Source organism: Xyrauchen texanus, chromosome 12 (assembly GCF_025860055.1).
Source record: "Xyrauchen texanus isolate HMW12.3.18 chromosome 12, RBS_HiC_50CHRs, whole genome shotgun sequence".
Taxonomy (NCBI): Eukaryota; Metazoa; Chordata; class Actinopteri; order Cypriniformes; family Catostomidae; genus Xyrauchen; species Xyrauchen texanus.
The window spans coordinates 18863043-18935131 of NC_068287.1; the positions used below are offsets into that span (position 1 = coordinate 18863043).

Below are 72089 nucleotides of genomic sequence, written 5' to 3' on the forward strand. Positions count from 1 at the left end.
TGTTGAAAAATAAAATCATGTACATGTAGTCAGCTACCTATAACCCATTTGTTTCATGTCTGAATGCCAAGCAGTGTACTAGATCTTCATCTACAAAAAGGGTACATCGATAAGAACATTGTCATGTACCAGAACTAGCTCTCACACATAAAGACCATTTGTACGATAGCATCTAGACAAAATGAGTTCCCACTTTAGGGCAGAACATACCAAGGACGTCTGGTGGTAGTTTTTAGAACAATCAATGACAACTTAAACATAAATAACCAAAGTACTAAAAGATAATTCCGACATACCTGTAAAAAAAACAGTTCCACAAGATGCTAATTACAGTCATGAGCTCAAAATGTAAAAACAAACATAGTTAATGTCTTTGTACTAGAGTAAGCTATGTTCAAAACCTTGTCACATACAAAGGTAATAGCTGAAACAGGCAAAGAGATATGCCACACTTGTGTTATCCATATTAAAGCTAACCATAGCATTTGAGAAAACACATTTTAACTGACATACGGTGGGCTTGTATAAAAATAAATATGCAAGTAACAAATATAATGTAATATAATCTACGTAACCTGCCTTCAAAATCTAAAAATGCATGGCTACTGCAATAATAAAGGCATCAGATTTAATCTACAGCTATACACATACATTTTGTTTGTGGTCACAACTGAAGCACAATTCATTGGGCAGTTCTCTATTGAGTTTGGAGAGTGGGCAGGATAATGTTTTATTGACAACGGCTTCGCTTCAGGAGAATAATAGATAAGAAGCTCTGGGGTGAGAACATTTCCACTGCTTAGTATGAATACCTCAGGGTTGTCAGAGGATTCCTTGTCCACGTTTTTTTCTTTTTACTGCGAGAGAAACACACACCAACACGCTGCGGCCTCTGACAGAGTCACTTCCTGTACACGAGCCTGTGCTGCATACATTCCACCCCCGAACTGGAAACAGACAAATTTTAGGTGTGCAGAGATGCCATAAGCCGCATGAGAGCCGTATCCTTATCTGCTCTCCTGATTAGGTTACAATAGATCACCTAGAGTAGATCCTGCTCCACCCAAACTGTCTTCTTTTGCTCCTCAAAAATCTTGTCCTTGATGATTTTAAGGAGGTCCTCCACCCCACCCCAAGAGTCCGGCTCCACGCTGGCATACAAGCATGGCAGAGTCTCGAGCTCCTTCTCTTTGGAGCGGCACATCTTTAAAAATTCCTCCTCAGAGTCCACCTTCAGAGGCAGCCTTCTGCTCACCACAAACACCATAAACAATTACAAAAAATTTTTAGGAACTTTTGACCTTGATCAACGATAAAAATCTAATTTGAATTAATCAAAATTTTATTTCGTATGACAACAAAAAATTAGAGAAACAAGCAATTTGAGGTTAAATTCAATCTTCACAAGCTAGAAGGAGACAGATCTAAGAATGCTTGCCTTAATTTTTTTATGTTCCTTTCACAGATTTTGATGAAAATCACGATGGGGTAGATCTCTCTTCTCAGCAGGTCTTTCACACAATTCAGATCAGCTTCCAGTAAACAGTGCTTTTTCTAAGAAATTCATGAATACTAAATTAATATATAAACAAGATTTGCATTTTCCGAAGGAAAACCAGTGCTTTCAAATCAGCAAAAGATTAGTGTTAAAGTTTTAGATAAAATGGTAATTAGAAAAGTTAAAACCCCAAATACAGACAAAGAGAGAGGCATTGTTAGTAAAATGCCATTTCAATGGATCAAAGTTAAGCATGCATATATACTTAAGAATAACCTACTGCAATTCGTTACGCAAATATTATGATGATATTATCGATGTTGGTTACATTTCGAAAGCTGAACATGCTAACAGTGTCAATCATTGGGAGATTTTAAAACATTAATCTTACATTTCCTCAAAAAAACAATAACGTATAAACTAAACTTCATAATCTAAGGCTGACAATATTTACATAAAGTTTGAATGGAGTATGTACGAGTTGACTTATTTGCAACCAAAAAAATAATTCAAAAACAGAATAAAAAGGAGGTATTTTAATCCAGTTCTGTAATAAACAAAGACTAGCATTACGGTTTATTTTCCTAATTACACAATAGCTCTTTTATTTATAAAGTCATGCATTTAAAGATCAATATGAACAATGATGAGTGCACATTTTGGTCAGACAATTCAAACTGGCTTCTGTTCTCATTTTGGTCCTGTTTTTGGCACAACCCTCAAATGAGTGAGATTTGCAATGGAAAGTTTGACTCATCTCCTGACACACTCGCAAGAGAAAAAAAATATGCTGCCTCTCATCTAACCACCTGATAATATAGCAGACATAATCTACAGCCGACATCAAACGGACTCCTACATGCTGCTGTATAGTTCCCTTCTCTATGAAAAAAAAAAGATGCAGAGTTTTATAGAGCTCTCCTTTTCACTGCCAATTCTTAAAGGAGTATTCCAGGTTCAATACAAGTTAAGCTCAATCGACAGCATTTGTGCAATAATATTGATTGCCACAAAAAATATATTTGGACTTTTCCCTCCTTTTCTTTAAATAAAGCTAAAATCTGGGTTCCAGTGGGGCGCTTATAATGAAAGTGAATGGGGCCAATATGCATCAAAAGTCCCAAGACAAACAATATGGTTACATTTAACTATATTTTCAAACATTTATTTTTTTATATGCTATTATTCATCAATTTGAAAAGTGGTTTGTTTATTTACATTTCCAAAAAATAAATTGATAATTTATTCAATTTTTAAGTAGCACTCCTAGTCTTCCATAGTCACCAGTCTATCTTGGATCCCTGTGACCTATTCTACTTTAATGTTGTTCAGTGAATCCCCCTCATATTACTGGCACCTGTTTCCACTGATTTGAGAGCCAAACAGTAATGCAACTGAATACATTACTACATAACCCAACCACCCACAACAAAAAAAAAATATATATATAAAAGTAAAGAAAAGAAAAGAAAATAGGCTGCATTATGATCTTACACTTAGATTTGAGAACATATTTAACATCAAAAGTAATTTAATTCCACATTTTTATTCCATTATAAATTGGAATACTTGCTTAATGGTTTAAATATAAAAAATACAATTCATAGCTATCAATTCACATGATATTTGTGAGCAAAAACATATTTATTAGACAGATGGGGAAAATAAAATCGATGCAAAGTACCTTTGCAGTGTGACAAAATTTGAGTGTCTGCCAACTGAATGCATGTTGCTTAGCTACATTTGAGCGCTTCCAATGTAGATAGCTTCATTGATTTTAATGGGAGCATTCTTGTTTTGTTATGTGTGGAGTGGTGCCAGATTGTGGGAAAAGGGGTACGAGTCCTCTAGGAAAGGGTTAAGCTCTCACCAAGAGGAAACCATTTTCAATGAGTCATAGTAATTGCTTGGCAAAACAGCAAGTAAATAAATACTGTATCTGACAAACTTCTTAAATAGGTAGAAGAAATGACATATGCGCATAAAAGCAAAAACATAATTTAGCTATTATTAAATTGTCCTGAAAAGAACATTTATTACTGTACCTTGACGGCAACTGCTTCGATATTTTCTGGAGTGATGCATTCATATGTGCCTCCCTGCTTTTCTTTGGAATAAATGATGGGCTCTATCTTCTGTTTCATGAGGAATTCATCTTTTGTTACAATGTCTGGAAGGAAGATTAATTTATAGTGCATTAGAACAGGATTTTGTTTCTAAGAAAACAATGCTGACATTCCCCTCTAAATAATAATCAATTAAAACAATGTTTTGCTTTTAACAGCTGGATTCATCAGATTAAGTTTGAGGTTTTTTTTTATTTTTTTTTACATATATTTCATAGTTTTGTACTAAACATAGATGAGTGGGATGTTGCCTGTGACATGATGGCTGAACTGAAGGAACAGAGACAAAAATAACATATAAGATCATGTTACCAAGATAAATATATTGTCCATGTTACCCATAGTTAACTGTGGTTTCTGTTTTGGCTTTGTTCAAAAACCTAGTGAGCTGCCTACCTAGACAGCATTATAAAGCACGAAACCAAATGCAAAGGTTGTTCCAAAATGAAGACAGTAACACAAGGGTGCTTTCACACTAGCACTTTTGGTGCGTACCCGGGTTAATTTGACAGTTCGGTTTGTTTTGATGATGTGAACACCGTTTTACAAACACCTGTGAACCGCACCCGCTTGTAAAGGTGGTCTGGGGTACGGTTCATGAAAACTTTGGGACTCTGGTTCGGGCCAAATGTGAAAGCATCCTGAGATCCCTCGGTTTAGCCAGATTTTAAGGCAGTATTGCATTTATCCTTTGCAGAGGAAGCAATTCCAGAATGCATTGTGACAAGCTCTGAAAAATCCATTCAAGATGGTGGACGAGTCAAGAAAAATGCTGACAACAAACACAATTCAACAATAGTTCAGTCTAATTGATTTAAATTGAACCCAATTTAGACTGCTGTCATGTTTCTTTCTTCGTTAGGTTAGCAACATGCTAATGTCATACTCTATTGAAATCAATTGAGTCACATCTATTTTACCAGGTGCATTTTTGCCATGCATATTTGCGATCTATATAAAAAAAAATCAAATTACTCACTTAAGTAGATCGATTTCAGTTAGGATGTTGCATATTAAGGCAATAGACTGCAAGGCAGCTCACTGCGTTTTTGGAACATCATCACCACAGTGCGTTATATATGTTTAAACCCTCACGATTAAAGGATTAGTTCACCAAAACTGAAAATTCAGTTTTGGAGCTCTTTGCACAAGAGCAACAGTAGTTACACAGCATGCGCAAGATGCTTGTTTTGTTTCACTTCAACAGGACCACTAGAAATATTAACAACAGAAAAAAGAACATAGCTGCACACTAACCAGAGAGTAGAACTTATAAACATGTTTGAAAAGTTTGTAGTGGAAGAATAGATGCATTTCAATGTGCAGCCTTATTTGTTTGAACCAGAGTCCTAAATCTAAACGTGTGATGGAGGCTGAAGGTAGTCACCAGTACCGCTGCTCCCAATATGCATATTATGCAGTCTGCGTAATGTAGCAACCTTCAGCCCCATCTCTATGTTTGATGGAGGACTCCGGTTCAAACAAATAAGGCTGAACATTGAAATGCATCTATTCTTCTAATACAAACTCTTCAGACGTGTTTGTAAGTTCTGTTTTCTGGTTTGTGTTTTCTGTTGTTAATATCGCTGGTGGTCCTGTTGAAGCGAAACAAAACAAGTATTCGCTTGAACGCCCCATCTCACGTGTGCTGCATAACTACTGTTGCTCTCATTCAAAGAGCTATGAAGCTCACGTGCAGACTCATGAACAGGAGATAAATGGTCAGTGAACATTTTTACTAAATTATACATTCGATTTTGGTTTGTTTCTCACCAAACCTTGTTGTATGCTTTCATAACAATCATTAGTCTCATGGAATAATTCATTATTTGTCTGAATTATACTCATGTCTCCTTTTGAATGTCATTGTATGACATCACTGAGATCTACATTTTTCACAAATATCTCACTTTGTGTTAAGAAAAAGAAAAAGTAATATGGTCATTTTTGGGTGAACTACCCCTGTAAATTTTACCCGGTTTGCAGATATTGAATTCCATAGCCCCTCCAAGATTAAGGAACTTCTGTATGATGGTCTTGGCCAGGATGCTGGGGGTGAAGAGGACAGGCCTTTTGTTTTGGCATTGATGAGGTGTCACCAGACTATATGGAATCAGATTCAAGCTTTTATTTAAGTCACTCTCTGGGTCAGACGAATCTGGAAGAATTTAGACAATTCATTGTTCAGCTTTAAATGTTTCGTTCACCCAAAATTTTAAATGTCATCATTTAAACGCTCATGTCATTCCAAACCCAATTTTTTTCCTTCTGTTGAAAACAAAAGGTGTATTTATAAAGAATATCCTAGCCACAGTTTAGTAAAGTCCATTTATAAAAGTGAATAGTACTAGGCCTGTTAAGCTTCAAAATGAAAAAAGGACCATAAAAGTGTTCCATATGACCAGTGCACTATTTCAAGTCTACAAAAGTCATACGATAGCTTTGCGTGAGAAACAGACTGAAAAACCTTATACATACAGATGAAATGGTCATATGGGTTTGGTAGGACATGAGAGCAAGTACTGTAAGTCATTTTTTTAGTGAACTATTCTTTATAGGAAGTTAAATGTTAAAAGTCAAATGTAATTCAACTCTAAATCCTAGAGAGAGCCATGAGAGGCACTGTTATTAATAAAGTATGACACCCACCACAAAGATTACCCAGAAACAGACGAGTTAGGAAGATAGTGGTCATTCTTACCCTCAGGCCTCAATGTTTCAAAGCCTGGTCTAGAGACTGATGATGGATTCCCTCCATTGACAATGCGGACACGCTCATTGCTGTTCATCCTCTTGTACTTGTTATCCACCCTGCTGACAAACTGACACCAGGGATCTCTTTTAATCTCAGCAAGACACTTCTCTTCTCCTATCTGCAGCTAGACATCAGTACTGTGCCAGTGTAAGCAAACTAAGGGAGGACCTGTTACCTGTAATATCTGACAGATGAAAATACTGGCTCTGGACAGGCGTGGGCTGGACTTGGGGTCTGGGGATGGTGTAGGTTCCTCAGGTTGAAGAGTGTTCTGTGTGGATAGATGGAGGTAAGAATTCATTGAAGGGAACATGAAAAGGTTTTAATGCACTATGAAGACTCTCAAATGTTCAAAATGTAAAGCTTTATCCGGTCCATTTTTGAAGTAGCAAAAATTGGTCATTTAGAAATTGTCATGGTTAGACTAACAGGTCTTTGAGGGTCAGAATTCTAGCTGATAGACAGGTGTTCAAATACTTATTTGCAGCTGTATCATACAAATAAATAGTTAAAAAATCATACATTGTGATTTCTGGATTTTTTTTTAGATTATGTCTCTCACAGTGGACATGAACCTACGATGACAATTTCAGACCCCTCCATGATTTCCAAGTGGGAGAACTTGCAAAATAGCAGGGTGTTCAAATACTTATTTTCCTCACTGTATATACCTAATATATATATATAAAAAACCTATATTAATCTAATTGAAATCGGAAACTAATCAAAAGCTTGTGAATTGAAATCTAATCAAATCTGAAATTCTCTATCAATACCTAGCCCTCAAATTCACAAAGTGTCAGTCATCTGACTAATCGACACATGCATAAGTCCAAAGTGGGTATGTTTCTCAAACAATCAAGGAGGAACTGACCCGGAGCCCTCGCAGAGTGTCGGCTTCCTCTCGACTTCCTCTGCAAATCAGCTTCTGAATCTTCACCAAGAGGAGCTGCTGGGCTCTGGAGACAAGGTGACAGCCAAGATCACTTATCAGCTTCTTATCACAGTCAACAGACAGAAAAATGCACTCACACATATTCACCTACAAACTGACAGACAGATTATTAGCAACAGGTGACAGACTAATTTAGATGAATTTCTAGACGTTTTCCGTTATGATCGATGCAAAGAGTGGTGCTCATTTGCACTCAATTTGATTTCAAACCAAGACACGATACTGCCTTACAAAGACAAACTGCAGTGACAATGCCAACATTGAAACTGAGAAAAATGTCTTCAAAGATTTGATTGTCCAGTCAAATGTGGATTTTAAAATAGTGTTATAATATTTAAGAAGCCTCACTCCGTTTTCTCTGAATCGGAGTACAGTTGAGCCAAAAACTTCTATCACGGGACAGATCATAGTAAAAGACAGGAGTTTTCAAACTGGGGTCTGGGAATGGCAAGGGTTTGCTAAGGGGCCGCAGAACATTTCAGAGAGAGAAAAAGTGTACAACGTATAAAATAAACTATTTTTTATTTAATTAAATTTGACACTATTACAATTTCATTCTACCTAAAGGTCAGAAATAATGAGACTAATCATTATTATATTATTTTTATTATTTTAGATTATTTGTAGGTTATTTGTATTCTTTTGACAGCCATAGTTTCTCCTCATCACTGTCCCCACTGCTTGCTCACTGGAAGTTGTAAGGCAATGTTTTCTTTAAAGCTTTTTTGCAACAATATATATTGTGAAAAGAGATTTTTCTTTTGTAATATAATGACAATTTAACACCAGTAATTCATTATATTTAGAGATCCTTGGCATCAAAAGGTTTGAGAACCCCTTGTCTAAGAGACTACATTTCACTCACAACTCAATTTGAACAAACCGGTAGTAACTGCGTTTTTCCTTTGAAGTGGAGTTTACATTTATATTTAGTAATTTAGCAGACACATTTATCCAAAGCAACTTACAAATTAGTTGTTAAATGGTTTTTCATTAAGCTTTTAAGTGTTCTCACCTGGAGTAGCTTGGTATAGTGCCTCTCTCCAGGTCCTTGTCGGTAAAAGCATCCACACGAGAGCACAGCCACTCGCACTTGCCCTGGTGCATGGTGTCGAGCACGTGGAGAACCTCATCACATCTCACATTCAATGAGCAGTTGTCTGACTGGCTGGAGACATTTAGATTGAGACGTATGTAGAAGGTGTCTCCTGACACCACTGTACCATCTTCAATGTCCTTCAGCAGCTGTCTGTAGACTGAAATCCAGAGAGTAGGATCAAAACAGGGACCTTTTGTGGCACAATAAATAGCACATGAACACAGGAGACAAAGAGTTGCTGCTCTTTTCACAAAGACTTCACTGGCATGTCTGAAGAGCAAGTGCAAGAGGCCCGGAGCATAATGCGATGCAATCCAACTGAGTGAAATTTTGATAGAAAGACTGATGCTTTAAGGTCTGTGTAATGGACTCCCAATAGACATTCACACCAAACGGAGGCCCAGCACATTGATACAAACAGCACCACAGACTAAAAGACCAAAGCCCAATCTTTTCTTAAGAGTCTGCATACGTAATTAGGGTTCCTCTTGGGGTGGCACAATTCTTTTTGCTGTACCCTCTAACCTCCACCATCCACCTTGAATTCTTAAAAGCATGTTCCTTTCAGAGAAGTTGGGACTCACTGTCATAGTTTGACTTGTAGTGGAGATGCACCTGTCCAGAACATCTCTGCAGGGTCCAGTGAGCTTCCTCCTTGGTGCATGTGTCTAAAGCCACGCTCTGGGCTTCTCCACGGACACTGCCCTCCAGCTAGGGAAAAATGAAACAAAAAAGTGTAAAGATTACACTAACTTGGGTATTTTGATTGTGGAACACATAAAGCATCCAACCTCACCATCAAGAGATGGTGTCCAACTTTAACTCCTGCTCGCTCTGCATTAGAACCGGACTGGACAGAGGACACAAATATGCCACTATCATTTCCACCAATCAGAGTGATTTCAGACAAAAGGTTTTCTCCTGACAGAGTAAGGCTCTGCACTGTCCGCAACGAGCTGCTAGGAGGGACTGAGGTCAGTGAAGGACGGAACGGTCTGGAGAAAAACAAGACACATTCGCAGTGATAATGTAGATGTACAATACAGTACAAGGGGTTTTGAAATGACAAGACTGAGGTAGATAAAGAAATGTTTCTATGTCATCAAATAGGAGAATCAATTAAGAGTGAATATTATAATAATGAATAATACTTAAACATTGTACTGTAAAACTATTAAAAAAATTTAAAAAAACCTCTCCAAAGAGAATTTCCTGAAGATGTTATTGACTTGCTCCAGATCATATGTGTCCATTGTCTCAGACTGGTGAGAAGATGAAGACGAGTGAATGGATGAAGGCCCGTAAGAGGAAATATCTACGTCATGGTCATCTACAGCAAAGAATGAGACATTTTTCAGTAAGTGTATGATTCAGATGGTGAGAGGAAGAAATTAATGATTGATGTGTGTTCATACCCATATCTGCAATGTCTTCACTGTCAGTATCTGCAGTATCTGACAAGGGAACACTGAAAGGAGGATACAAAACATTACAATGTACTCAACAATAGTAGCATGGCTACAGCAATTATGCAAATGTATCTTGTTTTTACTATACTAACACTAACTTTAGCTGCTATGGTGCTTGGTGAAAATGTTTGATGCTTTCTAAATGATCTAATTTAGTTGTAACCTCCAATCCATTTTTGTTAGAACCATCCCAGTTTTGAGTATACAGCTTTTAAATGTTGTTAGGCTACTATTTTTCAAAATAAATACCAGTTACAGAAATTAGTTACATTGATCTAAACATATTAACTGGCTAACCATATCTTATCTAAAAGTACATGCTTAAAGCTGAAGTGTGTATTTCAAAATTGTGTAATGGTAGAATAATTTCTTGTAGTCCAACTTAATATGAAGTAAAGCTAGTGCCACATAAATTACACACTTCACATTTTAAAACGGTTTAAATTGACCTGAAAAGCAAAACTGCATAAGATACAGTATAAAGACTTAAATATATCTTGAATATACGAATGTAAGTGTATTTTGTTTCATTCTTAACAATGTCAACACTTTCCCTTTGATCTGTGTGTCTGTTCTTGAGAGTAGTGTTTTTTTTATTACCACTTGTATTGAGAGTTCGGGTTCTCCTTTATCCTCCTGACAATGGAGTGCTGGTCTGGAGGTTCGGGCACGGTGGACAAGATGCTGTCATTACGGTTACGCAGCTAAAGTGTCACAAACATACAAACAAAATGCTTGTCTTCAAATTAAAGCTACTAGAGGTGCCAGAGGTAAACAAATTAGCAGAAAATGAACTGAAGCATACATTTTTTATGTACATCTCTCCAAGAGTAGGAGTGGGTGTGATAGGAGTATTATTTAAGCTGGCATTGGTAGGACTTGTGCTGTCAGCGGCTGCCAGTTCAGACAGATCTCCATTGGTGAATGGCAAGGCTAAATAATGAGAGATGAAATAAAAGAAAACCAAGGTTAGATACCCTTAATTGACTCTAACCAGTGGTGTCTGGTGCTTATCAAAAGTGGGGAAGCACAGATAATCTTTTCAACACTTCACAAGTAATCCTTGAAGAGTTAAATCTAAACAGATTTGGCCCACTGTCTATAGGAGGAACAACTGCATACATCACCGTTTTTATAATTGGCTGTTTGTTGCAAAGCCCCACCCATTTTAGGGATTAACCAATCATCATATTGAGAAGCCGGGTTTCCAAGGGGACAAAAATACATTAATTAAATGCCCAATGTGGCTGTGCGTCAACAGATTCTATGGACACATTCATTAGGGGCATAACGGTTCTCGGTAAAAATGCAGGTATTAAGTGAATATGTTGAGTTAGTAATTAAAGAAAGTTTTTTTATTTTTATTTAATGAAACTTAACCATGGTTTTTCTATAGTAATATTGTAATAACCATGACTGTAATAACAAGGATGATGTAACCATGGTTTTCTTAGCAGGAATCATGGTTTTGATAGAAATAACCATGGTTTTATGTAGTTATACTGTAGTAGCCATATAGTAACCATGACAATAATCATGTAAATTTTGTGGTTACTATGATTTTACTACAAATACAATGATTAAAATATGGTTACTGTAGGAAAACCATGAGATCTGTAGTGAGGGCAAATCTTTGATGTCTGATACCAAATAGAATATTTTTAATTTGAATTTATTCAGAAATATTGTTTTTCCCCTGAACATAAATATGAAACCGTGACCCTAAAACCATGATACAAACCGAACAGTGAGAAATTTTAATCGTTCCACCCCTAATATTCATGTAGAAAAAAGAGGATTGTGTTACTTACGAACAGCCAAATAGTGATGTGTGATATTTTACACTTTTAATCAATAAAATATTGAAATTGACAAAGAGTGATATGTAATTTATAGAGATTATTTGTCCATTTCTTGCCGCATATTTAAAAATTATAGGGGGAGCTGTGCTTCTTAAAGCAATCACCACTGGTCCTAACCATGTAGGATGCAATAATGCAACATGTGATAAAAGCAATTAAGTGTAATTGTAAGTGTAATCTTGATCCTTGTTGCAAACAATTTACCTTGGAACTAATTTACCTTGGAACTGCAGACTTTTGGGTCCAATAGCTGGAGATTTTGTTCTGCCAACCTAATAAATGTAAAAGGCACAAAAATTGAGATGCACAACTTATAGTATGAAAAAGGTATAAAATAAGTATTGCTGTTGTTTAAAATTCTACTTACCCTGACCTTGAAGTTATGTTTGCGTTTCAACCTCTGCTCTTGGTCATCAACAGTTTCTTCTCCAGAGTCTTCAGAAGGTCCTTCTATATTTGGGTCAGGCGGGCCAAATTGTTGAACTATAGTTCGTGGAGTAATGTCTCGTGGCAAACTCTGAGAAAGAAAGGGAAAACTAATTTAGAAAAACACACTTTTCTCATTAACACAACAAATAACACTAAAAGAAAAATTCACTAAATACACTAGTTATGCCACACTAGCCAAAACTTGCATCTTATCCTTTGCACTGTGCAAATTGTGTTCAGCAGATATTTTGGTCATGCAGATGTTTGTGTCCTTACCTTATTTGTATAATTCCTTTAGTGAACAAGGCACTAATATAACGCAGACAGCGTGTACATAAATTATGCTATCAGCGAATGCAATTAAAACGCAAATTCCCCCCTGAATTTTTTAACCTGACAAATAATATTCTCACCTGATCCAGACCATTTTCCTTTGACATCCGTCTCAGTTTGCACTCCAAGTTGACAACCTTGCCTTCTTTACGTACAATCTCAATTTGAAGTTCATCACTCTTTTCTTCCAACTCCCTTATTTGTTTGCGGTACTTGTCTTTATCAATTAGACACTGAGACGCAAGATGCTGGGCATCATCTCTTGACTTGAAAGCCTGTTGGATACAGAAAAGAGCATTAAATCAGTAGCCCTTTTGACTAACAGGAAGTAAACTGGTCTAAAAAACAGAAACAAAAAGGAAATTTTGCACTCAACCTGGTCTCGCTCACGTTCCACCTCTTCAAGCTGAACCATGACAGTATTCGTGCGGTTCTTGTACATGTCACAGTCCTTCACCAAAGTGGAGCACTTTAATTCAAGGTCTTCCTTCTCTTCCAGGTACTATGCATGAGATTAAACACTTCTCAATTTAACAGATCGAATGAGTTTGGTATAATAAAGAGTAAAGTGGCATCATTCAATACTGTATCACTCGACCTCGAGTGGCAAACCTCTGAACTATTGAGATGTTTTAGAGGCAACATTTTGTAAGTTTCCCTTCAGCACATTAGTAAAACATACCCATCAGACCATAATTTCACACTAAGCAGTTTTATGTGGCTCAAACCCTGCTGATGTCACAAAGGCAAAGCTACAATCTCCATCATTACTGAGAAAATACTCTGCTGTGGCATAAATCTCCATTTACTTTTGCATAAATTTCCATATAGCACATCAAGAATGTTGCAAAGATTAATTTCCATGTCAATAAACAAAAAAGAAGAAAAAGATATCAAACTGCTTTTTGGGAATGTGGAAAGGGTCCACATTCCAAAAGGATACAAGTCTGATTTGCTTTGGCAAGCATTCTGCAAGGATAGTATTTCTGTAGTACTTCATTGTTTTTATTTAGATTTTATTGGTCATCATTTTAGTTGTTGTTAGTTTTTCCTCTGTTTTAGTTTAGTTGTATTTTATCAGTATATTTTGTTTGTAATTTTTGAATTTTAGTTCTGCCAAAGTTTATGTGTTAACTGACATCATTTAAAGGAGCACGGAGTAATTTTATAAATGTCATTTTGGACTTACACTTGACACCTAGTGGCGTGGATGCAGCATCATTCAAACACAATCATTTTCAGTTACAGATGCCATAGTATACATTTACAATTCACAGTCAGCTATGATTAATTTAATTCATAAGTGTCCAATAACAGGACTGATACTAAGATTAAGCAAGTAGTATTTGGCTGGTCATGTGATTCTAACATTGCAGCCGCCATGAGGGGACCCTCTCCATGTAGAATATAACAGCTTTTATAAGGTCACTGTCAAGGTCAGGGTCAATTTATTTATAGAGCACAATTAAAAACAAGTGTATACCAAAGTGCTGTACATGGGCAAATAAAACAATTAAATAAGGAGAAATAAAAAAGATTAACATGAAATACAATAAACATTAATACAAAAGCCAAAGAATATCGATATGTCTTCAGACGTGATTTAAAAATGTGAAGTGTAGGAGCGGATCTAATTTCAAGAGGTACAGTGCATCCGGCAAGTTTTCACAGTGCTTCACTTTTTCAAAATTTTGTTATGTTACAGCCTTATTCCAAAATGGATTAAATTAATTATTTTCCTCAATTCTACAAACAATACCCCATAATGACAACGTGAAAGAAGTTTGTTTAAAATCTTAGCAAATTTATAAAAAAATAAAAAAATAAAATAAAAAAAATAAAAAATAAATAAATAAAAAAATCACATGTACATAAGTATTCACAGCCTTTGCTCAATACTATGTTGAAGCACCTTTGGCACAAATTATAGCCTCAAGTCTTTTTGAGTATGATGCTACAAGCTTGGCACACCTATTTTTGGGTAGTGTCTCCCTTGCAGGACCTCTCGAGCTCCATCAGGTTGGATGGGGAGCATCGGTGCACAGCCATTTTCAGATCTCTCCAGAGATGTTCAATCGGGTTCAAGTCTGGGCTCTGGCTGGGCCACTCAAGGACATTCACAGAGTTGTCCCGTAGCCACTCCTTTGTTATCTTGGCTGTGTGCTTAGGGTCGTTGTCCTGTTGGAAGATGAACCTTCGCCCCAGTCTGAGGTCCAGAGAGCTCTGGAGCAGGTTTTCATCAAGGATGTCTCTGTACATTGCTGCATTCATCTTGCCCTCCATCCTGACTAGTCTCCCAGTTCCTGCCGCTGAAAAACATCCCCACAGCATGATGCTTCCTCCACCATGCTTCACTGTAGGGATGGTATTGGCCAGGTGATGAGTGGTGCCTGGTTTCCTCCAGACATTACGCTTGCCATTCAGGCCAAAGAGTTCAATCTTTGTTTCAACAGACCAGAGAATTTTGTTTTTCATGGTCAGAGTCCTTCAGGTGACTTTTGGCAAACTCCAGGAGGGCTGTCATGTGCCTTTTACTGAGGAGTGGCTTCTGTCTGGCCACTCTACCATACAGGCCTGATTGGTGGAGTGCTGCAGAGATGGTTGTTCTTCTGGAAAGTTCTTCTCTCCACAGAGAAACGCCGGACCTCTTTCAGAGTGACTATCAGGGTCTTGGTCACCTCCCTGACTAAGGTCCTTCTCCTCCGCTCGGTCATTTCGGCCGGGCGGCCAGCTCTAGTAAGAGTTCTGGTGGTTCCAAAAGTCTTCCATTTATGGATGGAGGCCACTCTGCTCATTGGGAACTTCAATGCTGCAGAAATGTTTCTGTACCCTTCCCCAGATCTGTGCCTTGATACAATCCTGTCTCGGAGGTCTACAGACAATTCCTTGGACTTCATGGCTTGGTTTGTGATCTGACATGCACATATATAGACAGGTGTGTGCTTTCCAAATCATGTCCAATCAACTGAATTTATCACAGGTGGACTCCAATCAAGTTGTAGAAACATCTCAAGGATGATCAGTGGAAACAGGATGCACCTGAGCTCAATTTTGAGTGTCATGGCAAAGGCTGTGAATACTTATGTACATGTGATTTTTTTCATTTTTTATTTTTAATACATTTGCAAAGATTTCAAACAAACTTCTTTCATGTTATCATTATGGGGTATTGTTTGTAGAATTTTGAGGAAAATAATGAATTTAATAAATTTTGGTATAAGGCTGTAAAATAACAAAATGTGGAAAAAGTGAAGTGGAATGAATACTGTTATTCCATAGTCTAGGGCTGACTATGGAGAAGGCATGATCCCCTTTAAACTTCAAGCATGAGCATGGTGTATGCAGGATTTGTCTATCAGAGGATCCTGAAGGATTGTTGATGACTAAGGAGTTCTGAGAGATAAGATGGGGCTAAACCATTAATAGCTTCAAAAACAAAAAGCAAAATCTTAAAATGAATCCTGTATTGGACTGGTAACCAGTGAAGAGATGTAAGAACAGGTGAAATACTTTTCCTCTGAACAAGGTCCAGTCAGCAACCTAGCAGCTGCATTTTGGACTAACCGCAAGCAATACAAAGATGATTGACCAAGGCCCATGTACCGTGCATTACAATAGTCAAGTCTGGATAAGATGAAGGCATGAATAACTAACTCCAAATCCTTAAATGGTTTTAATTTAGCAATCAACATGAGTTGGAAAAAGCTGCCCTTCACCACAGCACTTATTTGTTTTTCAGAATTTAGGGCCGTGTCAAAGATCTCTCCCAAGTTTTTGTCAAAGGGGTGAACATAAAATGGCAGCGTCGCTAGATTGCTAGTGATATCAGAGACAGCGCTAGGGAGCCAAACACAACAATTTCAGTCTTGCTCTCATTTAGCTTAATTCAAGAAACGGTACATTAGAGAAGCCCCAAAAGAGAAGCCCCAAAAGAGGTCTGGCTCTAATAATAAGTCTTTGCTCCCCCCCTCCCTCTTCCCGTCTTACCCTGAATTCTGACAATTTTCACACGTCACTTCAGATGCACTGCTAATTAGAGATGCAGCACATTGCAGAAGGGGCCACTTAGAGCAGCCAGTCCTCATCAGCATCTGTCACTTCTTGTTCTTGTGTGACATGTGGAAAACCCTTTGCCTACACTTCATTATTTCTAGGCGTCAACTAAAAACTCTCATGCAGAGACCATATTAAATACACTTAATGCCCCAATGAGACCAATGTAATATCACATTTAGCATGTTTATTATGAGGTCATTTGAAAATTAAAGACGTGACCTACAGACAGCCAATCTGACCTTAGATGCTCTGTTCTTCTCACACTGAAGTTAGCTGCCAACCTAGACATCATTTGAAGGTGTGCTATTGAAACAAACGCTGTTCCAAAATGTAGGCAGTAAAATTATTCTGCCTTCTAAGTTACCTAATCTTGGCCATATAGTATTAATGTAGAATTGTGTCCTTGACAGATAAGGCATCCAAGAATGCAATTGTGAAAAGCTCAGTGAAGAAATTTAAGTTCAAAGAAATGTCAAACGTAAATATAGCAACTTATATTTCATTCATTATAGAAAAATATCAATAAAACAGTTAAATCTTATTATAAATTGACTATTTTACCCAATATGTGTGTGTTATGTATTGTTATAGTTCCTACAGCAGTGGTTCTCAACTGATCAAATGGTTTTGGTTCAGTATACAGATTTTGCATTGGATGTCATCACAATATCAAACATTATTATATACACAGTGTAGGAAACACAGTATCCTTTGTAAAAAAATGTTTACCTTGTATTGCTATGTTAATGGTTTTTAAGGATGAGGGCATATCATGCAACCTGCCCAATGCTGGCATCTGCCTTATTTGGCTAGCGAACATGGGCTACCAAGCAGAGCATGTGAGCGACGATCATGAGCGCTAATGAGCGAGAGCGATGTTGGAGCGGAGCGGCTGCCTGCCTCAATAAAAAGTGAATGCACTCTGCCTTCCATCATCCTAATGAAATCCTACGGTAACAAAAACTGTCACTCCTAATTCGCCAAGACTTCCAACTTAGATTTTCTCAGATTTAATTGCCTGTTAAATATCTTACATTTATAATTTGAATCACTCAGTGAATCACTTGTCAATTTATTTGTTTGAATGAGGTACAAACAACAAAACAAAAACTTCCATCATATAGGCATCCAACCTCGCTACGCTCCGATGCTCTGGTGATGATTGCTTTAAGACTACATGGGAAGCATGGAATCCCCTAAAATTTAATTAGATTTACAGATATGACATGTTTGACATATGTACAAATTATCTAAGTGTAAAGAATAACCCATCACTTTCACACCGTTCTTAAGTTCACAATCCACTTTTTCGTACATGAATATGTCCATAAAAGTTTTCGACACATGGCTCATCTAGATCCATTGAAGCATGGCTATGGAAGATACATGCAAATCAAAGTGCAAAAGAGCAATTTTCATTGGATGAGTGGCTTTAAACGCATTATTTTGGGTGCCGTCCTGAGGCTGTGCTTCTTTGGCTGTCTATGGGAGCCTCACAAGCACCATTTACTTTGACTCTGCATCTGATTGTCTATTGAACTTTGGGCGGTCAATGTATTTCAATGTATTTTTGTCCTGCATAGAAGCCCAGCTTTTCTATATCATGATTGGTCGAGCTCCCAAATGGACAGGACCTCACAACATACCAGCCAGGCCAGTCATGGGCAAGCACTGTTGTGCTTTATTGGGATCAGTTGAGAGTTAAGAATCCCATTTGCTTCACATGAGGAGCACTATTTGTGTTTCAAGAATTTCAAATCAGTCATTTATGGGCAGCTCAATAGGTTTTGGAACAGAGTTTGAGTGTTCAGCTGAAATGCACCGAAATGGTTATTAAAGGATTAAGGCTGGTCCTGACCTTGTCCCTGAGCTCCTCAGCCTGTCGGACCTCCTCATGCAGGTTATAGAGTCTGTTGACAAGCTCCTGACGATCCTCCAGAGCCTCCTGTCGATCGTGCTCCAGGATATCCAGAATGGCCTTGTCTGAATCAGGTAGAGGTCCCGGCTATGCATGAAAGAAGCAAAACAAGCATGCAAAAAATATCTGATAACTCTAACTTTGGAAGACCTTTTCCAACTGTTTGCTTTTCACTGTTTTCCATTTACTGTGATGTAGAAAGGATCATCACCTGTATGATGGACTGCAACTCCTGGAGTTTGATCTTCAAGACCTCATTCTCACGCTCCAGCTCAAATATCTGCTCCTTCCGAGGTCGGTTCTCAATGTCATTCTTCAATTTCAGAGACTGTCTCCTCTCCATTTTACACTCCTCCTCCAATTTGTTGAGTTTGTGTTTTAGCTGGTCAATCTGAAGAAAATGGTAAGATAACAAGCAACATTTATGTCCCATGTAGTCAAATCATTGATATTAAAAATAAATGATCTAAAGAGACTGGAGACCTACAACCTCCTCATGTAACAGTTCCAGCTTATATAATGTGAAGGATAAAGAGATGTATTCATATAGAGCTGTTCAGTTTGTAGTGCTTAAACCTATGAGTGAATTAGCATTTTCAAGCCATGGGTTCCCTCACGGTTTATGTGTAAAATAGTGTCTGTGGATAACATTCTTTCTCATGTTTTGATCTACAAGATAAATTACACACTTATACCTCATATGATAATTTTGAAAATGCTGTGCACTTAAAAAAAGTTACGTTTCAACTTAACGACAACAACGCTTGTCCGATTTCTCAAGCCATCCTTGTTAACAAATTATCTTTTTAAAGTTTTAGATACCATATGTAATTTATGTAGAAGAACAAATTTGAAAGCCACCTATAAAAAAAAAAAAACTATTATTGAGAACCCACACTATAAAAAACTTTGAGGTAACCTTAAAAAATGTGCTTCATGTTGTAAAATTTAATTAGCTGATTTTAAAATGTAAATTAGCTGCCATACCAGATATGTGACTTTCTACTGCAGAACACAAACAAAGAATATCTCAGCTCTGTAAGTCCATACAATGCAAGTGAATGGTGGCCAGGTCCAAAAAGCAAATCAAGGCAGCATAGTAATCCAAATGACTCAAGTGGTTAAATCTATATCTTCTGATGTGATATGATAAGTGTGGGTGTGAAACAGTTCAATATTTAAGTCCTTTTTTAATATAAATTCTCCTCCCTGCACAGTAGGCAGTGATATGCACAAAGAATGTGAATAGGCAAAAACAAAAGAAGAAAAATGTGAAAGCAAAAGTTGAGATTTATAGTAAAAAAGTATTTAAATATTGATCTGTTTCTCACCCACGCCTATCATATAGTTCTGAAATTATAGATTTAACCACTGGAGTCTTATGGATTACTTTATGCCTCTTTTAAGTGCTTTTTGGACCTTTAAAGTTCTGACCACCATTCACTTGCATTGTATGGACCAACAGAGCTGAGATATTCTTCTACAAATCTTAATTTGTGTTCAGCAGAAAAAAGAAAGTCATTCACATCTGGGATGGCAAGAGGGTGAGTAAATGATCACTGCATTTTCATTTTTGGGTGAACTATCCCTTTAAATTAAAACATTTTATTTAATCTGACTAAATTTAGGTTACACCAGCAAATGTAACTTTTATGGGTTAGATAAAGTAGAAATAAATCTTTGAGGTAACAATGCCAGGTTACCACTTAACAAATTAGCCTGCAACTCATGACTGAACAGCACTATTAAATGACAAAAAAACAGCTAAAATCTGCCTGCTACTCTTGCACGGTCTCTGACCTCTAGCTGCAGGTCTCGGCTCCTCATAACTGCCATGTTCTTCTCCTCGCTGAGCTGGGCGTACCGCATAGCCAGCTGATAGTTCTCATCCTTCACCTTCATGAGTTCATCGTTATAGTTATTGCGCTCTTCTTTCATCTTATTGTAGCGCTCCTGAAAAGTAAGCAGCTCCTGGTTGGCCAGCCGAAGCGTCTTATGCTCGTCTTCTAGCGTGCGACATTTGGTCATGAAGTCAACCCGCTGCACATCTTTAGCCTTGGACTGCTGCTGCAGCTTTATGACTTCATTCATTAAAAACTGAATGAGCCCTTCCTGCCCCTCTTCCACTGCAGGTAAAGGAAGAAATACAGTCAATGCAACACTACTGCACAAAAAAGTATCATTATAATACAAATAAACATGAATCTAGTTTAGTTTGTGCAAAATTTTGACTGGTAGTGTAATACTACAATATATTTCAAAGTGCCATGGCATAACCATCTGATACCATCACATTTGTTGTAAGTGTACTACATAAATCTGAAAGGGAATTCATAGCAAATGCCCATCGCATGAGGGAAGCAGCTGGAAGATAGTAAAAGTTTTTAAAGGGATGATTGCAGGTCATTTAGATGTGTGCCATTTAAATTTTAAGTAGCTCACCAACTATAGTGGAGCATCTGCGAGTAGGATCCTTCCCTGTGACGAGTTTGTAAAGGTCAGGGTAGTACAACTCCAGACTTTCTAAAAACACCACATAGCCCCGCTCTCCCTTTGTGTGCAGGATATCAAGCAGCCGCCCTGAAACAAAAAACATTAAACATGTATTTTTTGGCACTTTAAAAAGTGCAGTTGATACCTTAAAGGAATACTTCACCCAAAAATGAAAATGCTGTCATTATTTACTCCTCCTCCTGTTGTTCCAAACCTGTGTTACTGTCTCTCTTCCATGGACTGCAAAAGGAGATTTTTAAAGAATGTACTGGTCCCTCTTTTCCACTAAGTTACAATTAATGAGCTTTCAAGCTTCAAAAAGAATGTAAAAGACCATGTCATAAAATTAGTCCATATGACTCTTGTGCCACATTCCAAGTCTTTTGAAACCATTCTATAGCTTTAAAGTCATTATTCATTGAAATATCTTGACATCCCCTCAGGATATGGCTATGGCTTGATTTGTAAACAAATTGTTCTGTTGGGCTGAATCTTTCCAATGAACCATTGGTTCGATTCACAAAACTGGTCTGAATGAATTACTCAAATCAGACTGATTCGGTTCTCGAGTTCAACTCACTCACTCACTGATCTGGTTAACAGCTCAATGGAGGGGAATGTTATTAGTGAATAATGACTTAAATTTCTGTCTGTTTCTTGCTCAAAGTTATCACATGACGACTGAATATAATGCACAAGTCGTTTGGACTACTTTCATTATATTTTTAATGTTGCTATTGCTTTCCCGTTTATTGTAACTGTATGGAAAAAAGCAATCAGTACATTCTTCAGAATGTTTCCATTTGTGTTCAATGGAAGAGAGGAAGTGCTAAGAATTTTAATGACATTGATGACATTTATGGCCATTTTTAAGCTTTGAAATGAGTTACTATCAAATCCTATTATATATAAATAAGTGATTACGAATTTTTTATTTTTTTAAATATCTCCTTTTGTGTTTTGCAGACGATATGATAGAATGACATGTGGGTAAGACAATGATAACAATTTTAACTTACTGGTGTAATTCAAAGTACCGGTAGTCAGGTCGATTCAGTCATATTAAGTCATTTATTTAATAAACCAGTTAATTCTAGTCACATTGAGGAAGCACATTTTCCAAGTTATCTGACAAAATGTGTGTGAGTGTTGTTGCTCTACTATAATCGGAATTTCCTGATCTGTCTTTGAAAAAGCAGTGCATTGTATTTTAAATCATTAGACAAACTCATAGCAGAAAAACACTTCAAAGATCTTCTGTATTATGTACCAGACTGCCAGTCTCAGATGGAAAAGAGAATCATTAGGGAGCTGTAAAAATCCCAGCTGTGGTAAACAAGCTCTCTGATGTGCTGCATTGTGACAAACAAACAGTGCAGACTTTAGCAAGCTGCTTGGGCGAAAACCTTGTCATCCATTTTGCCTGTGGCTATTGAGAAGTTGAAAAATGATACAGGGGTTCGGGAAGGAGTTGTTGGGAAAAGAAAAACTACAGTGGCAGCTCACAGGATTAAAAGCATCCATTCATCATCACATTACAGCACTGGGAAAACAATGAAAGATGGCCGACGAGTAACTGATTGATGGTGAGATTTGCATGTAAATGTTTTTGGCATGGAATTTGCATTTGCATATTCCCATGATTCATATTATTGTCACCATCATGTATAATAATTGACGTCTTGGTAGTCTGACTGATAAATACAAAACCAACCTTGGACAGATCAGTATAACAACTTCAGCTATACAATATCAGGGTTCCCACTAGAGGTGTAACGGTTCTCGGTAAAAAAATGGATAGCCCTTTTTCATTCAAGTCTCCTGTCTGGGAACATTTTTATTTGCAGTCAATTACAACAGCAATGGTCAAAATCTTTTACAAAACAGTCACTGTTTACAGAAATTGCTCAACGCGAGTGCTGTAAACTCAACGCAATATATTGAATCTATTGCCGACATCACCCTGGTATTAATAGTGCACATAAAGTCACTTTATGTTGATGCATGTAGCAGAATAATGCAGGTATTAAGTCAAAATGTGGATTTAGTAAGAAAATGTTTTTTTTTTTTAAGTTCATATTGGTATATTTCAGTTATAATGTCCCTTTTGCTCACATATGAAAGAAATTATCTCCCAGCTCATGCTGTTGATTATACAGGGACCTTCTAAATAGGTATAATATGAAAATATTAATTTTATTAATTATATTTTATTAGTTTTTCAACATTTGTCACATTTTAGCTTTTTAAAAATGTGCAAATAAATGTATTTAATCAATAAATATGCTATTATATTGCATGCGTTATATTTTACATTATATATATATATATATACATTTTTATTGTTTAATTGCATAATTTGTACAATTTACAGGTATTTACATTGATTTGTTGAACACGAACCGGTATTGTCTCTTTAAGGGAATTCTGCATTTCTGTAAACAGTGTCTGTAAATAAGCGCATGATAATGAGAGAGACTGGAATGTGTATTCCCTAGAACTTCACATTTTACTAATTTCTGAAAATCACATTTTAAAAATCCAAGTTTTGCATGACAGTGGGAACCCTGCAATATGCTTAACAGCTCAACTAATACACATTTTTTTTAACAGAATAATTAATGTATGTCTTTTTATAAAATTATAAGCTTCACATTTTCTACCTTTAAACCCTGCCAAAATTGGCCCCATTCACTTCATTGTAAGTGTCTCACTGTAACTTCCATTTTTGCTTGTTTAAAGAAAAGGAGGGATGGATCAAAATACAGTTTTGTGGCAATCAATATTATGACAAATTCTGTTGATTGAGCTTAAGTTGTATTGTACCCAAAATAACATTGACAAAATTTCATTCTGTATTAAATATTTCGTTATAAACAAAAGTTGATAACACATTTTAACCATCCTCCATGAAACATTTTATATTACTTATGTTTGTAGTCTCTGAGATCTCAGGTACATGTATAAAACTGTAACCTCACTGTAACCTCCATTTTCGCTTTTTTTAAAGAAAAGAAGGGGCAAGTCAAAATGTATTTTTGTGGTAAACAATTTTATGCTACAAATGCTGTCGAGTATTCCTTTTAGCCAATAAACACAAACTGTATGGTACCTGCTCGGTTGGGTTTTGACTCCAGCAGACGAGAGTTCAGCACTTCATCTTCGTCCTGCTCGTCGATGACTTTGCATTGCCGCAGGTATGAAGTCAGTTTGTTGGGGTTGATGAAACGGCACAGGATGCACCTGTTCTTCTCTGCGTTCTCCCACAATGCCTCTCCATGGTCTAGCATGTCCATCAATGAGCCTCTGTTCTCCATACCTACAGAGGCCTATGTGAGATGAGAATGATGTTTGAGACACTATTTCAAGACTCCTCTCACACTCACAGCATCAACAGCACATCAAGATAAAAAAGAACTGAACTTATAAATGCATGCACAAAGACTAGATGTGTCCATTCAGAGGTAAAAACATGCTTTAATTTGTAAGTTAGTGCTTCACCACTATAGGCAGCGGTTTATATAAACAATCATCTGTAAATACATTCAGCAGAACATCAACATTAAAATACATTATCATGCAGGTATGACCTGCAGCTGCGGTGAGTCTGTGCTTCATCATGACACATTTGTGCTTTACATTGGGCATTCTTCTCTGTAGTATCACATGCTGCCCCATTTTAGACAAAGTGTAACAAACCATATCTTTTTTAAAACCTTGTGGACATGGGGCGGTCATCGACATGGGAGTTAATACCAGTGTTATGATCGGTAGGCAGATTGTTTTAAGGGGATGGAAGTCGGCTGGAGTGCCCTCAATTCGGGAGTGGTGCGAGGAGATGGGGAGGGTGACAGCTTTCGAGGAGGTGTCGTGTAGAAGGAGGAGGAGGAGTTGATTGAGGGGTAGAAGTGGGAGTAAAATGTTGATTCATTGTATATATATATATATATATATATATATATATATATATATATATATATATATATATATATATATATTGTTTTGTTTTTCTTTGTATTCTTTGTTTCAACAAAAATGTTAATCTTAAAAAGTTACAAAATTCAATTTGATGGAATTTTGTTATGAAATGTAAATGCATAAATATGAAAAAGCTAAAATAAATAAATACATAAAATTAATAAAAAAAATTAAAAACTAGTGGACAGTGGCTTTGAAGCTGTCATAGCATATCACTGAAGCAAAAACCAACAGAACACAGAAGGAAAAATAGTTCTGATAGACTTCTGAAGAAGTTCTCGTGTGAACATGCAAGTGCACAAGCATTTTTTACAGTGTGTGAACCTGTACGAATGTGAATGAGCCATGTGGGAACTCCGCAATAGTGATTGCTAAATTTTCCATGTCCATATCTTCAAAGCTTCCAAACTGCAATTATGAATGTCCATGAGTTTGTTTCATATATTAAGTTTTATTATTGATATAGCCTAAACAACTTCAAGAACATTGCTCTGTGCATTGCTCTGATTTATATGATTTTCTTTTTTTTTTTAACTAGAATAAAAGTTCCTGTCCACTACATACTGAATTCCAAGAGTCCTGATGTTACTTAAAAGGAATATTCCGGGTTCAATACTAGTTAAGCTCAATTGAAAGCATTTCAGAGCTCCAGACTAAAAAAAATTACTTAGCTATTGGCTCCTAAACTGAAACATTAAAGAGTCAAATCGCCGAATTGCTCAATTTATATTGCTGCTTAGAAACAAGATAGAAAGCCGAAGAAAAGACAGCTGTTTTTTTTTAATTGACCTGGACCAAATTATAAAGAAAAGCAACCAATAAGATAGCCCAACATGGATGGGAACTCCTTCAATACTGTTTAAAAAGCATCCCAGGGTGATACCTCAAAAATTTGGTTCTAAGCAAAGGGTGACTACTTTGAAGATGATAAAATATGACACGTATTAATTTACTTTGGATTTTATTTTAGTCACAACATAATTCCCATAGTTCCATTTATTTCCATTCCATAGTTTTGATGACTTTACTATTATTCTAAAATGGGAAAAATAAATAATAAAGAATGAGTAAGTGACCCCAGACTTTTGAACGGCAGTGTGTGATATATATATATATATACACACACATATACATATACACTCACCTAAAGGATTATTAGGAACACCATACTAACACTGTGTTTGTCCCCCTTTCACCTTCAGAACTGCCTTAATTCTACGTGGCATTGATTCAACAAGGTGCTGAAAATATTCTTTAGAAATGTTAACCCATATTCATAGGATAGCATCATGCAGTTGATGGAGATTTGTGGGATGCACATCCAGGGCATGAAGCTCCCGTTCCACCACATCCCAAAGATGCTCTATTGGGTTGAGATCTGGTGACTGTGGGGGCCATTTTAGTACAGTGAACTCATTGTCATGTTCAAGAAACCAATTTGAAATGATTTGAGCTTTGTGACATGGTGCATTATCCTGCTGGAAGTAGCCATCAGAGGATGGGTACATGGTGGCCATAAAGGGATGGACATGGTCAGAAACAATGCTCAGGTAGGCCGCGGCATTTAAACGATGCCCAATTGGCACTAAGGGGCCTAAAGTGTGCCAAGAAAACATCCCCCACACCATTACACCACCACCACCAGCCTGCACAGTGGTAACAAGGCATGATGGATCCATGTTCTCATTCTGTTTACGCCAAATTCTGACTCTACCATCTGAATGTCTCAACAGAAATCGAGACTCATCAGACCAGGCAACATTTTTCCAGTCTTCAACTGTCTTGTTGAATTTTGGTGAGCTCTTGCAAATTGTAGCCTCATTCTCCTATTTGTAGTGGAGATGAGTGGTACCCGGTGGGGTCTTCTGCTGTTGTAGCCCATCCGCCTCAAGGTTGTGCGTGTTGTGGCTTCACAAATGCTTTGCTGCATACCTCGGTTGTAACGAGTGGTTATTTCAGGCAAAGTTGCTCTTCTATCATCTTGAATCAGTCGGCCCATTCTCCTCTGACCTCTAGCATCAACAAGGCATTTTCGCCCACAGGACTGCCGCATACTGGATGTTTTTCCCTTTTCACACCATTCTTTGTAAACCCTAGAAATGGTTGTGTGTGAAAATCCCAGTAACTGAGCAGATTGTGAAATACTCAGACCGGCCCGTCTGGCACCAACAACCATGCCACGCTCAAAATTGCTTAAATCACCTTTCTTTCCCATTCTGACATTCAGTTTGGAGTTCAGGAGATTGTCTTGACCAGGACCACACCCCTAAATGCATTAAAGCAACTGCCATGTGATTGGTTGATTAGATAATTGCATTAATGAGAAATTGAACAGGTGTTCCTAATAATCCTTTAGGTGAGTGTGTGTGTATATATATATATATATATATATATATATAAATACTTTTGTAATGAAACAAATTCATATGTTGGCACAATTATATTTTTGTCTACAAAATTAATTTCAAACATTTAAGCTTACACCTTCAGATTAAAAAGGTTTTTAAGATCATGAGAAAAATTTCAGTCAAGTGTTTCAAAACTTTTGAACATCAGTGTACATATATGTGTACAGTTTGGACTCTTATTTTGAAATGTCTGCAGTACCAGATGTGAATCTGATTCAAACCGCTAACCTGAGCTCCTGAGTTCAAACCCTCAGTTCTTTATTGGTGATTCATGAAAAAAACCGGTTCAAAAGAGTAATTTGTTCCCGAATCTCTCGCACTGGGTTTGTTGTTGTGTGCAGTGTAGCGGCTAGCAAGCTCCTCACAACAGAATAGGTGAAAAGCGGCGTGAGACACACTAGTGGTGCGCACTCTAAAGATGTATTCTCACAACTCACAAGATGATATCTGACAAAACCGCACATGAACGCACACAACCCGACCGTCGCCAATGGTTACTAGACGTTAAATTATTGTTGCAATCAATTATTTTTGGTCGCATTTGCATCACAGCAAAGTCACATTCTGGAGCCCTGCATTAGTGGCATAATGTTGATTACCACAAAAATGTATTTCAACTCATTCCTTTTTTCTTTTAAAAAAGCAAGGTTACAGTGAGGCACTTACAATGGAAGTGAATGTATCTTCTTTAAAAAAAAAAAAAGTTAAGTAGTGGTAATCAACATTATGCCACAAATGCTGTTGATTGAGCTTAATTTGTATTGAACCTGAAATATTCCTTTAAAACAGCACTGGAACATTTTACTGTTTGTATTCAAAAACTTTATAGCCAGAGACAGAGCACTTGTATTAAAATGAATGGGAGAAACGGGAACACCCAATATGGAGGATGTAGAACAGGAAGTTGCACCCATACAAGTAAAACAGCCAATCAACTTGTAGATAGAGACATTGCCTTAACATGTTCTTTATCAGGACTAGCCCGAAAAGTAGTGTTATTAGCATGATCCGAGTTAAAGAAGCACAATTTATGATGACATTGTTGTCAGATTTGACTGCTGATTTGAAATATGTTCTTTGATTGTAATCTTGACCAACCATATTGGAGATTTCGGTCTTTCCACATCCAAGTAGATAGGAGTGCTTAATTGTGGAACTTGGGCAACAACCACAGTAATCAGTTTTCGTTTGAAAATGCATTGATTTAGGCTACATATCCATATTGGAACAGTGTTTTCCCTCCATAGAAAACAAAGACTTCCGAAACCCTCTCTTACACAAAATACTTTGAAACTGAAAACAGAGGTTTCAAATGTGGATATGGCCTTAGAAAGATTTTTCTATGGCAAATAGTGTTGCTGCTTTAGAAGTTGTAAAATAAGGGACACTTAAATGTGTATTAATAAAATATTTATATAATTTCTTGTACACTTAGTGAGAACGTTCCTGACCCATGACTTATTAAAAAAATAGATCTTTTATATGTAAAAAATAATATATTTTTTTTTTTATGTATTCTTATTTATGTATACATTTTGGTGGGTTTATACAGATTAAAATATTTAATATATATTTTCTATTTATTTAATTTAATTTTTTAATTTCATCTGTACTTGTCTTTATGACTCAGTGATTGTATTCATATATTGTATGATTTTTTTGAACATTTATATAGAAAAACATTCACTGTTTTAGCACCATTTGTGGACTTTTCTGAAGGTCCCTTAACACATTCACCACAGTACGATCACGTTTTAGCATAATGTGTAGACTTTTCAGATGGTCCCTTACCCACCAACTTTCCAACTTATATCAATGTTAATATAAGTAATGGGACGCATCATTTTATCTTTAAATACGGCTGACAACCCTATCTGGAAAGATCATGGTAATCACAAGCAGAGCCGTAACCACCACATACATGTGTCCACCATATCAGTTAAAGGAGTAGTTCACCTAAAGATTTAAAATTCTGTCATTTACTCACCCATACGTTATTCCAAACCATATGCAGTTAATTTTTCTTGGAATATAAAAATATATATTTTAAGCAGCTCCATTTCATAGAATAGATTTGAGTGATCAGGAGCTGTGAAGATTCAAAAAGGACAAATACAATAGAACACTATTAAATGTGCAGTATAAAGGCATCATAAAACTAGTCAATATGACTTATGCACTATAACCTATTCCAGGTATTCTACATTTTGGTATGTTACTGATTTGTTATTTTATTTATTTTTTGTTCTCTTTGGATCTTGACAGCAGTGGTCAATATAAACTGTTTTTTGTATGGAAAAGAGCAGCATAAAGATTCTAGAAGAAAAGATTGTTAAGATTACACTGCAAAACAAACAATGAGGGTGAAAAACTTGAGGATGAGTAAATTATTTTGTTTATTTTTTTGCTAGCAAGAAAGTCATTTTACAGATACATCAATGATGAAAATAAATTCTAATTATATTAATCTTTTCTTTGAGACAGCACAAAAAAGAAAGGCAAGCTGACTGAAACAGGCAAATTGCTAGCAGACACAGTGGTAGTCTGGTATTGTGTGAATAAAAAACTATCACATTTAAAGCCTTTATCCAGAAAATTATTGCATACAGTGCCTTCAGTATTTTAAAGGACCATAAAGAACCATTATATTTGTGACCTCAAAACCCCCACCCCCAAAATGGTTTGGTTGCTCCCAGTGTTCAAGACATGGTTATGTCCTTGATCATAAGTAATGAAATTTTCTTGAGGGAGAATCAGTTTCACGGCAGTCTCGTGTCCAAAACATCACTGTACCGATTCATGCCATTCTCACCTCAGTTCAGACAATTTCGTCACAGGTTCTGGAATTTTCATATTTATCGTGCGTATTCAATATAAGTTAAGTTACATTATATAATCATATTAATATTTTAGATCCCCTAACCCAACCCCATCCTTAAACACAATTTTCCCGTGATGCTTGAGTAAATAACAAACATGGTGATTGTTGCTCTGAAACAGGAGTTGTTGCTCTGTTTGTTTTCTTAACTTTCCTTAACTTATTCGTGAGCTGCAGCAATAGTGGGGTTTCCCTTTACATTAAACTCAGGGATTCCATCAATGTAGGAGCGCATATACGCGAACAGGAGGGACCGTCGATCTTTTACATTAGTGTGTGTAAATGGGTATAGTTTAAAAAGTGTATGTGCTTTTCCCGCTTCATGATCCACAGTCAAACATAACCAGCTAACATTTATGAGTGATTCTATGTTTATGTTTAAGAACCAGAAGAGATCTCGAGTGCACATCTGATCATATCTGTACCACACTATAGAAAGCAGCATTCTATATCATTTTATGTCAGGAGGATCTTTTGTTTATTTTGTTATAAATAAAATAAAATTATCCTGCTAGTAACCCAAATTTTTACCACATGTAACTGTAATCTGAATATGTTGGGTTTTTATGTAATTGTAACAAATTACAGTGTGTAGATCAGTTTAGGTTTCACCTACTTTGAATAGACTATTCGAGGTGTTTGTGTGATGCTTGTCTCGTCTGTGAGCCATTTTAATAAATATCCTGCCAAAACAAAAATAATTTTACTATATACTCGTGATGCCTCATATTTTCCCTGATTTTCCTTGGGACGGTAATGAAAAGGTTAATGTGCAGTAATGTTTTAATGCACAGCTCTGCACATCGGGGTTTCTTTGCATATATTTTGTGATGAGATGTGTTGAAGGTGCAGTTGATCCCTTTGGCTGTATAATACCAGCATTGTTTTCCAGCGCTCCATGTGTCTTTACAAATTAAATCAAACCATTCTACTGATATGCCCACACACGCTTTTGCATATTCCTGTGTATCTATCATCTCTCACTCTGCACTGCTGCAAATGCAATAATTCGCGTTTGCCCCCCAGGCTTAGGAAGAGCTGCATATGTTAGCGCAACTGGCCGCAATAGCATCACTTCCTCCTCCCAACAAGAGAGGACTCATCTGATCTGAGATCAGTGGGTGGGTGACATGGGAGGACAGTTTCTGGTAAGGACTAAGTTTAGTCTCAGCATAAGACAGCAGCACACCCACAGACCCCCCAGAGCCGGTTCACTGTCCGTCTTATGCATATTGCAAACAAAACTAGAAAGCATTTTCTCCAGCTGGCAAGCTTCAATCTGATTGGCTGGCTATACGCAACTTCTGTGAGGAATAATTTTTTCCGGAGCAAAATGTTTTGGCAGTCAACCTGAAAACTAAGTTGTTGTTAAAATGTACCGGTTAGGTACAAAAAGTGCTTTTAAGGGCTAATCACTGGATTTTCCAAAGTTTGCTTGATAGCTGTAAAAAATCTATGAAACTGAATAACAGGGAAAATTTAAATGTTCCAAGGAACAAAAAGGAAACCGAAAATGGGAACAAAGCCCCATAAAAACGTTATTTTTAAATGATGGTAACTAGTTCATTTATTTCCTTCTGATGCTTTTTCATGAAACCACATTGAAATATTTTTATAACAGTCATTTTTGGAATTGCATCTTCTCTCTTTTTAGTTGAACATGATAAGCATGTGTTTTGATTCTTAATGCCAGATGCCATTTCTTTGCCATAATGCACATGTTGCATTACTAAAAAAACCGAAAATTACGATATCATCTTGTACCATATTACAGTATGTAAAATGAAATAAGATGTGACAGTTTTGAGATGAAATTAATGACAATTTGAAAATAAAATGAAAACCTCTGGATATGGCCAAGTGTGATCATTAAACAGCAGAAGGATTTAATTTAATTAAATATTATACAGTCACATGCACTGCATGCTATAGAATGAACAATATTCTCATACGATTCCCCCACACACACACATATACGGGCGCACACATGCGCACATTAACACAAATGCAGCACACACTACTGGTGCTTATTTTTCATGCAGTATGTTTAGAGTAGAAATGGCTGTTAACACTTAAATTAACTCCTCTGGTGCAGCTCGGAGATTTCAGCTGGAGAGTATTAATGCTGGCATACTCCCATCATGAATGGGAAACTTGATATAACTAACCCGTCAAAAACAGGAAGAACTCAAAGGTCTGTCTAAATTAAGGTCCTGCTTAAATGAAAGCTCTATTCAACTGGATGCATGAAATTGAAGTCAGAAAAATTTTATATTCAAAAAGTTAATAATACTCATAATAACCATTCTATAATATTAAATGGTTGTTTTATTATTATTATTATTATTATTATTATTATTATTATTATAAGCAATATCACAAATGCAAGTGCTACATCAGCATTTTGTGATTCAGCCATAGCAGCCTTGTGCCACAGGTAATAATAATTTTTTTTTCATTAATGTTTAGTTAATATGGTGAAGCTCTTTTGTGCAGCATTTCATTTACCAAAATAAAAACCAAATGTTAAAAAAAAAAAATTATATTTTTATTTGATTAAAGCTTTATCTATGCTTAAACACTATTTGTTCATAACACTTAATTACAACATTTAACATGGAATCCAGAAAAATTCAAAAGGAATACATATAATTTGTTTTGGTGATACTTTTTGGTGAGGCTTTTTATTTACTAATTTTAGTATCGATACCGAGGTACCAGAGCTAGTATCGTTATGAAGCCAAAATGTTGGTATCGGAGCAACTCTAATGCACATTAAGTCTGTAGCCTTCTGTGTCATGCTGAAGATCTTTTAGACATAAATACTACATACATATACATGCACGATTAATCCAGAGACTAGAAAAATATTGAAGTAAAATTACATTAAAAGTACATAAAAATCTTCACTGACTTATTGTAAGGTATAACACATTTATACAGATCTATAATTAAAACAATTAAATCAAATATTTTGATAATTATTACATGTTTAAGGGGGCCTGGATAGCTCAGCAAGTAAAGACGCTGACTACCACTCCTGGAGTTGCAAGTTTGAATCCAGGGCGTGCTGAGTGACTCCAGTCAGGCTTTCTGAGCAACCAACTGGCCCAGTTGCTAGGGTGGGTAGACTCACGTTAGGTTAACCTCATTGTGGTCTCTATAATGTGGTTCTCTAGGTGGGGCACGTGGCGAGTTATGCGTGGATGCCATGGAGAATAGTGTGAAGCCTCCACACGCACTAGGTCTCCGCGGTAACGCGCTCAACAAGCCACATGATAAGACGCGCGAATTGACAGTCTCAGACACAGAAGCAACTGAGATTTGTCTTCCGCAACCCAGATTGAGGCAATTCACTACACCACCACGAGGACTTAGTGCATTGGGAATCAGGCATTCCAAATTGGGGAGAAAAAATAATAATTTCATCATTATTATTACATGTTTAAAATAAAAATGTGGCCCGCATAAAATTATGTTTAGTCCAAACGTGCCCATGCAGTTTGTGTGTGTGTGTGAATTTATGCAGGAGAGAGAGATTTGGGCTATTTAGTGATTTTTGATAGCCAGATGCATTTTTTTTAAAAAAGTGTTGATATTTTTGGGGCTATATTTAACATTAAGAATACATTTAATGAAAATGAGTTATTTTATAGAAGATCCTGAATACTTTGCTTGTTACGATTTCTATGCTGATATATACCCCACATGGGGTATAGCTTTTCATCATTTATTTTATTGAGGCAAATCCCTTTGTAAAGCAGTCAATGGAAAGAAGGAGGCGAGAACCGGCTTGGCAATGTAGTAATTAATAGTTTAATTAGTAAACTTAAAACAGAAGACACAAACACACACATGACGGACATGTCCGTAAACTATCTCTCTCTCCCGCACAACCCTCCGCAGTCAGCCTTTATCCCTCTCGGAGGCTTGATGAGCCTGATACCAGGTGTGTATAATCACGATCCAGCCCCGCCCTCCGCCCTGCCACACCCTTATTTTGAGCATGTTTTTCCAGACTGCTTGAGCGATCTGGTAAGACTGCAACTGGTACATCACCCACCCTTAGCACACAGTACTGTCATTTAAAAAAATACAATTTTGTTTTAATATTTAGACATCTTTCATAGCAGTCTCCAACTTAACCGCCACCTCGATGCATACTGCATGCCACATTTAAACACCCAACTCCATCCCCACCCTCTCCTTAGCACGAATCCCACCTTCTCCCTTCTTTACCTTGTTGTCAGCGATGCTAGGCGAGCATTGATATCTTGTATTAGCTATTCTACTAATTGTCAACTGTTATTAGTATGTCATTTATACTACCTGTGTGCCAACATTGTGTCTGCAAACTGCTGCTCCCCCTGCCTTGCAGGCATGGCCGCATGTAAGGCGCAGGGATTTTCGCCCAGAACAGATCATACCACCAAATAAACCTGTTGCTATGAATCAATAAACTACTGACGAAAGTGGACATGAATGAACCCTTTTTAATTTTGATTTAACTGGTTATCAATTGGAAAGGCAGTAGAACACTGGAACCGGAGAAATACAGTTTCTGCTCAGAACGAACAGAAATGAAAAACACTCTTTTAGTCCCTGCTGAAGACACTGAAGAAACTTAGTAGCAAGTAGGACTGTCGTGATTATTAAAGAATCCTCTAATTATGGTTATTTGAACTATGCGATAACAGCTATTATTCTGCACTTGAAATTCCAATAAAATGTGACTGTCCATATAGGCCTAAGGGAATTAACGGCACGTTTGAGCATCACTCAAGTGTTTGAGTCACACTGCGGATCACACAGAGTGCACTGAGGGCTGGGCAAGCTTTAATAATATTAGGCAACAGCAACCTAACCTGTTGTTTAAAAAGTTAAGACACTTTTTTGTTTTTTGGAAATCATACAATACATGATGGCGCCACAGACGGCCGCGTTTGCGCCTCATTTTGTTTTGTGTTTGAACTCTGTTTTTTGTGACGGTACCTGGAGCTCTTTACCAGAGATGAGCTGGTGAGAGATGAGAATCGAGTGAGAGATAGCGTCAAAGCAAAGCTTTGCGGGTACACACTCCCATGGGTAACACGATCTTCTGCCGACTACGCTCTTGTTTTAATGACTACTGGAAACACACTACAGGTTTCTCCCCTCAGATTTCGGCACACTGGCAGACTAATAGAGATACGGCATTATACTGTCATTCATCATTTGCTTTGTGTTCGAGTCACGACATGACTCAGCCGAGTCATAATTCAGCATCATACGGAGAGGTTCATATTCACATAAACATGCAGTCCACCCCCATCTGTCTTACATGCCTTTATCAGATTTCCTCTTAACATATTTTGGAGTAAATGAGTAAGACCACACACTTCACTTCCTCATTTCATCAGCAGGTGTTTAACTCTGCCTCTTAAAATAAGAAATGTTGGGAGAAGTTGTGTATGTACTGTGCACATTTAAGGTTGAACAGCAGAAGTGATACCCGTTTTGCAATATATTTAAACACAGATAATCAGTAGATGGTGTGTCTTGCAAAGTATCTCTTAAATGTGAATGGTATACTATATACTATAATACTATACCTACATTTTTGCAAACTGAGTTTTACATAGCTCTTTGCACATATCACCGCTCTTTCATGGTGAAATGAACACCAATGGCACTACACCATGCCGACATGTTCAACAGTTGACGCTGAATCTCTCCCATCGCACCTTCCAAATGGAGACACAGTTTAAAATGCATAATAGCACTACTCTAACTTTAATTTTTCAGCATGAAGACATGAAATATCACACAGACACACAATTTAAAAATGATGTTAAAATTTCACTGTGCAACATCCAAATCAATTCCATTGTTTTCACTCCCAGAAGAGCGGTGAAAGTCTGCGTCACATCTAAATGTTTGTTTGGCTCTGGACCTCTCTGTCTGTCCCTGCGGGACCCTGCTTGTGTGCTTTTCAGTCATGTTGGAGAGCAGTGTAAAACCGAACTAGCGGAAGCCCTTACCACATGCTCCTGCAGCTCCGATTTTAGAAAAAAAACACAAACCAAAAGCACCTCATCAGCCAATGGGCTGCAGCCTTGCTTCTCCAAGCTACCAGTACAGGGGAACTGCACCAAGCTGTTTTGTGTGAAAGTGAAACACTTTGAAGCAGATCTGATATGAGTCCTGACCAACTCTCTTCCACTGACTGCGATGGTAAAACACTTATGGCTAGGGATACAATGTAAACTAAATTAAGAATGTGCTGAATAGAAAAGTAAAAAATAGCATTTAGTTAGCTGGAAAAACAATGAATGTATCATGAGTTATTTCTGCAGGATGTTTTTGTACTGTAGCAACAAAAAATTACTATTTGTATTCTGGTCCAATTCCAGCACTACTTCCTTAAAGGTATAGTTTACCCACATTTTTTTTAATAAATAATAATAATAACTATGTCATAATTTCCTCACACTCATGTCATTCCAAACCAATATTACTTTCTTCAGAGTCAATCTCAAACAAACAGAGCAATGTTGATGGCCCCAAAGAGGCAGAGTGTTTAACTTTTCAGGGAAATAATTATTTATTTCTTCAGTGGAACACTAAAGAAGATGTAAGACAGAATGTTACCCTCAGTTGCCATTTACTTTGCATCATTTTTCCATACAATGAAAGTGAATGGTGACTGAAGCTATCCCAATCCCTATCATTCTGCTTAACATCTCCTTTTGTGTTCCACTAAAGCAAGAAAGTCATACAGCACAGGGGTATGTGACAGAATTTTCATGCAATGAGTAATTATGCAGTGTCAATCTCAAACAAACAGAGCAATGTTGATGCACTAAAGAGCCAAAGGTATTAACTTTTCAGGGAAATCATCCTGCACATAGATTACAACAGTTGAAGTCAGAATTCTACATATACATTAGCCAAATAAAATTAAACTCAGTTTTTCACAATTACTGACATTTAATCATAGAAAACATTCCCTGTCTTAGGTCAGTTAGGACCACTACTTTATTTTAAGAAAGTGAAATGTCACAATAGTAGTAAAGATAATTATTTCTTTCAGCTTTTATTTCTTTCATCACATTCCCAGTGGGTCAGAAGTTTACATACACTTTGTTAGTATTTGGTAGCATTGCTTTTTGAATTGTTTAACTTGGGTCAAACATTTTGGATAGCCTTCCACAGGCTTATTACAATACATTGCTGGAATTTTGGCCCATTCCTCCAGACAGAACTGCTGTAACTGGAGTCAGGTTTGTAGGATTCCTTGCTCGCACATGCTTTTTCAGTTCTGCCCACAAATGTTCTATCGGATTGAGGTCAGGGCTTTGTGATGGCCACTCCAATACCTTGAACTTGTTGTCCTTAAGTCAATTCTGAAGGTATGCTTGGGGTCATTCCTTAAACTCCTGTAGAACTTTTTTTGGGGAAGCAGCTCACCTGTGCTGCTTAAGATCTACCCCACCCATCACACACAAGATCTATGATGAAATACTTGTTTTGTTGCATGTCCTGCCACATTGTGTAATGTCCCAGCATGCAAATACGTTTTTAGGGCACTTGTTTATTATTCTGAGCACTTTTCTATGGGTAAAGACACTTTGTTTGAGCTATTTGGAGGAGATGATCCAACTTGACATTGCATTAAAAAACAATAACAATCAATCAATCAATTGTCCATTTGGTAGACCCATTTGTGACCGAGCTTAAACATCATGGCTGATGTCTTGAGATATTGCTTCAATATATTCACATAATTTTCCTCCCACATGAAGTGCACCAGTCCCTCCTGCAGCAAAGCACCCCCACAACATGATGCTGCCACACCTATGCTTCACGGCTGGGATGGTATTCTTCAGCTTGCAAGCCTCGCCCTTTTTCCTCCAAACAGAAGGATGGTTATTAAGGCCAAACAGTTTTTGTTTCATTAGACCAGAGGACATTTCTCCAAAAAGTAAGATCTTTGTCGACCATGTGCACCTGCAAACTGTAGTCTGGCATTTTTTTATGGCAGTTTAGGAGCAGTGGCTTCTTCCTTGCTGAGCAGCCTTTCAGGTTATATCGTTTTATTGTGGATATAGATACTTATCAACTTGTTTCCTCCAGCATTTCTCAAGGGCCTTTGCTGTTGTTCTGGGATTGATTTGCACTTTTTGTGCCAAATTACATTCATCCACGGAGACAGAATGCGTCTCCATCCTGAGCGGTATGATGGCTGCGAGGCACCATGGTGTTTATACTTGAGTACTAGTGTTTGTACCTGGCACTTTCATGCATTTGGAAATTGCTCCCAAGAATAAACCAGACCTCTTGAGGCACTGAGGCACTGAGTTTGAAGGTAGGCCTTAAAATACATCCACAGGTACACCTCTAATTCAGTACACCTCCTATCAGAAGCTAATTGGCTAAATGCCTAAAGGATTGACATCATTTTCTGGAATTTTCCAAGCTGCTTAACCTGTTGATACGCACCCCGTTTTTGACTTAACTTAAATGTTGTATTTACTGGACCCTTAGGAGTATGGACACAGTTGTAGTAACTTTTGAAAGAAGACACTTTGAGCTTTATTTCCCAAGTCTCAGAATTAATATATGTTGTTATTTTTTTAAAGTTAGAGAAGCTGAAGTTTATAGTAATGGAAATATGTTTTTATAATCTAAAAAAAACAATAATAAATGTAACCAAGACAACCCAGAAATACAATGTTCTCAAAGCCACAAGTTAAAAGAAGTTATGTTTCAAATTTGAAGATGATCTAACAAAAAATGATGTTCCTAATTTAAAACTATGCCCCATTTTTAAAAATAGACTTTGGAGACATAGTGGAGCGGCTAAGTGATATAATCGTTCAGTTTATGATACAAGCGTGAAAATTGGCATGAGCAGTCTCCATGGGTCACTTGACAAGAAAATTGTCCGAGCCACTTGAAATTTCAATATGGCGGCCATTTTTCAAGATGGCCGACACCTGGTTCCTCAAAAGATCAATTTTCCGATAGAAATGTATTGTTTTTTTTTCATTAAGGACGATTTGGTGTCATTTTATTTTATGTTTTAGATTATTCTAAAGAACAACTTTTAATGCATCAAAATACAGTTGTGTTGATTTTTTGATTATAGATAGATCAGACAAGAGTGAATATCTGCACTACCAGGGCACACTGTTGATATATCACTGCTGTTAAACTCAGAGTGGGGTTCAATGTCAGTTAATTGTAAAGTTAGTATCCCAAATGCTGTCTAATCTACCCCAAAACAGTTAGATAGCCACACCTGAATTGACAGGTTGTGCCAGCGCGGGAGAGCCGAGCCAAGGTTAACGGGGTTTTAGTTAACCGGATGGTGTACAGATCGCACGGGATATAAATTGCATTGGATGAACAATCGGACTAAGTGTAGGGTTAAGGCATGAACTTAGTTGTATCCCATACATCAAAGTGCTTGGTAAAGGTGGTAAAGGATAAACCCTCAGCCTCTGCCTATACATTTGATGGCATAGAAAACACATTGACAAGAAACAGAGCAAAATATCACTCAAGCTCTAAACTTATGTTCAATAACACTTACGAGAAGCAATGACGATGAAACTTAATGAAAGAGTCAATGAATGTGCCCATCAGAGACTGATCATGCAAATTGTCATGCTTGTATCACCAAATAAACCACTATATCACTTAACTGCTCCACTAAGGTGTCGACCATCTTGAAAAATGCCCGCCATCTTGAAATTTCAAGTGGCTCGGACAATTTTCTTGTCAAGTGACCCATGGAGACTGCTCATGCCAATTTTCACGCTTGTATCTAAACTGAACGATTATGCCAAACATAAGCACTTAGCCGCTCCACTAACAAGCTTGTTTTGTTTATGAGACTCTAAAATATAAGATAATATACAGTTTTATGTGAATGTTGCTCAGATTGCATACTTTGTTGAAGAACGATGATGAAGGGTAATTCTTTCAGTCGAGATCTCATGTAAACAATGGAGAATATATCAATATTTCTCAGATTTATCACTTTTATGGACAAAAATTGCTATTGTCATGGACAATTGACCCAAGTGTGGTGAACTGGTTCATCTGGCGATCGCATTTTCATAACAAGGGTATGAAGTCCCATTTTGATATTGCATGTTTTCATTTGTACTCCTGGCACAAGAAACAATTTCTGTTTCTGGAGCATTGCTATCATGAAACAGAGATTGGATATCAATGTTGAACCCTTAGACCTTTGAAAAGATGTATAATTTGTTAACATTAATTACATAGACGGTAAATTATATATTAAATGCAAGCAGTGACGTCACTACCGTGTGTGTGGGGGGTTGCGTATCAACAGGTTAAAGGCACAGTTAACTTGGTGTATGTAAACTTCTGACCCACTGGAATTGTGATATAGTCAATTAAAAGTACAGCAATCTATCTGTAAACAATTGTTGGAAAAATTACTTCCAACATATATAACATAAACAACTATAGTTTGCTAATATTAAATCTGTGGTGTTGTTATAAAACTAGTTTTAATTACTTCAACCAAAGTGTATGTAAACTTCTGACTTCAATTGTATACACTCACTGAGCATTTTATTAGGAACACATGTACAACTTCTTATTAATGCGATTACCTAATCATGTGAGAGCAGTGCAGTGGATAAAATAATGCACATACGGGTCAGGAGCTTCAGTTAATGTTCACATCAACCATCATAATGGAGAAAAATTTGATCTCAGTGATTTCAAGCGTGGCATGACTGTTGGTGCCAGACGGGCTGGTTTGAGTATTTCCGTAACTGCTGATCTCCTGGGATTTTCACACACAACGGTCTCTAGTATTTACTCAGAATGGTGCAAAAAACAAAAAAAACATCCAGTGAGCGGCAGTTATGCGGATGGAAATGGAGAATGGCCAGGCTGGTTTGAGATGACAGAAAGGCTACAGTAACTAAGATAACCACTCTGTATAATTGCAGTGAACAGAATAGCATCTCAGAATGCACAACATGTCGAACCTTGAGGCAAATGAGCTACAACAGCAGAACACCATGTATGGACCTTTATTATGATCATGGTGTTCCCCATAAAGTGCTCAGTGAGTGTTTTTGTCTTGGTTTGCACAACAGGAGATTGGGATAGTTAAAAGTATTGAAAATCTGTAACAAACTGTTGAAATAGCTGAGCTTAATGAAACAGACCTTTGTGGGACATCCCACATAGGACTTTTCATTGGCAAAATATTGACTGCTGATTTCTACAGACAAACAGCATATTATAAAATAGGCTATTTAGTACAGTACATTTAATTAATAAATCAACATAAGCAATCTTAAAGACTTGAGGTCTTAATGTCTTGTTGCTGAAATTTGGTATTGATCAGATGTGGCATTGGTATAGTTTGGTATTGACTCTTTGTGACAGACACAAATAGCAGGCTTAAGATCACAATCCCCATTCATAAAAACTTGATATCGGACTGTCTAGATATAAAACGAGATATTTTAAAAATGCTAATCAATCAAATCAATGACAAAAATATGTGGCTGTTTCAAAATAAACATAATTAATCCATTGTTTTGGGTTGAAGGAGGAGTCGGCACATTCCAGCTGTGATACAATCGCTTAGAATCGGACACCATTTCCAGCAAACACTAACAATTCCACCTTTGTCAGATAGGATGCCATGCACATGAACCTAAAAGCCAATCTGATGGCATTCGAATAACAGAAAGAGGAGCTTTCTTCTGCTCTCTACAGTCAGGTGTAGCGTGTGTTTGACATGGAATGCTTTTTCATGTGTATTTGTGGAGTCTTAAGGAATGGGAAGCTGTGCTCAAACGTTTCTAAATAGAATTTTGAGATGAACATCAAGATGCAGGTCATTTTAATCTCATTAACAAAAAGAAGAAAATGCTCATTGACGAAGGGTTTTTTGATTTTGTCCAAAATAACAAATACGAGATGAAAAAGACACATTGTGACAATGATTAAGTGATTTTATTAAAACGTTGATGAAAATATGACTAGAAAAAAGGAATACTGCAAGATATTAACAGAAGAAGGAACATCTAGCAAAACATCTATTTATAGAAGCAGATATTAGATATTGGTCATATAATCCAATAATCCAGTTTGTTGGGGATTTCCTCGAAAATTAATAACAGTCTAAAGCATGAAGAATTCAGAATACAGTAGGCTGACTTCTAAAGAGTAGTTTAGTATATTCATTATATGCTTTTTTTTTTTTCTTTTTTTATAGTTTTTCAAAAAAAGAACAGTTGTAGAGAATGCTGTATTTATCTTTTATGTTTGATAGATGTTTAAAGGAATATTCTGGGTTTAAAACAAGTTGAGCTCAATTGACAGCATTTGTGGCATAATACTGATTACCACAAAAATGTATATGACTTGTCCCTCCTTTTCTTTAAAAAAAAAAAAAGAAAAAAAATCTGTGTTACAGTGACACATTTGCAATAGAAGTGAATGGGGCAAATCCATAAAGTAAAAATAATGTTTTTAATCATTGTTTGAAAATTATAGCGACGAGACTTATGTTAACGACAATATTCATGTTAACCTGATTTCTTAAAAAATCACTTACTAACCTTTTCTGTTTAAAAGTTAGAAAATTGTACAACTTCCTTGCCATGAAGGTGTAATGTCAACAAACCCTATAAGACTGTAACAATGAAGATCTAAACAACTTTACAGCTAAAATAATACATGAGTTTTAAATGAAGAATTAAAGTGCTTTTATTAAATTATAAGCTTCACGTGTCTGCCTTTTAAACCCTCCAAAAATTGCCCCATTCAATTCCATTGTAAGTGCCTCACTGCAATTTCAATTTTTGCTTTTTTTATAGAAAAAAAAATGTCAGTCATATTTTTTCTTTCTTTTTTTTTTTTTGTAATCTGTATAATGCCAAATACTGTTGATTGAGCTGAATTTGTATTGAACACAGAACATTCCTTTAAATAAAGGAAATGTTTGTAAATTTTTTCTTCATGTTTGATCGGTTACATTTTGACACAAGTTTTTGCCATTTTACACATTATCAAGCCATTTTATTCAGAGTGAAACTAACCAAAATGTATGAATATGACATGACGAAATATTGACTCATTTTAAAAGGACATTTTCGTCAAAAGACTATATGATTAAAACAATTATTTGTATTTATTTAATTAACACTGGCTGCAGGATATTTTCTCTGTTCATATATAGTTTGAATATCATACTAATTGTTTAATTTTGTTTTATTTTGAAGGGACAGGTCACCCAAAAAATAAAATTCAGTCATCATTAATTATTCCTTTAAGTTTAAAAGTTGTAAAGTTTCAAAAACTTCTTTTAGCAACATAACAAATGTCTGGCACAGTTGTGAATGGTTACAAATATTTTGTCCAAAAAATGCCTGTATCCTGTGACACTATAATTTAGTGTTTGAACAGTAAATGATTCATTGGACTATATGGTGAATATATTTTGTACTTCAGATCATACGATATATCAGAAACACCATAGTGTCTATTGGTTTGTTGAATTTTGTTTCTGTTAACAAGTATAACGCATTGTTTATTTTATTCCAACTTAAATATCACTGATGTTTTACTTCCATTTATTAAACTGTATAATCTTATACACGCGTAATAATAATGATTATTAGTGATTACATTAATAGCTATTATATGATATTGTCTAATTTTGTTGTTATTATTATGTTTATGACAGGGGGAAAATTCTTAATGAGGCAGTCTTACTACATGTTTTATTTATACATAATAACAATGATTAGGCTAGTTTATTCCTCTGAATTATTAATCACTCTGCCAGAGATTTTGCATGCATCATTTGAATCAACTCATTAATGTCCCAAAACAGATCAGAGACTGCATTACTGTTTGGCTATCCACAACAAAGTAAACTCCAGTTTGAGTTTTGTTCTTAGTCATCAGTTAGTCAGTCAGAACTATGCAATTAGACAAAATGCCTTTTCAAAACATTATTGAGCTTAGTCTACCTGCAGATCTCTAACAGGGCGGACACACCATGACTACTGAGAACATTTACAACTAATCCAGTAGAGTAAGCTGAAAGGGAATGCATTTCAAGTTTGAAAAGGATTCTCCTAAAACCGTTGCATTGTGAAAGTAAGCATGCCATGACATGCTGTTTAATTTGTTAGGCAAAGCTGATATAAGATATAGGGCATCTGGTAAACTGATATAGTGGATCCTTGTCTAATCCATCTCTCAACAGTCATGTGGTATCTTCACACCATGCACAACTCACAATTGCATTCACAGTTTAAATGAAACAAGGACTAATAAGGTTTCCATGTTAAAACAACGCAAACATATATCAACTCACAATACAGATGGTAAAAAATGCACATTTACTGTGAACTTCTCAACTATGGACATGTTCCAGTACGTTTGACAAACAGAAACTGCCCAAAAACCTTGTCTGAATTTTGAACAGTTGATCTATTATTATTATTATTTTTATCATATACAGTTTCCAATCAAACTTATTTATGTGAAATGTTTAGCTTGAAAAGTGCACTTGGGCTATCTTTAGTCAATTCTACTTGGTTTGATATCTTCATTTAAACATTTACAGTATTGTTGTGACTTAAGTGTCCAAATACTTTATCTGTTTAGCATGTACCAAATAAATAAATATAAAGCACACAATGAATTCCACAGCATCTCAACTTTGCATTTCATTTTAGACAATGCATTTTTACAATAATCAGAATTTCCTGTATCTAAGTGGCTTAATGGTGTCAGATTAATGGTAGTGTAATGAGCTGTACATGATCCCTTTATGTGTGTTCAGAGCAAGCAAAAACACTAGTTTCTCATCAGTCTTTTTACTAGGGCATGAATCAGACATTGAGTTCATAGTGTTGAAACTGCAAGATCAATTCATTACATCCTATTCTTTGGCTATTAAACATGTAATGGAGGGTGAATGACTAATACTACTAAATGGAACTACAGATTTTATGAGTACGGTCATCAAAATATGCTCAAATTACTCTTAATCCCTGTCTTCTCTAAATAGCACTAACTAATCTGTTCCATCAGTTAAAGGGCGCGTGTAACATGCACGAGAAGGCGCATTGAAAGTTACTTCAATACCTTAATTCTTACTCGCTGTACTTACATACACTTACATACAGTAAAGTATAGCCTACACATATAGACCACCAAGTACAATAATACTATCACTATAACTTTTTGGTAATAGCCTATATACTATTATAAACTGACACAAATCAATTTTATACGTGTGTCGGACGCGCGAGGTGCCTAGAAAATTTGCGATCAACTTTCTTCGGCTCTAAAGTTACGCAGAAGCCCTCACCTTACTTTGATCGTTCATGTAAGTGAAAATGACTTCCTCTTTTTCTAAAGAATAAAGTATTTTACCTGTAAAAGATAACTTCCTGGTGATTAATTTGACATATCCATTATTGTCCCTTGAAGTCTTCGGTGTTAATAACAGCTGAATTCTGTCGCAACAGCTCGTGATACTCCCTGAGTAATTCCACCTGCAGCTGAATTGTAGCTGTCAATCAGAGAGCTACTGGCAAGAGTGGGCGGAGTTATTGGAGGACGTCGCTATATAAACTCAAAGCGGCGAAGACAAACTTGCGAACAACAGTGCAAGCAGCATCAACTACTTACAGTGTAATGTAATATGTTTCCCAAAAGATACAATCGAAGTAACGGTTTAAACCTTTATGTGCTCTGTAAATGAGAGAGATATTGTTCGTGAGAAAAATAAATAAATTAGATTGAATCTATATGAGTAATACTGATGTATAGAAACAAAAGAGTAGCCTAACATTGTATCGTAAATACATGTTCTTAGACTAATATAGTTTCAAAGCAGCAGAGCAAATGTAAGGCAGCAGCACAGCAACTTCAGCATTTATATATTACAGCTACTATTTGATATATTAATTATATAATTTTAATTTTTATATAGAGATAGTCAGGGTTGGGAGGGTTACTTTGGAAATGTATTCCACTACAGATTACAGAATACATGCTGTAAAATGTCATTTGTAATGTATTCAGTTAGATTACTCAAGGTCAGTAACGTACTCTAAATAGCCTACTTTGGATTTTTTTTCACTTATTTTGACTATAAAAACTCAGTAAGGCAAAATACACATGTTAAAATACATTCTCTGAAAAACATAAATATTTTATGCAGTGCTGTTTCTAAAACAAGATGAATCAAATTTATCTATTTTTTAGATATTTTAAGGAAAACAATACAAAAAGTATTATCAAGAATATGATTGTTGCCCTGATATCAAAGTCTTACTAGAAATTATGATCCAACAGGAATTTTCTTGATAAAAAAATATGATCGTGTTTGGTAACATGTGCATTTAAACTAGAAATATTATTTTAGCTTAGCATAAAGCTAACAATTTACACAAGATTTATTTATATTTCTTCTGCTCCAAACTTACTTCAAACATACTTCTCTGTCTGCTCGTATGAATGTAACACATCATAAGAAAGTGTTTAACCACTGTTCAAATGCATTTTAGATCACATCATTTATATGCAGAAATGTTTTCCTCTGAAAGGACTAAATATTAAATGAAACAAATGACAATAAAATGCAAAGTAATCAGTTATCCAAATACTTTTTGAATGTAACTGTATCATAAATACCAATGATTTAAATTGTATCTCTAGTGGAATACAGTTACTTATATTTTGTAAGTCTGTTTTAGATCTTTTGATCTGGAAAGCATCACAATCTGCTAAACATCTTAAAAAGATCAGATTTATGTACATTCCAAATCATAAACATCTCAAAGACATGTGCAGAATGTCTAATAGACATTTGAAGATTAGCAAACAACGTAAAATAGACGCCTTCCATATTCAATCACACACACACACATCTAATAGACGTCTGGGATACATGTGCTATCAGGGATATATATAGGCTAGAAATAAATATAATTAAATATGTCTTTATGTATTCATTTTTGCAAATTGCAACATAACACAGCAACTTAAGCAAATAAATAAATTGAATGCATAATATTATAAGAAAATCGAATTATTTAATATATAATAAATAGTATATATTTGTGCATCAATATAATTATACTATAAATATAATGTTGTATATATATATATATATATATGTGTGTGTGTGTGTGTGTGTGTGTGTGTGTGTGTGTGTGTGTGTGTGTGTGTGTGTGTGTGTGTGTGTGTTAATGCTTACAGTTTTGTTTTATTCATATTACATTGTAATAACATGTTGATGTGATAATATTGTCTAAGACAGTGTAGTCATCTATATGCATTGCCACAGCTTGCTGCTGTTATAATGAAATACTGAATTAATAAACTCATTTGCTTATGATTAAGACTAAAATATGCATAATTTTGTGAACATTTGTGTGATGCAAATTTTAATCACTCTAACGATTGACTTAATAGCTAAGTCATTAATACATTTCTGAAAGCTTTGTGGTTCATCTTAAATCAGTAACCATTAAAGGTGCAAAATGATCTGTCTCAAGATAGTTTTGAAAAGATCTGTCCTGATGGACTAAATGATCTGTTCTGTTATTATGTTAGACTTGAAGCATCATGACAATACTGTAAAGATGTAGCTGCCACACAAATTTATATATATATATATATATATATATATATATATATATATATATATATATATATATATATATATATATATATATATACCTGTTTGGCATAGGAAACTGTTCCTTACTCCAGGTTTTGACAAATAGTTCCAACATGAGCTCAGTGACAGTGACACAGAACATGCAAATATATTCCCCGAAACATTTGTTTATGGAGACAGTTGCATGTCACACTGTGGTTGCAGAGTGACTATGTTTTACTAGAGTCTTACTCTATACTGAAATGAGAAGAGCAATAATACATTTAACTTGATTCATACAAATTAGTCTCAATGAGCAATGTTACACTAGATCATTGCTGACAAGGAGATGTTTTATTTGAACTGTGTATATACTTTTTGACTGTCAGTAATAATGGAACCACAAGTCAGACAGAAACTAAAAGTTTGCAAAAAATATATTAAAAAAGAAATCCTCTCTGATAGCCTAATTAAATAACCCATTGCATAGACTTTGGACATGTTAGGTAAATATACTGTACAACAAACATGACTACATTTCATATTAAAGACCCTAATCCAGACATCACAGATGTTTGACGCTTATCAGCAACAAGTTCACCTACTACAGAAGGCGGTCAATGAGCTAAAGAGTGTGCCCTCCAGTGGCAAAATACAGAGGAACTATATTAACTTTAAAATTCAGCTAATTTTGTTGTATTCTTTGTTAAAAGTTATTCACTTGTACGTCTCACAATGTGAAACCTTCTCTCCATTTTTTTTTTTTATGGCAACTGTTGCAGGTTGGCATTCTGCTGCTCAGAAGTAGCCTTGTTATCTGCTTTTACAAAGTGAAGATAAATGTTTTTTCAATTGAAATGTTTACAAGGGAAAAAAGAAAGAAAGGAGATAGATGGGGGGTTATCACATTACTAATTGCTTTACATTTAAGTTACTTTCTAAAACACTTTTCCGCCCAGGGGCGGAATGACCATAGGGAAAAACAGGACTTTTCCCGGTGGGCCGGCCACAAATGGGTGCCGAACGGGTGGCAATAAGCTGAAACAGGCTGCTGTGTTATGGTGATCGGGCAACGACTGTCTGAAGAGGGCCGCAAAATTGTGCCTCGATATGCCGAAGAGGGCCACGATATGCAGAAAAGGACAGTGACACCCCCACAACTTTTGGCCCGATTCTATGTCAAATCCAGGGCAGGTTTCTCTTCCCTGTCCACCCGTGGTTCAATTCAACAAATTCTAAATAATCTCTATATTTCTTCCTTGTTCATTGATACACACAAGTCAAAAATGTTTTACCATAAATTCCACATAATTTTTTTTTCAGTGTGCATGACGTGTAGATAAAAATATGTTCAAAAATATGTTTGCAGTTCTATGTGCAACCTGCACACCCCAAGAATGATACAACATTATCTCAAAGCATGTGTGAGCACCTTACAAGTTTATTTAAATGAAAGCACATTTTTATGTATATGAGGTGCTTGATTTAAGGCAGCAAAGTTTCCTGTTGATCACTGGCAGTTTAATAACCAAATAGATGAATATATTATTAATGAAAAATGACATTACTGAGTTCCCAATCACCAGACACACTACCACACATATTAATGTTAATATTTACATAATTTCAGGTAACTGCACCATTTTGAGCCATTAGAGGAAAACAAATAACATTTTGTTTTTTCATTAAACCGATAAAGCTGTCCTTAAACCATTATACAGCTCGATACATTTCAAGGCATTAACCTGTAATCATATTTGTTTTGATCATAACATTACCAGACGTCATATAGATCAGATAATAAATTGCTTTAAATAAAAAGTCTCCATTACAAAGAGACATAATGGCCCCTGGCACTAGATGTGTCCATAAATTTCTTCAAAAGTGGGTAAATCGATTAAAATCAGTCTCAATGAGAATGTAAAGATTTAAGAACAGCAGCATCTCTGATCAGTTTAAAATCTCATTCTGGATGACTTGCTATTTTATTCTCAGTCACTCGTGGTCTAACATAATATATTAATGTAATCAAAAAATAATGTCTCATCTGATCTATCTATTAGATTGCCAGGGACAAGGGCAAAATTAATTTATATACACCCTGTATGTATTTGTGCTCCCTAAATACAGTATCTAATTAGGTGAGTCCCTAAGCCCTGAGCCACATTTAGGTAAATGTTTCTAATCGCAGACCTAAAAAAAGCCACTTATCAATGGAGAGGACTTATTAAGGCTCTGAAAGCAATTTTCATGTTCAATCTCTCTTTCTCATTTTCATCCGCCAGCACTGTTCGGTCATATCCATTAATAACTGCGGTTTGACTGTGAATCAATTTCCGTGCCTCACTGCTGAGCAAAAGCAACAATGAGCCTGAAAATGGCAACAAATGGTCTGGTTATTAATGGCAGTGGAAAGCATTGTGTTTGCCTTCTCACAAAGATGGGTGCCCACATGGGTGTGGGTGAGAGGGATGCAGAATCGACCTGTGTCCTCATTAGAGTTATTTAAGACAGATTCACACACGTACACACACACACACACACACACACACATGTTGGTGCAGCTATCCTTATGAGGACTCTCCATAGACATAATGATTTTTATTCTGTACAAACTATAGATTCTATACCCTAACCCTAACCCTACCCCTAAACCTAACCCTCACAAAAAACTTTCTGCATTTTTACATTTTCAATAAAACATTGTTTAGTATGATTTTTAAGCGATTTGAATTATGGGGACAATAGAAATGTCCTCATAAACCACATTTATAGCATAATACCCTTGTAATTACTAATTTGTAACCTAAAAAAATGTTCTCATAAACCACATAAACAAGCCCACACACACACACACACACACACACACACACACACACACACACAAACACCAACCATGTTGGGTTTTCATGTTTTATCCTCTCCATAGACATAATGGTTTTTATACTGTATAAACATTATATGCACCTGAGCTAAATTTAAGTGTCATAGTAAAGGGTCTGAATACTTATGTCAATGTGATATTTCAGTTTTAATAAAACTGAAAATTTTTTAATAAACTGGCAAAATTATCAATAATCTGGTTTTTGCATTCTGAGATTATATTCTTCTCACCACAATTGTACAGAGTGGTTATCTGAGTTACTTTGTCAGCTCGACCATTCTCTGTTGACCTCTCTCTTCAACAACACATTTCCGTCCACAGAACTGCTACTCACTGGATGTTTTTTGTTTTTGGCACCATTCTGAGTAAATTCTAGAGACTGCTGTGCGTGAAAATCCCAGGAGATCAGCAGTTACAGAAATACTCAAACCAGCCCATCTTGTAATCAGATAACAGCTACAGTATGTCACATGACCAGTTCATTTGGCCAAAACTAGGTTAAAGTCTATTTCTGTTTATTGAAGGCTATTTCAATAAAAATCATAAATCTAAAATTAATTAAGTATATTTAATAATCATAATAATAATAATAATAAATAAGTAAAAAGCCAGAAAAAACAAAAAGCTAAAATGTAAAATGTCAAATGTAGGCTAAAGCACATAACTGGTAATCAGAAGGTCACTGGTTCGAGCCCCACAGCCACCACCATGGTGTCCTTGAGCAAGGCTCTTAACTCCAGGTTGCTCCGGGGGAATTGTCCCTGTAATAAGAGCACTGTAAGTCACTTTGAATAAAAGCGTCTGCCAAATGCGTAAATGTAAATGTAAATATCGCCACCTACTGGGCAGGGCAGAGAATTTACATGAAAGGTACACTCAGTACATTTTTCCTCATTTAAAAAGTTTTTCTTCAACATAAATAAATTGTAATTTTGAAACATACATCTAAAATCATGACTACATGAGATGCTCCAGTCATATCAGTAACCTCATCAAATCTGTTTTATTCTACATGGAGAGGGTCTCCTCATGGGGGCTGCCATGTTAGAATTACATGATCAGCCAAATATTACAAGTTTAATCTCAGAAACTGCCCGTAATTTGGACAGTTTCACTCATGGATAAAACTAATCATGACTGACTGTGAATAGTACATTTCTACAATGACTTCAGTAACTGAAAACTGTTGTGTTTGAATAATGCTGCATCCATGCCGCTAGGTCTCAGTGTAAGACAACATCAACAAAAACGTACTGAGTGCACCTTTAAAAAAGGAAATAAATATTAATAATTTAATCACCCACACCTATCATGTCACCTCTTAAGATATAGATTTAACCACTGAAGTCATTTGGATTACTTTTATGTTGCCTTATGTGCTTTTTGGAGCAATTTTGGTACCCATTCTCTTGAATTTTATGGACCTACAGATCTGAGATATTATTCTAAAAATCTTTATTTGTGTTAATCAGAAGAAATAAAGTCATACACATTTGGGATGGCACGAGGGTGAGTAAATGATAAGAGAATTTTCATTTTCGGGGGAACTATCCCTTTAAGTCTGTATGAATAGTATGACAGGATAATTATGTGAACGCTAGGATTAAACATGAATTTCTGCGTTAATAGATCTCATCTATCAATTCTAACAATCACATCTAACCAAAACCTCCAATCTCATCTTTTTTATTAGACTCCAAGTTAGTTCCAGACTCCAATAAGTCATTGGAGAAGTAGAAAATGTATAATGTTTTGTGTGTCATTTATTTAGGCATACTGTGTTTGTCTATTGTTGTTACTATTGGTGACAAGTTTGATCAACAATTTATGCAGAATCCATGTAAATCCTAGGGTTCACAGTCAGTACTTCTTCCATCAACTGTAGTTGCACTCCATCCTTTAATTATTGGCCAGACTAAAACTTCTCAATGTTTGAACAGCACAGTTAAAATCATAAAAATGTAGGCCTGCTCAGATTAAAAGTTAAACAGTGCCTCTGCAATTAAGTGTAATCAATGTGCAAAGTTCACCAATGAGAGTTTATTTGTAGAGTGATTTGTAATTAAGGGTCATTTCGAACCAAGTGCCCCTTAATCAAAGTGGCTGATCTTATACTTCCACTGGCATTTAGTGCATTAAACTAGATTTAGAGAGAGCTACGAGAAGGTCATGTCCTTCACTCCTAATACCATCTAAGTCTCATAAAAGACCGACATGTCCTCGTTCCATTCATTGCAATAATCTACTCACACAGCATGCGGGTAAGGATGACCCATTCTCTATTATCACATTACTTAAATACAATTGATTTATCTACCGCCGTCACAAGGGGATATGAAACTTAATCTGGACGTTATTCTGTGAAGAACAGAGGGGAGATGAATCATCATTGTAGCTTTAGAAGCCATTCACTCAAGCCACCCAGATATATCTGTTTGAGCTGGCCCACTTGTATTTAAATCAAAGCCATGGCTGATTATTATTGAAATGATTATAAATACATTAATTTAAGGCAAAACTACAGGCATGTATCAGGAATACAAATTTTGAAAGGCTCTAAAGTAAACCAAGATAATCAGACAGACTGTTCAAGTGTAATACATTTGAACAGTTGCACAAATTGTCCCTTGGGTAAGAAGGAGCCCTGCTTTTATAGATTTGATGCCAGCGAATGAAGTGGAACCACTACACCAGACACCAGACAACATGGGTTAAGAAATGTAATCTCTCAGAAGCAGACCAGTAAAACTTTCCAAAAAACATTTACACCTGTAACAAAATCACTTTGGTATTGTCAAGAAATTTCCCACCAACTGAAAAGGAATAGATCATTTTATAACTACATTAAAACTTGGACAAGAGTAGAGGTCTATGCTTACTATTTACACAGTCAAGGCTATAAAAATTAGAGTGTGAATAAATTGGCAATATTTGCCTTCAGCCACAGCAAAGGGCATATTTTTTTCACAAGTTGAAGTTAGGAACCACTTAGTCTCAAAATTAATAATAGAGCTATACATAGGCTTAGAATCAGTAGTTTAGGCTGGATATTAATGCAAGTTGAGCAAGCTTGCTCCAAAAAGAGGGGGGCCCTGGCGGGTCAGACCAGGGCAGTGCAGGGCAGAAAAGGGCCAAAGGGGCAGGATGGCTGTAGTCAGACCAGGGGTGCGCAGGCAGTTCCAGCCAAGGGGGGGAAAGGGGGGGAAACCAAGTAGGAGGCTGGAGATTGGACTGGCTGTCCTGGAGATTGGAAGCCCCATAGGCCATACGTCCTAGAGCCAAATGAGCCAAATGGGCCAGGGCCAGCATGGGAACAGGAATGAGGCTTCAATGGCAGGGGCAAACAGAACAAGACACCTGAACAGGGAAACATCCAAAAGACATTCCACAACGAACTGGCACAGGACAGAGATCACACACAGATTAAATAGGGAAGGAACTGAGGAGGGTAACTAGGGAAGGCTGGTGAGGCAGATGATCCAATAACAAGGTAACAAGAGGGTGGGGCCTAGACATGAGACTGACAGAAGACCACATGACAAGCGAACACTATCATAAGAAATGTGCTCAAATAAAAACTAGAGACAGAGAGCACTTGGTCAGAAATTAAACACTAAGCCATGTGCTCAAACACAGAACTTAGGTGTCAGGATCCTGTCACCACACAATAACCATGACTGACCAAAGTAACATGATCCTGACACAGCCCTACTAATTAAATACTAACATACAGTATCACTGCAGTGTGTTTATTGTGTTCATTTGAGTCCCACAGACACCCTACACCAACCCCTGAACCTAAACCTAACCCCAATCTTACCTTACAAATATTAACCATGGTTTTACTACCATAGTGTCACAATGGTATTTTGTAGTAAAATCTTACTAACCCCAATATTTAACATGGTTACTACATTAAAACCACATTACTATGGTCGGGATCAATCATTAATCAATTTTCAATGTTGAATCAATATTCACTATATTGTCTATACATCAGAACGTTGTTAGGTCTAAAATAGGACATATATTTAATGTCAAAATGATATTGATTCATCAACATGTACCACCGACCCATGTGGTCAAAATCATAACGTTTGTTCCATGTTGAAACTTGGTTAGAGAAATCGGAGTTCTCTGCATGCTTGTTTATGAAACTACAACTGACCAACATTCAGCAGGTGAGTCACTAGGTGAGCATAAATGTAGTTTTATTCATCAATTTACACAATGGTTTGTTAATCGATCACTGAATATCACTTATGATTTGAAGTGTTTTATCCTTCTGTGTTTTAAAAACATTCCCGCTGTAATGTTTCTTAACTAAAAAACATTTGAAATTTTGTAATTAAATGCCCTTTGCGCACTGCCTGTCTTCTGTGAGGCAGCCGGTAACTGAGGTAAATTTAGATAATTCACATGTTGTAGATTGTCAACTTCAACATGATCAATTTCACTTATATTTTCTAAACTTTAGTTCATTCATTTATCTGACTTCTACTCGCAAATGTCCTGTGACGCGTGTGCCTTCAGTGGTGCAGCGCTCGCCATACGATTACGCTGCCTTCATGCGCTATCGGAATTATCGTAAGTACGAGTTTCCCACTCAGAAGATGCATGTGAATGACCCCTCAATAGTGATGTGTCGTTCATGAACGATTCGTTCATTTTGAACGAATCTTTAATATGACTCGGGACTACCGAGTTGTCTCAGAGAGTGATTCGTTCATTTTGTGTTGACCGCGCATGCGCGCAACATCGCATAAGGTACATGAAGTCATAAATGATTAGTTCATCTTTCGCGAGTCTTCGGGTTCGGCCGGGTCCGAGTCTTTCGTTCTTCCTGTCAGTCCCATAGAGACTATGCTGTCAGTACCGGAAAGAGAAATGATTAGTTCGTCTCTTCGGTTTCGAGTCGTTCGTTCTTCAAGTCAGACTCACAAACCCATAGCACTGTGCTGTGCTATGGGTTTGTGAGTCTGACTCGAGAGTCGAGACTTGAACTAATCATTTATCTTTCCGGATCCGGACCGGTATGCTGCATGTGCATGCAGTCAGTGAGTGCATTGGCTGCTTTGTCACACCACACGGCCCACACACAGACACTGACGAGTCGACATCGACAACTAAGTATTTTTAACGTTTTGAAGTTCGAACCCGATGACACAAGAGGCGGAGAAAAAGGAGGTGAGGTGAACTAACTGCAATAGCTTAAACTTAAGACCCAATTAATAAATTAACATTTCGGTTTCTTATAAATTGGCTTTGGCTGCATTACCCTATAGTTTATTTTTATTTATTTATTTCAAATTGAATCAACATTTTCGTAAGTAGACTACTTGATGTTTTGGGCTATTTAACATGACATTTAATTATATTCTGCTGAAATGAACGAAATGACTCGAAAAAGATTCGTTCATTTTGCTGAACGAGACTCAAAGATCCGAGTCAGTAAAATGATCCGAACTTCCCACTACTACCCCTCAATACGTAATTACGACTGGAAAACTCTGAGATAGTTTTGATACCTGAGTTTCTGAGATGGGAGGAGTCATAAACTTTCAACATGGTGGAGGAGAGTACACTCTTAAAAAAAAGGGTTCCTCTGGGTTCTATATAGAACCCTGGGGTTCCGTATTTGGCCAATAGAACCTTTTACCAAAAAAATGGTTCTATGTAGAACCCTTGAGAGCAAAGAACCTTTTTTATTAAAATGGTTATAATTCATGTTTTATGACTGAAGTGTAAACTAAAGATTACACAATAATTATAAGCCTGCACAACACATTCACAACACTTTTTGAGTCAAGACCCATGAAAATGACTGCTGTAGTCAAAAACAAGAGTCAAAAAATATTAATATCTAGTCAATGTATGATTTGAGCTTTGCCTTTAAATAAAAAATAAAATGACCAGGTGTTTTGACAATGAGGTTTGGAACAGACTTGGCGAAGAACATGGAAACATCTCTAAATGAAATGGCCCCAAACATCATCAGGAGTGCAAAAGAAGGAAGTCAAAAAAACCTCTACGCAAATCTCATTGGACCAGCAGAGGAAACCACAGAGGGTAACAACACCATATATTTTTTCCCATCCAACCTATCTGTTCCATGCCCAGTGTAAAGTTGCATTGTCAATTTAAAGGTAGCTCCTATAAATTGTATGAGTGAAAACATGTATTAAAATAATGTAAATATTAAAGGAATAGTTTACCCAAAACATTTCATAATTTACTCACCTCTTGTCATTTCAAATCTTTATGACTTTCTTCTTCAGAACACAAAAGAAGATGTTTTAAAGGATGGTAACCGAACAACGGCGGTGCCCATTGACCTGCATTGGTTTTGTGTCCATATAATAGAAATGGGTACCAGCATTGTTTGGTTACCAAAATTCTTCAAAATATATGTTTTTGGGTTATGCCGAAGAAGGAAAGCCATATAGGTTTAAAATGACAAGAGTGAGTGAATGATGACAGAATTTTCATTTTTGGGTAAACTTTAATTGATTTCTGTACCTAATGTACAGTCATTTGTATCTGTTTATAGGTCTTGTTAGGAATGCTGCACTCATTTTATTGCCAGCACTATTTAAAGAAAATGCCACTTTCCTCTACTGTGTGGATAGTGTAAGTATAGAGTCTTCTGTAGTTTCATTAACATTTGTTGCACTTGACTTGAATTAAAGGAACTGTTTATGCAAATATAAAAATATTAGTCAGTCTACTCACCCTTATGCCAATTTTTTTAAATTTACCCTTTAATTTACTCTCTCTTCCTTAGTCATAAGTTTTGGACTGTTTCTACTGCTATGTACTGTCATTGAATAGCACCCCAATTTTGAGTGCATCGATCACAAAGAAAATCTATACAACTCCAGGGTTTAATACTTGTCTTCTAAAGCCAAATGGTACGTTAGTGAGAATAAAAAGATTAAATTTGCCAAGATAGGTTACTATAATTAGACTATGTATAGATAAGAGAATAACATGCAATGGGGTGGCACATGAGCTCCACATTAATTATTATGAGTCTTGTTGGCCCTAGCTGTCATATCTGTGTTGTGTCATGAACGATTCAGTCACAAGAACAAAAGAACCAATGAGATTCCAAGTAATCAAAATGGAGCTGATGTGGTAGCATGTTGAATGTTCTTCAGTCATCCGTAATGTTGACATTAAAACACATTACAAAGCTAGAAAGAGCCAGGATATTATTAAATATATCTCAGATTTTGTTTAAGTGAAGAAACAAAGTCATACACATAGGTTGGCTTGTTGGTGAGTAAATTATGGGGTAATTTTAAGTCTATTCGATGACATCTTTTAATTGGTGAAAAGCACTCAAAAGGTGAAATGTTTGTTTTACAGGAACCCAAAGGTCCTACACCCACCATTGTGTTTAACGGCTCTCCTGATCCCTCAAGGCTGAAAGTGTCAGCATTATAATGGACAACGTGACCATTATAAGAGAGGCAGACATCGACATGACACAGGCTGTGGAATGCCTGTTTGCTGTCTATTTTCTTTTCAATGTGCAATACCCGGTTTACATTAAGCACACAATGACTTTTATTCAAAAATACATGCTTAAACTTAGGCAAGAGCATGTCAAAAGAACACCAATACCTGTACTAAAAATGTACAGTCAACTTCTGTAAATTGTAGTGATATTTAATACGTTTTAATTGTTCATGTATTGTTTTTTATCTGCATTGTCAAATATCAGAAAATATATTTTTTTCTTGTACAGTACTTAACTTTTACATGTATCTCTGAAATATGTACATACAGTACATAAACAATCTTATTTATATTTATTGCAAAGCGAAAATGCTTAAATTAAATAATTCACACAAAATGGTTGAATGTAATAAAACATCTTAAATGTAAAAAGGTTTTGCTGTCTAATACAGTATGAGGTGCAATTTTAAATGTCACTAATATTTTTTGTATAATCAATTGAATAAATTAATTTATGAACTTTCTGGATTGATTATATTTTCTTATTCAATAATAATTATCTCGTTTAATAATAAAGAACCCTTAAATGGTTCTATATAGAACCATCTAACTTGGATTCAAAGAACCATTTGGGGTTCTTTTTATGGAACCCATTAAAATGGTTCTATATAGAACCATTTTGGAGTTCCATATATGAAGCGGGTGATGAACCATTTCTGGTTCTAAATAGAACCATTTCTTTTAAGAGTGTACAGTTTCTGTAGTGAATGGTTTTGTTAATTTTTCAAAATACAGCTAATTGTTAGCGCTTTTATGTATTCATTTATGTGTATATCAGCAAGCATTTGATGAATATTGTACATTTTTACACTATAAAAATACCTTGTATTTGACCAAAATTCCATTATCGTCAGCAGGCTAGTAATATATATTATGGTGTCAAAATAAAAGTTCCTCAAGAAATATGCATGAACGAACCTGGCGTTGTCTATGTTTCCTGTTCTTTTCAACAACAAAGCACTTGAACACGACGTACTCGTAATTACCTCTTCAGAAGTGTGAAGTAGGATAATTCCAATAGCGAATGAAGGCATCATAATTCACAAGGTGAATAGGTAATAAACCTGTCATTACTTTCTCTAAGACTGTTTTATTTTAGGGACAAACCTTGTGGCATTGTCTGCACTAATGTTCACCACAGAAGTCCAACTGAGCATGACAAAGGTCTAAGACTCAAGTTATCTTTATATTATTACAGTTTTATGTCTCACAACAATATAGCATACATTTAAATACATTGTCATCTGCTGTACTTATACAGTATATTACGCTGGGAAACAGTTGGTGTCTTTTGTGTTTTAACTAAAGGATTAAATATGATATTTTATGATGATGATTAGTAGGACTGTTAATAATACTGTTTAATAATGTCACTTGTACGTATTTCTCTATTTCAGAGAGACATGCTTTACCTCTGGTTCATTTGCTTCATGCTTCAGAAGGTAATCGTTTTTAGACAATAATAATTTTTGCAGTGTTACAACTTTTCAGATGTATTTTTTATTTTTGTTTTATAAATCCGCCTTAAAGAGGCTCAAATACAGAAGACAGTGGTATTCTTTTTGAGTATTGTATTGTAAAATATCTCAAGATAATGTTTGATATATTGTAGGGTGGAGTTAAAACAGTATAAACTGTTATTTCTTTATAATTCTGGAATTTACATTCGTAAGACTATTATGGAATGAACCACTGTTGAAATGCAGTTTCACTGTGATTGATGATTTTTCGTTTACCATTAGGGAGGAACTCCTCTACAGAGCCACATCACAGCATATTACTGGTTGGTAAAGGATTTCTCATCGTTGATTACAATTTTATGCCTTTGCAAGCTTTTGTATCTAACCAGAGGAGGTTTGTGAAGGAATGTATGAAGCATGCAAGGTGCAGACCAAAAAAACAGATGTCAATGGAAATAAATGTTGCCTGTACACTTACTGATGCACATTAATTACTCCAGAAAAAGTACTTATAAAATGTCTTGTAAGCCTGCTTATCAATAACACTTTAAGAGGGAAAGAACATAAAAATACCTCATAAAATAATTAAAGAAAGCAAATTAATTTATTGCTTTTTTCTAACATACTGTATTGCTGCCCACATATTACATTTTCAAGTTTTTCTTCAACATACTGCTTTTAGTGACAATTTTACTACATGTAGTAAACTTTTCTTGAAAACAACATATATGATTATTTATTGTGAAAAAGGCATTATATTTTGGTCTCTTCTTACCCAAAACCAACTGGATTGCTTCTGAAGACATGGCTTAAACCACTGGAGTCTTATGGATTATGTTTAAGCAGTTATTTGTGCTTTTTGGAGCTTCAAAAGTCTAGCCACCTTTCACTTGCCTTGTACAGACCTGCTGGGCAGAAATATTCTTCTAAAAATCTTTGTTTGTGTTCTGCTGAAAAAAGGAAGTTATAGATATCTGGTATAGCATGAGGACGAGTAAATGATGAGATCATTTACATTTTGTTTTGGTGAACTGTCCCTTCAAGAAAACCTTTAGATATAATTGTAAACATATTGTCACTAAGGATTTGCTTAACTTATGTGGTTTCTTGCAACCAGCCCCTTGCCTTTAAAAATAAATGTTAATTGAGAAAGGAAATTGTTTTACTCTGTCTTCTATTTTCAAGGGTAATGTTATTTATAAAGTGACTTCTGTGTGAGGGATAGTTAAAAAAAACAACAAGCTTGCAATAAGTTTTGCGTTCCCTTGCAATAAATTAACCATGGTTTTACTTTAGTAATATTATAGAAAACATGACTTTAGTAACCATTTTAAATCTTGTGGTAATGGTTTTCACAAAAACAATGGTATCTGTAGAAAAACAAGGTTTCATTTTCATAACGGATAAATGTTTTTTCAGCAGTAACAATAGTTTAATTATGGTTGTAAAACCAGAGGAACCACAATATTCTAATTTTATTACCATAATTCTCATATTCCTGTGTTATTACAATGGTTTCATTACAAATATCATGGTTAAAATATGGTTACTAATAAAAACCATTCAAAGTTTTGTAGTTATGGTTTTACTACAAATACTATTGTTAATTATGTTTACTGTACTAAAACCATGGTTATCTTTTGCAAGGGAATGCAAAATATTTTAGTGGAGATAAAATATAAAAAATTTAATTTTAAGGGTGTGTTCCATGACTGTATGTTATTCTTTTGTGAAACACAAAAAAAGATATTGCGTTATTGAATTTCAGTCAGCCACTCACTTTAATAGAAAAGAAAGATGCAATGAAATAAAATGGTGACATAGAATGTCAGTCCCTAATGTTCTGCCTTAAAATATCTCCTTTTGTGTTTCACAGAATGAAAATGTCTAAGGTTATGAACAACATAAGGGTTTGTATATGATGACAGAATTTTTATTTTATGGATGAGCTAACTTTCAAAATCTGTAAAATTAACACTACCTTTAAATTAGCCTGTAATTTGTAATTATACATCCATTTGTGAATGCAACAGTCTGAAGGTATTTTAATATAATTTACTGTTAAGTATTAAGATTTACAGTAAATGCAGTATAAAAAATAACTTCAAAGAATTCTGTATTTGTAAATGTATATTTTGTATAAATAAAACAATGAGTAACTGAATATGCTGTGCGTTTAATAAAGATGCATAAATAGGCTGATTTATTCATTTATTTAAGTATGGAATTTTAAAATCAAAAGTAGAAAATATGTTGATTGTATAATGTCACTTTACCCAACTGAAATCAACATCATTTCAATGTCAGGTAAGCACAGCAATTAGATAGATTTTATGTTTGTTTTCAATGGCGTGAACAACGTTGATTCAACGTGACCTCATTGAGCAAAAAGATGTGGAATCAACCTCGTTTCGTTGCCGGGAGAGACAGTGATTGTACGTTGATTCTATGTCAGTCTATGTCAGGGGCGAATTGCAAAGGGGAATTTTGTGCCCTTGAAGGGCACTGTGGGTAGGGGACATCACACAAAGGGGTGTTCTAAATGAAAGTGAGCAACTCAAGCCCTCCACGAAGGGCCCTTCCACAAGGTCGTTAGCGAAGAATACGTGCAATGGTCACTTCAAGGAAGACATTTTACCGTTTATGATCATGTGATCCTGGGTGGCATGTCCTTGGGATATATTTTAAAGCAAGGTTGTCTATCAGAACATATTACACGTTCAAACACTCGGGCAAGCGCTATAGCTGTTTTATAACAGATACAGTACTGTAGGCACTTGTGAAAAAAGCTGCATAGTGAGGATGTCTGCAAATATAATACCATAAATAGTTTTCATTTATCACTTAATGTCATACAAATTCCAGTAAAAATAAAAAAGCTAAATCAATATTTGGTGTGATGACCTTTGCCTTTAAAACAGCACCAATTCTCCTAAGTACACCTGGACAGTTTTTCTTGGTTGTTGGCAGATAGGATGTTCCAAGTTTCTTGGAGAATTCACCAGAGTTCTTCTATTTAAATCTATTTAGGCTGTCTCAATTGCTTCTGTCTCTTTATGTAATCTCAGACAGACACGATGTTCAGTGGAGGGCTCTGTGGGGGCCATGACATCTGTTGCAGGGCTCCCTGTTCTTCTATTCTAATCTTTTCTATTTGCAAAAGTAATGTTTGGGAGTCTAAATTTTATTGACACTAAAGCTGAAGATATAAATAACCATCTTAAGACAAATGCTTTTGTGAAACATCTTATGTGGCTAAGACTTTTGAACAGTACTGTACTTCTCCTCATCTGCAGTTTAAATTTGTCCTCATACATAAGATATTCGACAGCAATAAGCAGAGAGATACTCCAACAACAGCACCCATTTATTACTGTAGGCTAGTCTAAACCCTTAGGTTTTTATTTATTTATTATTAAAACCTCTCGTGTACCAATTCTTTTGGCGGAAAATGTTAATTCATGTATTTTATATATTTATGTAGTACCGATATATTACTATTATTATTATTAAAAAAAGGCAACAGTAAAGAATTGTAGATAAGACAAAGTTCAATATTTGAAAAAAATATATATATTACAAACAGTATATTTATTTGCAACAACAAATTAACATCAAATAGATTCCTGTTGTTAGAACAGCGGTGTCAAAGTACACATTCATGCGAAGATAAAGTGGAAGTGACATATGTCTTTCATTACTCCCTTCATCAAGGGTGTTACAAACAGCCATACTTGAGACACGTGTGCCCTGCTCCCTCCAGAGTTCCCACTTCCATGGTTTAGCCCTTCGGAGGGGGTAGGACATAGGGATGCTCACTTTCGTTTGGATTTCGCCCTAGATAATGAGATATTTCAGTTTGTTCCAAATACAAAGCTATCACGTGATACCTTCATGGTGCTCTTTAGGTTTTTGTAGCTTGATAGTCCCTGGTTCCAATGCTTTCATTTGATTGAAAAAAGAAGTAGGAATTGTCTTCAAAACAGTCTCCTTCCCCTTCTGTCACTCACTCGACGTTGTGTCAATGTAGTGACACTAGGGGTCGCTCCAGGGAGCCTCAGACATCTCTGATCTTTGAGAAAAGGCCAATGAAAATTGGCAAGTGGAATTTGAATGTCACTCCCCCTGACATACATGTATATAAGGAGCTGGAATGCAACCACTCATTCAGACTTCTTCTTTGGAGTCGAGCGGTTGTATTTCTCTGAGCTGAATTACTCTGCCAGCCATTCATCTCTCACTCTTATGTGCTGTTGGTTTCTACGATGCATTGCAGCGGTTCTCCCCCTCGGTGCTTCAGCAGCAAAAAGAGTATATTTTCTAAAAAGAAAAAAAAAGAGTAGATTTTCTCGAAAAGAGTATATTCCTACTAAAAGAGTGGCACTTACGAAAGCGTCTTTTTCAAGATGCCTTTTCATTTGTGTGTTATTCCTGGTTGCGGTCACTATCTCTCTGCTTCTGACGGCCACTATCGCTGTCTCAAGTGCTTGGGTGCTACCCACACGGAAGTGGCGTTCGTGGATTGTTCATGCCCTCATTGCGAGAGTTTGACCATGGCTACTTTAAGGTCGTGGCTTACCTTCGTCAGACTTTCGTTCCTTCTACCTACAGGTATGAGGCAGAGTCGGTTAGCACTGGGGGCGTTCTGGGGACTCAATGGGAGCCTCTCCGGCAGAAAACCCCCCCACGGACTTCCCGCTCATGTGCCCCGGTCGAGTTCTGGGATGGGACCACGGGCTGAGGACCTTGTCTCAGCTCCTCAGTGCGAAACCTGAATGAGTGGTTACATTCCAACTCCTTATATACACGTATGTCCAGGGGAGTGGCACGCAAATTCCACTCGCCAATTTTCATTGGCCTTTTCTCAAAGATCAGTGATGTATTGGGCTCCCAGATGCAACCCCTAGTGTCATTACATCGACACAATGTCTCATTCCCTCCATCAGGGAATGGAGGTTACATTAGTAACCATGACGTTTTGTGTTCCATGGAAGAAAGACAATCATACAAGTTTGAAATAACATGAGAATGAGTAAATACTTTGTTTTCTTTCACTCTCAGTGCACAAGCCATTCAATGGTCTAAAGTCATCTTCTACAGATGTGTCATAGAGAGTGTTCTGACAAACTGATATGTCACACATAGACATGGATCATATGAACACCCTCCTCCCCAGGGGCGTAGCACCAAATTTTGGGCCCTGGGTACAAACCATCTTGCTGGGCCCCCGTACCAAATATGAATGTATAGAAAACTGACTTCTAAGGGGCCCCCCCTGCCTCGGGCCCTGGGTACTCGGTACCCTTTACCCCCCCAGTCCGACGCCCCTGCTCCTCCCTCATATTGTATATTGCATTGCATCACATTTATTGCACTATTAATCTCAATAATCTATATCACTCTATCCACTTTGATACTTTGACTCATGTTAATACAGTTGCATCTTTTATTTTCTGGTTACTTTGTCTATTGTTGGTATATATAATCTATACACTTCATGTCTGTTTATTGTCTGTAAGATTGTACTGATGTGTTTTAACTTGTAAATAGTTTAATAATTTCTAAATGCTGAATGTTCACCTTAAGGTTTCCCAGGAAAATACATTTTGTTTCTCTCTGCATCTCTCAATACAAATGACTTTGACTTTAAAACATGTCCTTGCTAAAATATGTTCTAGTCTATTTGTGAAGGAAATGTCATATTACAAATAAGCAATTGTGAGTGAAGAAGGCAGGGTATGCTTCAAGTCTTATACAAAACTCTTTGTCTGTGGCAATAAATGTGCACAATATTGCAACTCGACCTTTAATCTCACCCCAGGAAAAGGTATCTGTGCCATAACAAAGCCATCAGCCACACACGCTGAACTCTACAGGGGTTCCTATGTTCATTTCCCCTCATTTTAAAAGCTATCTTCACCCTGCATCAAAAAGACTTTTCTGCTGCTCTATCATACCTCCATTTCTGTGTCTTTTTTATTGTTCAAAACCGAACCAAGTAGAACTGTGTACATACATTTCACCAGGGACAACAGCATCCACAAAGGGCATTTTTCTTGGCATGAGAAATCAACGAAACAGCCAAACAGTGCATCGTTTTCCAATCTGGATATGAAATTAAGCATGTTTCCCCCATATAAACACATTTCATTTGAATCAAAGTGAATATGTTATGATCTAATTATATGCTTGTGTGTGCCTTGTTTTGTACGCCATTATCAGGCCAATTTATGCATTGTTTATTCAATCATTTGTGGCTGACTTTGATGGGCTTTTCAAAATATTTAGTTGTAATATTTTAGGAACATTGCAGATTTTGAGTAAGTTCATTTAATTTAGTTTCTGCTTCTCTTATTTATCTTTCCCTCTTATATTTATATCATATTATCAAGATTCACTCTTGATCTCTAATTATCAATACTGATTAAATCATCCCCTTAAGACCTGTATTTACAGTGCTAATTCTATGAGGAGGATGACTAAAACAATAAACTCCTCTGATATGCTAAATCCTTTGGTACAGGATAATAATTATCAACTCATCTCACCCCTCAGTTTGCATGTAGTGCCCCAACCAAGATGGACCCTCATTTTTAACCCTGGTTTAATGTGATCCTGGGTTGTTTTTTCCATGTTTCACACTGTGCATATTTTACCCTGAGTTGGTAATTAATTGTCCGTTTTTGAGATTTCACACTGCACATAAAAAAAATAATGTATTATTTAAATACTTATCCCTATCCCAGTTAATAGGAATAATTCACCCAAAAATGAACTATTGATCATTTACTTGCCTTAATATGGTTCCAAATAATATTCCTTTCCACTGTTGAACACAAAAGGAGATATTGTAGTAAATATCCCAGCCTTTCTTTTCACTACAACGACAGTAAGTATCTTTATTTAACCAGTATAAAAACTAATTGAGATAAAATCTCTTTTGCAAGAGTGATTTGGCCAAGAAGGCAGCAAAAACACAATGGCAAATTCCTATTGGATAGTGCAGTGTTTAGTGAATTTCAAGCTTTAAAAAGAATGCAAATTAATCATAAAAGTACTCCATACAGCTCATGTTTTATATTCCAAGTCTTCTGAAGACATTCAATATAGGGTTTGGTGAGAAACAACCCGAAAGTAATTTTTCATTGAAAATCTTGACATCCATTTAGTTTTCATGAGTGCCGTGAAAGAAGCACACTCACAGTGGTTTACATGTTCACACAAGACTTTGCACTGTTAAGCAGTACATACAACACAAGTTCTCTTGTCAAAATCAAATCAAATCACTTTACTATCATTCAACCATATATACAAGTTCAACAATGGGTGAAAGAGCTCTTGGGTGCAGTTCTGAGCAACATGAGTAGTCATGACAGTGATGAGACATATCAATTTACAATAAACATCAGATTTACACAATACAATTTAAATATCTAATACACACATAATTACACACAACACAATATACAAATAATAATATACAATGTACAGTATACAATAAACACAATATAGAATACACAGTATACAATAAAAATAGTATATATCAAATAAACAGTAGGTTGTATAGTGTTGTATTGACATTCAGGCTGTCGGTTAATAGTCAGTTGCCAGTGTGTTGTTAAGAGAAATATGATATATGATAGTCCAATGTAAGATTGATAAAGTGCAGTGCTGATGTATATTGATCGTGAGAGATCAAGTGTTCAAAAGTCTGATGGCTTGGGGGAAGAAGCTGTCATGTAGTCGGCTGGTGCGGGTCCTGATGCTGCGATACCGCCTGCCTGATGGTAGCAGTGAGAGCAGCACATGGCTTGGGTGGCTGGAGTCTCTGATGATTCTCCAAGCTTTTTTCACACTCCGCCTGGTGTAGATGTCCTGGAGGGAGGGAAGCTCAGTTCCGATGATGTGTCTGGCTGCTCGCACCACACTTTGCAGGGCTTTGCGGTTGAGGGCGTTGCTGTTGCCGTACCAGACAGTAATGCAGCCAGTCAGAATGCTCTCTACAGTGCTGGTGTAGAACCATGTGAGGATGTGGTGGTTCATTCCAAACTTCCTCAGCCATCTCAGGAAGAAGAGGCATTGGTGAGCCTTCTTCACAACGTGAATGAACCATGTAATGTGAATACAGAGGAACTTGAAACTGCTGACTCTCCACCAGCACTCTTTTGATGAAGTCCACCACAAGCTCTTTGGTCTTGCTGACGTTGAGGGAGATGTTGTGCTTCTGACCCCAGTGTGTCAGGAGCACAACATTAATTAATTCATATCTTTAAGGGATAGTTCACCCAAATATGAAAATTCTCTCATCATTTACTCACCCTCGTGCCATCACAGAAGTTAATGACTTCCTTCCTTCTGCAGAACACAAACAAAGATTTTAGAAAATATCTCAGCTTACTCAGCATACAATACAAGTGAATGGGGTCCAGAACTTCTGAAGATCTAAAAAGCAAACAAAGGCCACATAAAAGTAATCCTTAAGAGGCCAGTGGTTAAATCCATATCTTCAGAAGCGATATGATAGGTATGAGTGAGAAACAGATCAATATTTAAGATCTTTTTAAGACCCCACATTCACTTTCAAAATGTAAAAGGATATGCAAGTGAAAGTGGAGATTTATAATATAAAAAAAGGACTTAAATATAGATCTGTTTCTCACCCACACCTATCATATCGCTTCTGAAGATTTAGGATTTAACCACCGCAGTTGTATGGATTACTTTTATGCTGTCTTAATGTGATTTTTGGAGTGTAACAGTTTTGGTCAACATTCACTTGCATTGTATGGACCTACAGAGCTGAAATATTCTTCTAAAAATCTTCATTTGTGTTCAGCAGAAGAAAGAAAGTCATTCACATCTGGGATGGCATGATGGTGATTAGGCCCAAATGATAAGATACTTTTTCATTTTTGGGTAAACTATTCCTTTAAGCCATTACTTGTCAGAATGGGTTTCCGGATATGAATTATTAATGACATCCTTTATCTGCCAAACTGATGTGGCCTCATCTTCAAACCCTTGTTACACGTCCTTACATACAAATGTAAAAAAAGCTTGTTTTCTTAAGCTCACAAGGAAGCTACAGAATTTGTATATAAACTCCATGTGACTTGTGATCATGAAGAACATATTTCCATTTCTACTGCTGTCTAATATTTATGTAGTGGAAAGAGACAGGACAGACTCTCACATTCATTGTTGATGCAATTCATGTTTGAAGGACTGAATATAGACACAATAACACAATACAGGCAGGCATGAAAGAGTGACAGCGGGGGACAAACATTTCCTGCTGTAATTTCAGGTCAAATGTTATTTGAGGGCATTCTTTGTTGAATTAATTACATTTTCAAGTGCCTTGATAAATCCTAATCCTCAGGACAGCACACTGAAATGTGCAGTTGATAAATTTTATCTGAGGTAAATGAAACCATCAGGGTGACTTCTGTGCATCCCCACGGCAACATTCAGGTCACTCAGATTCACACTCATCTAATGCACACAAAGTGGGCTGCCAGCCTGTTGGCCCCTCTGATTGGCTTATGGACTTTGTTGAACCAGCAGTTCAATTCTAATCATACAGAGAGATTGTGCTTGAATTGGAATGGGTGGATTCATTATATCATAGTGAAACATCCTGTGTGACCTCCATCAAGGTGACGAGGCATAACAAGATTCCACAGCCGAGTAAACCAACAAGAATTTTATTCAACACTTGTTTGCTTATTCATAACTGAAAATGAGTTCAGAGAGATCCCAGGGAGCTTCCGGCAAATCACATAGTAGAATTGAAATGCGCACTGCTTCCACATGCATTCACAAAGGGACAACAGATAAAAAGAATGCCATTCAATCAGTAAACACTAATACACTGCAACTTATAGAAGAGAGCTAATAATTCTACAAAGAAATTAATAAAGACAGATCAGATGTTGTATTCATTTTTGAGCCAAGAATGGGATTAAAACTACCTGTCTTAGTCTACCTAACACTTCTGGTGTCCAGACAAGTTTACACTTTGGACAAGGTGAATAAGGTTTTTCATGGTGTATAGCCAATTATATTGTGCATGAGTGAGTATATCACGTTCACACCAATGCTATCCATAGACATGCATTCGTTGAAAACATGGCTACAGTTTATTCACTATGCCAAAGAGGGCACTGTTGTGCTGTGCTTTACTCAACATTGCACCGTAATGGCTTGTTAGGTACTTTCACAGGCTTGCTGCCACGATTTATGTGACATAATCATACTCAACATATGTGGCCATATGTGGAATTATACATTTTTGCATAAATGTGCATGTAATCTCATTAAAAGTATCTTTCAATTTTATAAATATGATTTTAAGGGAAAATTCTGCCAAAAATGACAAATCTTGTTATCATTTACTCACCCTCATGTTATATGTATGGGTGGGAGTTGTGGGGCAAAGGTAAATACGTCTGTTGTAGTACAGTTACAGGCTAGGTGACTGTCATGGTGGGCCCGGGGTGTGGGTGGTGTTGGACTGAGCCAGGCTCGTGACTGGTTGGGGCCCACGAGGAGCCAGGCCTGAGCTTACAGTACTCAGTGTTGGGAGTAGCTAACTACATTTAGCGACTCTACTAACTTAACTACATTTTTCAGTAGCTTAACAGTTGCTCGGCTGCTTTAAAAACAGAGTAGCTTTTCAAGTAGTGAACTACTTTTTCAAACAAGTAGCGGTGTAGCATGACCAAATGCTACATGTTGGTCGGATTATAACTAATAGCCTTCCTTATTGCGTAGAAGCCAATTTTTACTGGCAAAACATCCGACGATCTTGCAGCGTATTTCTGTCTGCTGATCAGAATCAGGCAGCGTTGTCGTTTTTGTAATGCCAGATCACATACAAAAATAGTGGATTTTATTTCTGTTATTTCTGTTTATTTCTGTGAGGGGCCAAAACCCTGAAATATTTATGTTTTATTTATTTTATGTCATACAATGAGCATGAACCCAGGTGAGGGGAGAAACAAGCCCTGTGTCTGTATTCACATATTATCCACACTAAATATTATCTGACAAGAACAAAAAAAGCCAGCCCAAGGAGAGTTTGTCATAAAAATGTGATCTTTAGGAAGTCCACAACAGGACTGAAAAGTGTGAAGTATAGTATAAAATGATTTTTAATGGCATCTGATGGTTTTTTTTGCTTTTATTGTATATTGTTGTATTTTATTTTATGGCCATTATTAACTGTATTAATGTTACTATTAATTAAATGTATTAAATACATGTAATATATTTAATTAAACACATTGCATTTATTTAATTAATACAATAATTAATAAATGTAATTAGTGTATTTTTTTTATTAATTTGATTGGTTTGATAGTAACATTTTAAAAAAAAAGTACTCATTAAGTATTTTAAATGTAGCTAGCTACTTTTTGATAGTAACTTTTAGTGTAGCTAACTTCTTATTCATAAGAGTAGCTTGACTATAGCTTAACTTAAAATTAAGAGTAGCTTGTGGCTTGTCAAACTACATTTTCAAAGTAGCTTCCCCAACACTGACAGTACTGTATGTCAGCCGGTAAAACGAGGCTTAGATGCATAAGGACTAATTAGTTTTTATGCATCTGCAAGCCATCAGCATGAGGCTTTATTGATATAGCATTTTATCTCATGACAGTCGGCTGCACTCACTCCCACACATATGTGCTATAAACAACGACTGGATGATTACACACCAAACAACACTCACACATTTAAACTACACTGCCATCTAGGTCGTGTCAGACCGTAATAAACTTCTCTGTTTTTCAGGGTTATCCATATAAGGTGTCAGATTCACCCACACACATTTGCATAAAGTAATTATTTAATAACTGTATGCATTAGCCAGGCTTGCTGTTGCTATATAGAGAAGTTTGTACCATCATCCAGATTGTGCTGTAACTCACCGTAGTGTGTTCCTCCCTTGAAGGATGAAGGATTCTCTGCATCCCCTTGGTTTGTTATGAGCCACACTGAGTGTTGGCAAGGAGACAGTCAGTCAAGGCTCATAATGCGTAATAGAGGCTGTTTATCAAGGCAACAGACGAATGCAGACTTGTTTAGGGTTCCCCAGTTTGTTTCAAACAAAACAGATACAACAAAGCATTGCAGTTTCCATTTCCTTAAAGATTGCTCTCAAAGGACATTATTCTTGCAATTATGACTGTGTGACAAAATAGGAAAATATGCAATATGCAGACTTTCGTAGCTCAAGGCAGTGCAAGCACATCATTTAATCAAAATATAATACTTTTTCT

General features: G+C 36.3%; 1 protein-coding gene across 2 annotated transcripts; it reads right to left on the reverse strand.

The window, feature by feature from the left end:
- Positions 1-554: 554 nt before the first annotated feature.
- Positions 555-45819, reverse strand: LOC127653289 (caspase recruitment domain-containing protein 11-like). Of its 2 annotated transcripts, none has more exons than XM_052139933.1 (24): positions 45699-45819; positions 24106-24322; positions 20943-21080; positions 20301-20626; positions 18712-18891; positions 18441-18587; positions 12903-13028; positions 12607-12801; positions 12138-12281; positions 11985-12036; positions 10708-10835; positions 10503-10606; positions 9849-9901; positions 9628-9763; positions 9230-9428; positions 9018-9144; positions 8350-8590; positions 7254-7338; positions 6555-6650; positions 6326-6446; positions 5600-5782; positions 3544-3668; positions 1439-1554; positions 555-1247 (listed from the first exon to the last, which is right to left on the reverse strand). In XM_052139933.1, the coding sequence occupies exons 2-24, from the start codon at positions 24308-24310 to the stop codon at positions 1043-1045; spliced, it is 3432 nt and encodes a 1143-aa protein (XP_051995893.1). In that variant the 5' UTR covers positions 24311-24322; positions 45699-45819; the 3' UTR covers positions 555-1042. The 2 variants fall into 2 exon arrangements, with proteins under 2 accessions (XP_051995893.1, XP_051995892.1); XM_052139932.1 differs by having other exon boundaries at positions 12132-12281.
- Between the last annotated feature and the right edge of the window lie 26270 nt (positions 45820-72089).

Bases quoted from the DNA above. Each gene is read 5' to 3' on its own strand.
- LOC127653289 (XM_052139932.1), bottom strand. From the start codon at position 24,310: ATGGAGAACAGAGGCTCATTGATGGACATGCTAGACCATGGAGAGGCA. The intron at 3,669-5,599 runs GTAAAATTTACA...TCTTCCTTCCAG, and splicing joins ATTCAATATCTGCAAACCGG to ACATTGTAACAAAAGATGAA. The intron at 1,555-3,543 runs GTACAGTAATAA...TGAATTTCTTAG, and splicing joins TCGAAGCAGTTGCCGTCAAG to AAAAAGCACTGTTTACTGGA.